The sequence below is a fragment of the Perognathus longimembris genome, chromosome 16 (genome assembly GCF_023159225.1).
Source record: "Perognathus longimembris pacificus isolate PPM17 chromosome 16, ASM2315922v1, whole genome shotgun sequence".
Classification (NCBI taxonomy): Eukaryota; Metazoa; Chordata; class Mammalia; order Rodentia; family Heteromyidae; genus Perognathus; species Perognathus longimembris.
Genome location: NC_063176.1, coordinates 45,982,676 through 46,054,764, shown reverse-complemented (window position 1 = coordinate 46,054,764; position 72,089 = coordinate 45,982,676). Strand labels below are relative to the sequence as shown.

The following is a 72,089-nucleotide window of genomic DNA, read 5'->3' as shown; positions in this document are numbered from 1 at the left end:
GCCTTTTACCCTTTATCTCTCAATTTTGATGTTTCCCTTTAAATAGTAACTTTTGTCATTAGTTAAACTGCTTTCTCTTAGAGATGACCTTGCGTCTAGTTCCTATCTGACGGGGGCGGGGGCGTCAAGATTTAAACCACACGTGATAAAGGAACTAAAATCTGACTCCTGGCTGTCCCCCCACATTCCGATGTGAGGAACCCTTCCCCCATCTGTCTGAGCACCATCACGTACGTCATACTGAGCGATCCCAAGGCTACCATCTGTAAGATGAGGGTGGAGCCCACAAATCCCTGTCCTTAAACCTTACCCCATTTACTTAAACAACTTCCCACTTTCATCTAAGAGAACTGCCCACAGCCTTCTGAGAAAGCCTCCACTCTGGTGGCAGCTGCAGAAGCGCCCACTAGGGGGCGCGTGCGCTCCCTCATCGCTGGCCATGGTGGACCTGTCCCAGCCGGGGAAAGACACCTGCTGCCTAGCTGAGTGTGCAGGAAGAAACCTGCTTACCTGGCGATGTGAAAGCCAGCCAGCATTTCCCGGGGCCAGCTGACCCGCTCACTCCAGACACACAAGATCTATTAATATTCCCTGGGAGAAATCAATGCTGGTTTGGGAAAACAAGGAGCATAGGGAAAGTAATGGGACTTTATATGTGAATAATATAGTGACATCACTGTGTGAAAGAGGAAAGTAGACCCAAGCGAGCCGCCCCCCCCCCCCCCGGGAAGTCAGAGTTGTGAAGTGACAACAGACCTAGCCATAAAGAAACCTACAGTGTTTACAACACAAGCCATGGCAGCCCCCAGAAAATAATGTAGTAGCACAACCATGGGGCCCATATTTGGTTTCCACCAGTCTGGGATCATGAGAGGGTGATCACAGCTAGATCGTGGCATGGTATGTGCACTTGTTTGTGAACTTCCTGTGGCCACCATCACGTGTGTGCATGTGCCTGTGTGTGTGTGCACACGTGGTCAAGATGGGCCTGGCTATGACTGCAGTGAAGGGCTTAGGACGCGCTGTCTACGGTTCTGTGAGAGGATGGATAACTGGGGAGCAGCAGCAGATCCACAGCTGGACAGGCCTCAGGACTCAGCTCGAGTGGACGCCCACCCGCCATCAGCACAGGGGCCCAAGGTTTACGCAGCCCCCATGCCTCCTGAGGGCAGACTGCAGCAACTGCAGCAACCAGGGGGCAAAACCTTCTGCTATAGAGCTAAATAAAAACAATAAAAAATAAAAAAGGAAATCTTTTCACAACATTAAGACCCCTGTCCTGGAAGTTGGCAAGGCTCACATGCCAGTTGAGCCCTTGACACTTGTGCTTCCTCCTAGCACCTACTAAGCGCCAGGCGGCACTTCCGGTGGCCCGCGCGTCAGCTAAGCACAGGCCTGGCCGCTCACAGTCGTAAGGGCTTTTGAGTTCAGAAAGAGCACTCAGCCACGTGCGCTCATTCCATCGTGAGAGCAGATGCTTGTCCTGGGGAGCAAACGAATTCAAATTAATCAAGAAATGATTAATATTTATCAGGCACCACCTATGTGCTTGGGAAGCATGATTGCTCCTTGCTTCCCCTTCCCTCCTTCCCCTTTGCTATGTCGTTCATGAGTCGACAAGCGTCCCTTGCTTCCCAGAGAGCCCCAATGCAGGGCTTGGAGCAGGCCAGGTGAGGTGCTGGGGAGAGGGGGGGGTGGATGCGATGGATGGGGGAGTGCATCATGTATGTCTATGCATGTGCATTGTATGCATAGGTAGATGGCTGGGTGTGCAGGTGAATGGGTGGGCAGGTAGACTGACGGATAGAGGAACAAATGGATGGATGGCCGAGTGAATAGGGTGTGGGTGGGTGAGTGGGTAAATGAATGGATGGGGACATGGGTGGTAAGTAGACCAATGGATGGAAAGATGGAAGGACAGATGGATGAAAGTGGCAAAGAGGAATTAAGTCCCCGGAAATCTCCCAGTCCTTGTTCCATTCCTGACCCCGTTTGTGTTGGAGACTTCTTATTTCTGCGATGTTGCCGGACGTTAAGTGACCTGACCCATGTAAAGGGGGGAGGAAGAGGAGAGGGATGCTGAAGACTAGAAGAGGGTGAGGATGAGGACGAAGAGGGCACATTGGGAAAAGTCCCCACACAAACATTAAGGAACCAAAAGATGTGCTTAATAACGGATGGATGTTCAAGGTGCCTGCAGCCTCCTTAAGGAGAAATCAACTGTGGACAACCAAGTCTACCCTGGGTTCCGGCACTCAGCACGCGGTGGTATGGATGCGGGCAGGCAGGCAGAGAAGGGAGGAGGTTCTAGGAGGAGGTGAGCAGCAGGACTGGGCCTCTTGGGGCGCAGGGTGGAGGCGGCGGGGAAGGCCGGTGGAAGGAGGGCACCATGAGCATGTTGCCAAGCAGATGGCTCAGAGGGCTGGCGGGGACAGGGCTGGGAGACCGGGGCGGCCTCACCGGGACACTGACAGCCGTGGGCAAGCACTCAGTAAAGCCCCCACGCCCATGGGGATTTATAGAGCCGGTGGGTCTGCAGTATGGTACATCCTGAATGGCCAAGGCACTCAGTACTCTTCCCACCTTATAGAGGAAAAAGCATGAGAGGTCCAGCCCTCAATCCACACCTCCTGCCCCATGCGGCTCCATGCCCTGAGCCGGCCCCTGCTCCCCGCCCCACATGAACACGGCTCCGGGCCAGCCATGGGCTCAGAGAGCCTGGATCCCAGCTGCGCCTTCCCCAACCAGTGCTCCCAAACCCAGCCCACGTTTCCCGGACCCTCTTCAGGTTGGGGTGTCCTCTCACCTGCAAGCGAAGCGGTCGAATTGATGACAAAGTCCTCTTGGACATGTCATCACTGAGAAGCCGCTGGTCAGCCGTAGTTCCCCGGGTGATTAGGGAGTGCACACGGGTCAGGCCACCCAGCCTATCAACCTTCAATGCAGGTTGAAAAACCATGGAACTGCAATGAGTAAGGTACTCAGTGCAAAGTGGGGTGTCCATTGCTGAGGAAGCAACGACGTAGGGCGGCCTCCTAGGAGGGTGATGCTGGGTCTTATAGGACACAGGAGAGGCAGCTGAGAGACGTGCGGGACTTACGCAGGCCAGAAGCAAATGGCGTTGTATTCTAGAGGGAAATGGCACAGGCAGATACTAGCGTGGATGGAATCTGTGTAGCAAGTGGCCAGTGGTCAGGGTAAAGCTGAGAGCTGATGTCGACTTTTTTTTTTTTGGCCAGTCCTGGGCCTTGGACTCAGGGCCTGAGCACTGTCCCTGGCTTCTTTTTTGCTCAAGGCTAGCACTCTGCCACTTGAGCCACTGCGCCACTTCTGGCCGTTTTCCATATATGTGGTACTGGGGAACTGAACCCAGGGCTTCATGTATACGAGGCAGGCTCTCTTGCCACTAGGCCATATCCCCAGCCCCTGATGTCCACTTCGGGGGTCCCCAGCAGCAGAGCCTGAGACAGAGACAGGGCAAGTGGGGGCAGGGCAGGGAAGCAAGGCCATCAGAGAGGTTTGGTCCACCTGCTACTGTAGGCAAGGGGAGCACAACCGCTGGAGACGCTGAGATGTTCACCACACGTCCATCCCCACTGCTCAGTGCCCAACAGTAACCACAAAACCCGTGCAAGGTGCCACTAGCAACTGCAAGTACAGGTGAGAAGAATTACAGATGTTCAGAAAACTGTGAACTTTTTTTTCCTAGTCAGTCTTGGGGCTCGATCTCAGGGCCTCATGAGCAAGGCTAGTGCTCTGCCACTTGAGCCAGCTCTCCACTTCTGCCCTTTCGCCAGTTAGGTGGAGCTAAGAGTCTCAGGTTTGTCAATCCAAGCTGACCTTGAATGGAGATCCTCAGACCTCAGCCTCCTGAATAGTTGGGATGGCAGATGTGAGCGGCTGGTGCCGGGCTAGAGTTTGTTTTTTGCTTTTCAGTGGTCACACAGCAAGGGCAGGGAATGTCTCCAGACAATGTCAGCAGCTCACTCCCACCCTAGGGGGGAGAATTAGGACTCCACTTCTGCACAGTCCAATTCTGTACCCCTGGAAGGCCCAGGAGAACCAGCTGCTCAGAGCCTTTGGCTCACCTTCGCCCTGGGCCCAACAGTGGCTCAAATCCCTACTATCAGTTTCTTCAAAGCTACTTGCCTTGAATCGGCACTGTCGAATGAATAGCGATTTCTTGTTGACAACCCGCTGTGCATTTGGAGCATTCCATGATTTAAGCCGAGTGTCCTCATTTTCTCTAAAGATTCGAGAAAGACACGCCAGCTACCCCAAGCACACAGGTGGAGGGGAGCACCACTTAGGAAGCGCTTAAGTCAGAGGATTCTTACCAGCAAGATCCTTCCTTCCTTCCTTCCCCATTCACGAGGGTTTAATGGGTCCCTACTTTGCGACTTTTGAAAGCTCCTGCTCGCCTTTGTAAATAAGAGCAGTTCTGTTGTCATGTGAGGTTGGAGTTAGTGCCACAGGAAAGATAAGGCAGAGAAATGGATCCTCGGGTGAGTTTACCTGAAACAGACATCTCTGAGTAGGAAACACTGAAGTACAGACTGAGAAGGGGGATGAAGGGGCCACGTGGAGACATCATTTCGGGAAGAAGAAAACCAAAAGGCATCCCTGTAGTAATCTGTGCACCAAGCAAGAAACAGGTCAAATCCCACAAACTTAGGAGACTTAACCATCACACACTTATTTTACAGCGAGGCCCAGTACAGACTAAGTCATGATGCCATCAGACCTTCTGCTGTTTTTAGGGGGAAATGCTTCCTTCCTTTTCCAGCTTCTAGAAGCTCCTTGGCCTGTGGCTACTTCCCCATAGCACTGCAACATCTGCTCCACTACTACTTCCCCTCTGGTTCTTCTTTTGAGGGTCCATGGGGACCACCGAACACTCCAGCCTCATTTCACCTGAAGATCCTTAGTCGCCCGCAAAATCCCTTTAGGACCCTTTGGGAATGGAAGACAATCTAATCAAAGATTGCAAGTATTAGGATATAAACCACCTTGGGATTGCTTGCTGTCTCCATGACCTGTAGGCAACCCCTGGCACAGACAGGAGGCCAGGGAGGGAAGAACTCATTGTTTAGGCAGATCAGTGGGAAGGCAGGCTGTGGAGAAGCCAAGTGACAGCTACAGGGGTGCGTCAGGTGTGAATGACAGCTAGCTGACAGGTGGGAGTGAGGCAGGAAGGCCACAAATGTGCCTGTAGGTCAGGGTTAGGCACGAGGGATACAAATACGCTAAGGAAATGTGAAAAAAGATGGGTGACTGTCAATTGTTAGCTTAATGGCATAAGGTGATTTTTTTAAATGCCCCAATCAGGCCAAGCTGCACACTGGCAAGTGGTCAGGGGCTGTGGCTTTAAAACACTTTGTGACAGCTAAGCAAGTCTGGGGATGGAAAGAGCAGTAACGAAGATGGCAGAGCCTTCACTGTTAATATGGGGGTGAGGGGCGCAAACCCGTGTTTGAAAAAATTCCACTGAAAAATTGAAGTCTTTAACAACCAGCTTTACAGAAGGAACCTGGCTTTTGTATCAGAAAACTTCTTATATGCAAATACTTTCAAGCCCACTAGTAACTACAGAAATGGAAATAAGGACAGTAAGCTATTGGCAAAAGAGACTTTGGGCCACCAGCAGTTGCTGGCGGGAACACTGGTGGTGGAGGAGCAGAGGCCAGCTACTCGGTCAGGGCCATCTCGCCCAGGAAACGCGGGAGAATGGAGCCAGCCAAACTTCTTCCCAGGCTAGGGAGAGCTAAAGAGAAGTGTGTCCACCCCAGGAAGAGGGCCGCAAGGATGGGGGGTGAACTGTAACGCAGCCGACACAGGCACTGCAAGCAGCCAGGCGTCAGTGACGCTCCAACCCAGCTACTCAGAAAGCTGACATCAAAAGACGAAGGTTCAGAGCCAGCTCGGGCAAGCAAGTCCCTGACACTCCTGTCTCCAATTAACCAGCAAAAGCTGGAAGTGTGGCGCAAGTGATAGAGCACCAATCCTGAAGGAAAACGCAGTGAGAATATTAGGCCACTGACTTCAAGCTGTAGTACCAGCAAAAAAAAAAAAAGGAAGGAAGAAAGAAAAAAGAAACAACAATAATTTAATCAAAAAATAAACAATAATAGCAGGAATGAACCTTAAGGTATCAAGCTGAAGGAAAAAAACCCTGTAAGTTCAAAATATGTAAAATGTTCATTTAAGAAGGACACATAAACAGACACAGGACAGTTAACTGAGAACAAGCCAAACTGGCTCTTAGGTCAGAACCCGTACCCAGGTTCTGTAAATAGCATTTGCCTGGAACGCAGCCAGGCTCACCCGCGTATGCATTGTCAAAGGAACTGTATTTGAACAAATGACAGCATGCCATTTACTAAAGGCTACGTATGATTACACCTCTATACCTGACGTTAAGAAAAAAGAAAATTTAGGCTGAGTCATCACTAGTCGACAGAAGTCACGTTTCCTGTGTTCATAATTGTCCAAATCAGCTGATAACCTGGCAGTAGTTAGTAATCCTAACTAGTAAGGAGGCTGAGATATGAGGTTTGCAGTTCAAAGCCAGCCTGGGCAGGAAAACCTGCGAGACTGTTACTCCAAATTACTAAAAGATCAGAAATGGAACTGTGGCTCAAAGTGGTAGAGAACTAGCCTTAAGCACAAAAGCTCAAGGATGGTGCCCAGGCCCTGAGTTCAAGCCCCAGGGCCAATACACACACACACACACACACACACACACACACGTACATCAATCTCAGAGCCAACAGAGCTGCTAAGCAAGTGCTGTGGGTGCAGACTGTCATTTCCTAGCTCTGTGACTGTCCTTAGGTACCTCAATATTATCATCTGTGAAATGAGACAGTATGAGTTCTTACCCGAGAAGCTATCTGTAATGATGAAATGTTGAGCAGATGACAGATCCTAGCTCAGTACCCAAATGTGTGTGACTACCCCTAAAGCAAACTACTACTTCCCACTCTTAGATTCACATTAGAATCACTGGAGCCCTAAACCAATGCTCAGGCCCCTAACTTTTAAGACAACTGTTTCAACAAATTATAACACCTAAAGCAACTGTTGATGTCTCATTCCATGTCTGTACACAAAAAAAGTCTAACAGTAGATTAATACAACCACTGAAAAAAATGATGGCTTTTCAAGTAATATTCTTAAAAAAACAAACCTCAATTTGAAAGGTATAGATAGCACTGATAACTCATATTGCTTTAGGTCAATGAGAGCTTTTTCTTTCTTTGTAAAGGGAAGTACTTGTCAGTACTGGGCCTTAACCCAGGACCTAGGGGCAGTCTTCCAGTTGTTTGTCGTTTTTTGCTCTAGGATAGCACGCTACCATCTGGAAATGGGCCAAAGTTCGACTCCTGAGTCTGCCTGAGCTGGCCTCTTACCACGATCATCAGATCTCAACCTCAATAGCTAGGATTACAGGCATGAGCCATTGCACTGAGAGCCTTTCCTGTTTTCAGAGAAGACACTGTAATATAAATCAGGACAATGAGTCAAGCAATAAAGCAAAGAGCTCCCTCTGGTACAATTAAGTCCAGCCAACACTTCCATACAACAGGAGCGAGCTAACATACAAAGTGCTAAAAATAGGGTCACTACCCAGTTAGGGCTTTATGATGAGGTTGGAAAGTCAAAGTCACTAGGAAAGGTCAAGCAGAAACAAACTGCATCTTCCACTTTCCATCCAGAAAGAGTAATTATAGGAGCAACTAAACTGAAGCAAGGAGCTACTCTAATCAAAGTCCTGCATTTAAGTGAAAATGAAGTATGGTTTGTCACAGTACCAATTTGTAGCATGGAGAGCTCTCTGAATTTCTTACCTCTTATCAGCTAGCGGGGTAGGTAACATGGGACATCCACAATCTCCCAGCCCAACTTTTATGGAGGTCAATCGTGGTCGGCTTGAACTCAGGGCCTGGGCACTCAGTCCTTGAGCTCTTTGCTCAAGGCTAGCACTCTACCACAGCACCACTTCAGGTTTTCTGGTAGTTAGTTGGAGTCACAAACTTTCCTGCCTGGGCTGGCTTTGAACCATGATCCTCAGATCTCAGCCTCCTGAGTAGCTAGGATTATAGGCAAGAGCTACCAGTGCCCAACCAGCCCAACTTCCTATGTTGTACAATAGGAACAATCCACAGGATTCTCCCCAGCGTTGAGGCTAGGACTCAATGACTCATTTGTACAGACAGGTCTCACCCCGGGCCAGGAACAGAGAACGTACAAGCTAAATACATCACCACCTTTTACTACTACTGCTGTGCTACTGCAAAGCAGGCTCAACTCTAAGGTAACTTGGAAGGACTTTGGCTCAGTGTTAAGAGATACCTTCACCTTAAGCCTCACTGATGTACCTAAGAGTTCTATCATTTCTTGGGTGTCAGTCAGGATAAGCAGGGGTATGTGGTAATAAAGAGCCCCAAACTTTAGGTTTCTACAAGCTTGGATGGCTTCTTGTTCATCCTCCATCTTGCTTGAGCTAGAAGCCTGGCTCTGTGGAGCCTCACTGTGGAATGTGGCATGTCAAAGGGAAAGGGAGCAGGGTGACTCCAGACAAGACAGTTGTCCTGAGTCCAAACAACGTATCTGGTCACTGAACTTTCTGAGGGTTCAGTGCAAACCTATCTTACATCCAAAGCAGAACTACTTGGAGAACAGTAGTTGTTCTCACCACGGGGATCATGGAGTTTTTACATGGCATTGGTCAGTGATTATCATACTCAACCCTCATCCACCTAGGATGGTAATAAAACATGTGATCACTGTAATATGTCAGCAAAAAAGGAGAAAACCCAATACAAACAGTTTGCATAAGGCTGCCCAGTACAGCAACTCTAAAACACGGAACTGCTGGCTCCTTGCAAGTCTTGACCGTATAGAACCAAGGGAAGTAACAGAGGTTAAACTGGCACCCCCACCCCACCTCCACTCAGAGGTTTATAACCAGTTCCCACTCCTGGGCTGGCTATTTCACGTCAGCGCTTGAGCAGATACTGAAATACTGTGGTACATGGGTAGTAACTGAATGTCAAATGGTATAGGTAAATCAAAATGGAAACCATTTTACTCCCAGCGTCCCTGCCCCAAAGAAACTGCGCTCAATTGAAAAAAACAAAAACAGGACTTTTTCAGTCTTATTAGAAATAAACTAATCAAATGATCTAGAAAAAAGTCTGAAGCTAGCCAAAGCCCTCAAATAAAATAACAGGAAAAGATGTTCTTTTGTAACTATTACGAAGGTTTACCTTGACAATCTAATGCCCCTCGAACAGGGAAAAAAAAAAAAAAAAAAAAAACCGTTGTTGGGCTCCTATCTGTAATCCTAGCTACTCAGGAAGCTCCCTAACAGGAAAGTCTGAGAGACTTTTATATTCAATTAACCACCCTACCTTCCTCAAAAACCAGAGCTCAAAACTATGGCTCCAGAGGTAGAGGCTTAACTTTGAACAATAAGATATCTGAGACAGCAAGCCAGGCCATGAGTTCAAGCCCTAGGACCAGCACAAAATAAAAAAAGCTATTTATTTGGAAACCAACAGGAAACCAACTGGGATTATGATAAAACAAATACCACCAGGAATAAGCTGCACAGGGAGAAGGCCTCACTTAGAATAGGGAGACAAAAAACAAAATGATGACCTTGAACAAAACTTAAGGTTACTGCTGGGCCTCGGCTATCTTTGAAAATGAGTGTTTGAAATCAATGACTCCTGAGACCATTTTTCCAGCACTTTCTCTTGTTATTTTATGACAATTATTCCAATTGCAAAAAACAAAACAAAACAAAAAAACCCCCTGCCGATTTGGACTTTCCATTCCACAAAACCAAAACAGAGTACCACTTTAAGACTCAAGGGGTCAGGTCCTTATTTTGAATTTTAAACTGCCAACTGACTTCAAAGGTTAAAACTCCTCTCAAAAATAAAAAAAAAAGTTGGCCTGGGCTGGGAATATGGCCTAGTGGCAAGAGCGCTTGCCTCATATACATGAAGCCCTGGGTTCAATTCCCCAGCACCACATATACAGAAAACGGCCAGAAGTGGCGCTGTGGCTTAAGTGGCAGAGTGCTAGCCTTGAGCAAAGAGAAGCCAGGGACAGTGCTCAGGCCCTGAGTCCAAGGCCCAGGAATGGCAAAAAACAACAACAACAACAAAAGTTGACTCATCAGAGGATAAGACATCACCACTGCAAAACAAAGTGGATTTTCAAACTAGTAGGAAATCGGAATTGACAACGCATGCAAAAATTTGCTCAAATGGCTATAATCCTCCTCTGGGTACTGTAGCCAATGCTTAGTGGTTTGTGTTTGTTGTTTATGCTGTAAGAAGCAACTAGACTAAAAGCACCAATGTGATACAGGCAGAAACTAGAAGCCTCATTCAACAGGGCAAGTCGTTTTTTTTAAGTAAAACAACACAGCTGAAACATAAATCCTTAACTGGAATCACTTAACTTTTTAACAAGATGGAGGGTAGGGGGAGTCATATGAGAATAAACTAGCCTTCTGTCAATTAAGAATTTGTCAATTCCCATTGTTTTACAGCCACTCTAGGGGAAATTTCTCCCTCTACACCTACAGTGCGGCATTTTCCCAGCAACTTTTGATGTAGAGTGGAACTTCAGGAAAAAAAATATCACTTATGAAATCCATCTTCTATAATGAAAACACTTTAACTGTGGTACTCACACATTTGATTGTGGATCCCTTCCGCATGCTTATCTAAACGGAAGCAATGCAATTAAACTGCTTTCACTCAAAATGGTGTCAAAAGGCAACCACCCTATTTACTAACCACTGATAAGTTATGACAACACTATTTCACAGCCTGTCATTGGATTTCTTTAACCCCCAGCACCAGGTTCAGGATTTCCTCAACACCAAGGGCTTATCTCAAATGCTTTAATACTCCAACAGTGGGAAATCAGGGTTTCAATCCAATAGACGGAAAGCAGATGCCAACCTAGAAAAGTGTGGGAGTGATGAACCACGATTTAGCTGTTTTCCTTAGTTCCTATTTTCTAATAACCAGTAACATTTTAAACACTGACCACAAAAAAATGGAATAGATTTTTTTTTTTTTTTTTTGCCAGTCCTGGGCCTTGGACTCAGGGCCTGAGCACTGTCCCTGGCTTCTTCCCGCTCAAGGCTAGCACTCTGCCGCTTGAGCCACAGCGCCGCTTCTGGCCGTTTTCTGTATATGTGGTGCTGGGGAATCGAACCTAGGGCCTCGTGTATCCGAGGCAGGCACTCTTGCCACTAGGCTATATCCCCAGCCCCAGATTTTTTAAATCCAAAATCCAATCACTATGGAGAACTTTTAGATCACTACTAGGTCTTTATAAGTTACTAACTAGATAAAGACTTGGCAAATGAAGATGATTTCCAAAAACCATTCTCTAGATCTAATAGAAAATCTACACACTATTTGTAATTGGAAGGATAGTAAACTAAGTACCCTACATATGCCCTATTATTTTTCTCTTCCTTACGGAACTTGGAAAAGATACTACAAAAGTAACCATCTTTTAGTCCAAGTACCTTTAGCTGGTCTAGCTGTCCAGAATGGAAGAAGGTAAGAACAAAGTATTTCCCTGGAATCTTAACTGAATCCTTAGAAAGTACACCATGTCTCAAGCTCCCTTGCAGACAAACATTCTGGCTGTTTGTCATCAGATACTGACTTCAGTGTATCAGTACCTATAAACATGATCAGAGGGCACATTCTATTCATAAATGAATGTGGATATGATTCGGTATATCCTTACAACCATGGCCTGCCCTTCGGGCATCACAGGGCATGGTGAGGCATTCACTCAGGGAAGGTGACGTCCTCCAATCTACCCTTTCCAGACTTCAGCTACGCTGCTGAAGAGACAGGGATTATTGTGACCTCCAGGAGGAAGTCACAACAAAGGTTTCCAAGTTCACACAAAGAGCTTTACTCAAGGGCCATGAGCTATCCTGTAGTTCTACCGGTAGCAGTGGAAAAGGAAAAGCTGCCACTTACAAGGTAACCCCCTGGACCTGGACCAGACATTGGTTGTGTACCACTTCATTCATTAAATCCAACCACTTGGCTAACTATTAAAATCAATCTTCTACTCCATTCAGGAGATCAGAACCTACCACCTAGCTGCTACATACAGGCAGAGCTAGATTCTAAAGCTCAGATTTGCTTGTCCAGTTTTATTATATGCACTTACACAATCCAGTCTCTAGCTTAATGTGTGTGCAGGGGGGGGGGGCAATTTATGAAGGTAAGTTGTGTCATCACTAGTGAGAGACCAACTGTGTGAAAGCCAAGTACAAAAATCACAGCAACTAGGTGTACTAGGTCTGCTGCTTTACTGGGGAACTAGCAAATGACATGGCCTCAAACAATAACACAGTCTCATTTAAAAAAAGAAACCAGCTAAATATTTCTGCCCAGACACCAGTAGAAAGAGAGAGATGGGAAGTACCTACCATCATGATGGCTCCAATTCAAGGGAAGAAAAGAGCTTAGAAAAAGTAAGCAGGGAATATAAAGTTCACTTAGGAAGGGCTTCCAGCACACCAAATGAATTACTTTTGGATTATGTTTAAAAAACAGGACATCCCATTACTCAACTAAAAAGCACATCAAAAAAACAACTGTGGGCTCGGGGTATGGCCTAGTGGCAAGAGTGCCTGCCTCATATACATGAGGCCCTGGGTTCGATTCCCCAGCACCACATATACAGAAAATGGCCAGAAGGGGCGCTGTGGCTCAAGTGGCAGAGTGCTAGCCTTGAGCGGGAAGAAGCCAGGGACAGTGCTCAGGCCCTGAGTCCAAGCCCCAGGACTGGCCAAAAAAAACAACTGTATTCAAGCTGGGTGTTGTGGCACACACCTGTAATTCCAGCTTCTCCGGAGGTGAAAGTCTCCTGAGTTTTAAATCCCTGCAAAGTTAACGACAAAACCATAACGCAAAAACAAAATACAAAAAAGGGTGGAGAAATAAAAGAGGTAGAGCACTTGCCTAGTGAACTCATCTAAAACACAACACACAGGTTCACACAAAAACTGTACAGTAAGGAAGCAGGCAAAAAGATTTGGTCAGACCCTCTCTGAGGTGGATCCAAGATACACGAAAATGTCCCCACACTTTCCTGAGACCATACCACCACTGCAGGTAACAGGTGTTGCACATCCTTTCCCACAATGGGGCCTAGTGCAGCACATAGGTACCTGGAGTTAGCAGCTGGCTCCCAAGACCCAGGTATCCAAGCTTGTCTGGTGACAGGCTGAGGGGACATGGCACCAGGCAGTTGAGAGGTCAGAGTTGAGAATGTCCAGCAGCTTTCCCATCCAACGTCTATGGGCTGGGTAGTTGGAATGACAGTCAGTGAGTGAGGGTGCCGGCACACTAAGAATTGTGCTACATGGTGTCATGCTGAAATTCCAGCAGGTCTGTCCATGCCAGAATTATGTATTGCTTTGAAATCTTTATGTATGCTTGCTTCATTTTAAAATAATGGCTCCATTTGGCTTGCAATATCCCACAAGGGTCACATAAAATACACACAGGCAGGTTGCACCTGGTGCTTGTGAATTCCTGCCTGTTGCTTCTACCTTGAACCTACATAAGCTGGCTGACTAGAAAGCAAAAGGCTAAATGCAGGAGCCTTCAGATTCATAACTCTCACTGTGCTTCTCCGAAAGAACCGCCCTCACTTCTGTTACCCTAGGCTCTATACTCGTGAGCACTGCCACTCTCCTCTCTGAGCAGCAGCTAGGATATCAGGAGATTCATCCGTGATCTACACATGGTTATGCATCACATGCACCTGTAAACCAGCTGTCTGAAGACCATTTTGCTTTGCACTGGCGCCCTGCCTGCAATCTATCCTATGTACTGAAAGCAGATCTGCTCTTACCTACCATCAAGGTCCCTCACAGCTCAGCTCATGAAAACCCAGTGCCCTCACCTGTCCTTATTCCTCACAGGGTGGGGATCCAACTCTAACACCACCTGGACCCCATTACCCTCTTAAAACACCATCAAAAGTAATCCTGATCCAAAAATACAGGCCTTCTAAGACAACCAACTCCCTCTCCCCCAAAACAGTGATAAAAAGAATCAAATTGTATTGATAAAGTTGGAGTTGGTAGCAATCTAGAAAAACACCTGCAAAACTCACCTAGAATGCATTAGAAAAAAAGCCTTACACTCAACAATTACAAAAGTTATGAATATGACTAGTCACTTGACCTAAGGCAAACAAGCGTGTTCATGATTAGTCATAAGTGAAATGCAAGCTGAAACCATAATATGGCACACTGACTAAAATATGAAATCAAAATAGCTACAAAATGTGAGCAAGAATGCAGCTGAAAACCTTCAATATTGCTGCCGTAGAACAAGACAGAACAGCACTCTGAATATCTGCTTGGCAATTTTTATAAAGGCACGCGTGCACTTAACATGTAATCCAGAAATTCTCATGCAGTTAGTAATGAGAGAAAACCTATTGTTAAAATGAAGACTTGCACACAAAAGGCTTTTTTCCTAACCACCAAATTTAGAGTTTATTTCTAACTGGTAAATAAATGCATACAGGCAGCATTTGGGCAACAGAACAGTACTTAGAAAACACATGTGAATACTTGCGACAGATATCTTAAGACTATTATACCAAATGAAATAAGCTACTATACCTGGAAAATTTATGGTCACCTGGAAAAGGAAGAATTGAAAGAAAAAAAAATGGCAGTCCCAAAGCACCTTAGAAAAAAGGGTACCTATATACAGAGGTCTGTAGGGAAGGTTCTGAAATGTACTCAAAGTATTCTATTGTTTATGTATGTTTATCAAATTGTATCTAAATGAGTATAGTTCACTCTATGTAAATTAGGTCCAATAAGCCATGCCTTAAATTTCAAATAAGATCTTTTCTAACAGCTCATCTTGTGTGGGCAGCTTCAAGGTTGTGAGTTACCTAATCATCATCTATCTTCCCTTTCTAACTTCTGGTATGTTCTTTCTTCTATATATTTTTCTTACCACTTCATCACACCTTCAAACTATAGTTCTTTCTACACATCTTTTAAATCACAACATGACTGTAATTTGAAAAATCTATTTTTAAGAACTGGCTTTTGTACAATCCCTTTCAGTTGGTGCTTAAAAAATGAATAATGGCTTGTACCACTAAAATGTTAAGTTCCACTAAGAAATTTTATCAAAAAGTAAACTAATCATTCTGTCTCCAAAGAGAAATTTTTTTAAAGTTCTTATGGCATGCCATTTTCCCATGTTATTTCTGATGCAAATTCAACTCTTTGCTGTATATTAAATAAATGACCCGTCTTTAAAGTAAGCAGCTTAAAAGGGAAGAACAAATTACCCTTTAACAATTTTTTAAAAAGACAACTGCCAGACACTAGGTTCAAGCTAGTATTCAAACATAACTAATGGCAGGGGTGGCTACCAAAAGCTGCTTTGCTACTCTGTCCTAGGTGAGCAATTATGCAAAGCTCAAGCAGAGAACTCAACGTTTCCCTAAGCTAGCCAATGTTACCAACAGAAGCCACTGAAATGAGCCATTGACCACTTGCGCAATGGTTACAAATAGGACATTTTATTCATGGGTATAGCAGCTATGGACCAGTAATCATTCCTCAAAAGAATCCTCTAATATTAAGAAAAAACAGAAAAACTGCAACTGTCACATCTACCAAACCCGTCAGCTTTATTTTTAAATTTAGTAGAAAGAAGTTGTATCTGAAAACGTAGTAGTATTTTACTGTAATTCTCCCCACTGTCCAAAAACATTTATAATTAAAATATTTCTTTCTTGCCTTCAATTTCTTAAAAATGTAAGCTAATCACACATGGCCATTTAAACTGGTGGGTGAAATTCCCAAGGATAGCCACTGTACGGTACGGTTCGTCAAGGCTCCCCAGCCTCGTCACAAGGACTAAAACTCCTGTGTAGTAGCAAGTAGATGCCTTAGATTTGTGGTACGATTAATACGAGTGTAATGTGGTTGCTTAAAAGGTTAATGAAATTTTAACATGTATTAACAGATGTGACAGCAGGCCTGGTCTCTGGGAAACACAAGTCCAATTGCATTTGCTAGTTTAGATCACCAATATTAACTACAATCTAGAGAACACTTGGCAGAGACTAATCAGTAACATATCCACAATCCATGTTAAAGGGGAAGGAGGGAAGGAAACAGGCTACTCAACCCAAATAGGAACTGCTTAGAACTAAATGGCAACCAAACAACCTATGTTCTAGAATAAAATATGGAGAACCAAGTTGTCACAAATAGTTTTAGTTATTTCCAGTGGAACTATGAGAGGCATTCTGCAGTAAGGACGTTTTCCTTAAAAATAAAAAACCCAAGTGGACGGTTACCCCAATTACTCTCAAGTGCTTGACCGTATCTTATAAACCTAAAATTCTAGGACTGAGTTAAATACTCTGTTTAAAAAGCCAAGTATGGAATGCTTTTGCTTTGGGTTGAATTTGAATTCTGGCTAAGCGGGTTTACTGTAAGGTGTTTTATCTCACTTCTTATCCATTTTCATTTCCTCAACTTCCACAGGGTCAATGGTTCTACTTGCTGATGTTACCTTGTAGAACATAGGAGGGAAGGGAACATTACCCAAGATCTAAGAAAGGAGACCCTATCAGATTATCTCTGAAAAGATTTTCTGCAATTTTCTTATGCCACAAAAGGATTAACAATGGTCATGACAGTGAAAAACTGTAACTCATCAAACTTGCTGCCAAATTTCTAAGATAAAGAAGACATTTTAGAAATCATACATTTGTCAAAAACATGTAATAAATGCTCATGTTTGGCTGGGCATGGCGCTAAACAAATCTAGAGGCTATGTGGTGGAGAGGTACCGTGGTGGGGAGCAGGAACCAGTTTGTTCAACCACTTCTAACGGGAGGTCATCAGTCACAAAATAGAAACAGTGCAGTCTCAACAACTGACAAACCAATATTTCAATGGAACCTGAAGTTCTACCCTAGCCTGTAAATACTCCCATGGAAAGAAAACCAAATGCACTTAGCCTAAATTGGCATTAACTCTCTTCCTAAGTCACATATGAATGTCTTCCACCAATACATATATAGTAATTTCTTTTAGTACTAATTTTTTTAAGGAGAACAAAAGGGGGAGTTCAAACATTAAAAATTACAGTAGTTAGCCTTTAAACGGAAACAATTTATTATATCATCTTAGATGGGCCACAAACATCTCATCTTTTGGTTTCAAAGGGTTAATGCTTATTAAAGGAAATAAAGGTTAAATTCTCATTCAACACACTATACAAATTACTTTGTATATTGCATAAAACTTCCAACACTGAAAATACAGTAAAAACTGGTTGAGATCTAAAATACAACTGTGCCTTCCTATCTAGTACAAATAAAACATGTTCAGAATGCTTAATGTCCATCTGAGTATAAAACATGACAAAAATGTAACAAAACTATCAGCCACATAAACTAAAGTTTAAGACAATAAGACAACAACTCATTCATTATTCTGTCCTTTAAAATCCAATTTCAAAAAATATTACACATTTCATCCCACTAGATCACATACTGATTAACAATAGTGCTACACTATGCTCTGAAATACGGCTTTAATGACTACTTTATCTACAGAGTACTCCTGGGAAAAGATGCTAAATACATACTAATAGTATAATTATAATAAAAAAGGAAAAAGCCCCACACTTGGGAAGAGAAGCAACCATATTCATGGAGACTGGAATAAAGATACCGAAGGGCTTTGGCCAAATTTAGTATAAATAGACTTTATTGAAGTCAGTGCCTCTGTACTGAGACAGAAGATGTGTCTACATAAGCACAAGTTGTAACATTTCACAACTTCTAAAAGGAATGTCAACAATTACAACGATCATGCATACCATGGTCGATAATCACATTTTAGAAGCATTTTCAACCATTTCTAAAGAAATGCTCATAACATTGTTATATATAGAACTACTTTCAATAAACTGCAAAACATTGATCGACTTTTCCAGTATGAGCTACAGTGTCAACACAAAAGGGAGGCATAAATGTTTAATTTATGAAATCAGAATGGAATATTTACTGTAAAGAAAAATTAAAAAGCTTTCAAATAAAAGGCCATTATTGAACCAACGTGAAGAGCACAACTTGAACTTTTGAGTTCACTCATCTTTTAAAGCTGTCCTCTGAATAACTTCAGTTCTAACCATTGAGTTCAGTACTGTGAATATTCCTTGGATTGAAGTTTGGCAATAATGCGGTCCAACTGTCTCTTTGCTTCACACTGTGGGAAATTGCTCATGTCATAATATTGAGGGGCAATTTTCACCAACCTGTCCAGAAGAAGGGAATAAAACCAAGTTAACATTTAATTCAAATATTAGAGCTGCTAATAGGATAGGCATTAATCAATATTATCCTGGTGAACAAAGGTGAGTCTATAATGATCATTATTAGAAATGCCAATTCTTTACACCTTTAGAAATGTGCTATATGGGAACTTTCTGTTGAATTTACCATAAGCTTTAAATATATTCTTTTAAAAAAATGTGAAGATAGAGCTGGGAATATGGCCTCGTGGTAAAATGCTCGCCTCGTATACATGAAGCCCTGGGTTCAATTCCTCAGCACCATATATATAGAAAAAGCCAGAAGTGGCACTGTGGCTCAAGAGGTAGAGTGCTAGATAGAGTGCTAGCCTTGAGCAAAAAGAAGCCAAGGACAGTGCTCACGCCAAGTCCATGCCCCAGGACTGGCAACAAAAACAAAACAAAAAAAATGTGAAGATAGTTAACACACAAGATGGTTGATTTCTTCACTTTAGCACACTATCTTGACCTGACTGACTCTTCAAGGTTATGTTATAGTAAGTCAAGTTCTATGTGAAATGATTGCAAAAGATTTCATCTCCTCTAATGAGTATGGCTCTAACTCTACATCCTAAAAATATATGCTCAAAATCTTTTAGAAAGTTTAGCTATACAAATTTTTCTCAACTAAACATTTCAGATAAATGGTAATTACACAATTCAACTATCCATCAGTGTAGAAAAGAGGCAGAATATACTAAGCAAGCAACACCACCTGACCTAAGTGCATAATCTAGTGCCATTTCCCATCGTGAGTTGCAAAATGGGTTCTGGCAAAACTAAAGACCCAATGCGGAGCACTACTTTGCCAGAGCAACACTCCCACTGTCTTCTAACTACAGGAGAGACTGTATTATGAGATAATCATACCATAAGGTAGATTCCTGGTGCCTCATATGTATATACTCATCCATAACTGAGGAGAAAACCAAGTTATCCAACTTGCAAAGAGGCCATGACTCATACTACAAAGCGAGATTCTATTCTGAGCAAACAACAAAAATCTAAAATTGCGCTTACCATTCTGGCTTGATATCTGTACATGTCCGGATGTAATTCTTCGTTGTTAGAACAAACTCATTATAAAGCACCCATTCAGGTTTATGGTCAAGAACAGTAGAGGGATGCAACTGAACCACCTGGTTATCTTTCACAGTTAAGTAATGTCCTGTTCGTTCTAAGTGTGCCACCTGAAATCACCAGAAAATTAACACAACGCTTCTATTGTGATGTGCTAGTTATACAGGTAAAACAAAGTGACTTCTATAATAAAAACAGATCAGCTTCATGTTTTACTTTTTATTCTATGGCTATTTCTATTTCTCACTACCTAATAAAATCAGAGATCAGCCCTGTATAATCTGTAGGTCAATTCTACTCACAGCCTGCATTTATAAGACCTGTGAGCAAAGAACAGCTTATACATTTTAAAATGCTTAGAGAAAAAAATAATCAATAGAAATATTCTTGTTAAGCATGGGACAAAAAGATCTATGACATTCAAACTTCAGCACTCCTATGTTCTACTGAAACAGAGAAGCATCCATTTGTTTCTGGATGCTACCAGGCCACACAGTTGAGCAACAGAGACAAAAATCTATGCCTGCAGGGCCTAATATTTATTATATGGTCTTTCCCGTGCCAAGTAGACTAGTTGAACAATGACCAGATTTGTATGTAAAGTAAAAGGAATTAAGAAGAAAACGGTAGCTCACAAATAAAGAGTATGAGAGCTGTGTCACATGTCCTCTTTTCCTACATATCTTTTTGGGTCTGTGTGTCGATAGCAGGGCTAGAACTCAGGGCATAGGCCTTTACACTCACGACTGGCAATCAACCAATTAAGCCAAAGATCCACTTTCAATAGTTGATGGTTAACTGGAGATAAGATTCTCATGCATTCTGCTGTCCTGGCTAGCTTTGAAACATGATCCCAAGACCTTGGCCGGCTGAATAGAAGAATTAGAAGCACGCTTTATGTGCTTGATGATCAAACACTTTAATGGGTAAGACTTAACTAAATATAGCATCACATAAGTCTTCCCTTCTCAATTTTACTACTTTATTAATAAACAAGTTCAGAGCCAGGTGCCAGTGGTGCACACCTGTAATCCTAGATCTAAGAATTATGGTACAAAGACAACCCAGGGAGGAAAGTCTCTGTGAGACTCTTATCTCCAATTAACCATCAATAAGCCAGAAGTAAAACTATGGCTCAAGTAGTAGGGTACTACTAGCCTTGAGAAAAAATAAATAAAGTTCAGGTGCAGTGTCCAGGTATCGAGTTCAAGCCCTAGGACTGGCACTAAAAAGAAAAAAAGAAAAAAGAAAAAAAGAAGAGTATTCTCGAGTGGAAGAAACTCAAATTCATATGGTATTAGGTACCACTAGGTGCTAGCTAGTACAAGAATGTTGTTTAGGACCCTAGAGAGAATGAGTAGAAGCATAATACTTGAATATGACTTTATCCAACAATTTTTTTTTCCAAATTAGAAGTTAGGAGTGCATAAAAAAACCAAGTAATTGGGTCTGGGAATATGGCCTAGTGGTAGCAGTGCTTGCCTCATATACATGAAGCCCTGGGTTTGATTCCTCAGCACCACATAAATAGATAAAAGCCAGAAGTGGAGCTGTGGCTCAAGTGGTAGAGTGGTAGCCTTGAGCAAAAAGAAGCCAGGGACAGTGCTCAGGCCCTGAGATCAAGCACCAGGACTGCCCCCCCCAACCAAACCAACCAGCAAAAAAGTAATGCATATTAATACAGATAACAATACAGTTAAGAGTAACTATCATTCACCTAAAAACTGGTATATAGGCCATAGGACTTAACCATTTGTTTAACATACACAGTCAAAGATGGAGAAAATGAACAAGCAAGCAAGAGACAGAGAAATAATTAAAAATCAACCCACTTAAGTAATGGACCATTTGCTTTCGATGTTACTGCCAGGAGATTGAGATTTTTTTTCCCAAACATTCATTTTATCTGCTTTTATGTACACAGTATTTGCCTTCCACTTTTTTTTTTTTGGCCAGTCCTGGGCCTTGGACTCAGGGCCTGAGCACTGTCCCTGGCTTCTTCCCGTTCAAGGCTAGCACTCTGCCACTTGAGCCACAGCGCCACTTCTGGCCGTTTTCTGTATATGTGGTGCTGGGGAATCGAACCTAGGGCCTCGTGTATCCGAGGCAGGCACTCTTGCCACTAGGCTATATCCCCAGCCCTGCCTTCCACTTTTATTTCAGCTCTGATAATGTCCAATACAACATACTTCAAGAAAATGAAACCTTTTCTCTCACTTTATCTCAAAAACACGTTTTTCCCCTTGTGTAGTGGCCCCAAGGATCTACTACCACCTATTTACTATTTCTACATAGAAATGTAAATAAAATCTAGCTAAGTATTTAAATTGGGAGTTGTTTAGGTAAAAAGTAAAGTGAACTACAAACTTCTAGATATACTTAAATAACTGTTTCCTGTTAATACACTGGGAACACTACAGGGAAATGATGACCCATTTATCTGAAGTAAAGTGTTACCTGGTGACAATGGGCCACACCTGTAATCCTAGGTACTCAGGAGGCTGAGATCTGAGAATTGTGATTCAAAGCCAGACAGAGAGGAAAGCCTGTAAGACGGTTATCTCTAATTAACCAGAAAAATAGTGGAAGAGGAGGTGTGACTCAAGTACTAGGAAACTAGCCCTGAGCAAAAAAGCTTAGATAGCACCAAGGCCCTAAGTTCAAGCTCCACACACACAAACACCACGGTTGAATTTATCCATCTAGCATTTGGCATAACAAATATTGTAATAATTTTTTAAAAGAAATTCTGAAATTATTTCCAACCCAAATGGATTATTAACCTTGCCATCTAGTATATTCTTACTGTTCATTACACATAAATTTCTGAGTTAAGCTAATTCCTAGCACTGACTACACTAGCACTAGCAATGACAACACTTACAATTTTTGTAGGTGCTCTTAAACTCACTTTTATGTGGACAAAGGCCTTTAACAGAAATCAAATTATACGCAAATATTTAATTATGCATTCCTGATATTGTTCACATACCTGCATAAAATAGCCAGTAACCAAAGCTTTTCTTATATTAATATAATAGTCCCTGCTTGTGAAGTCAGTACTTCGACGAGGCAAGTTAAATCTGTCCATAATTCGTGATAGCTGCTGGCGTACATTGTCTGCAGACATCAGGGACCTGTAGTTAATGAAGTTGTCATAACACCACTGAACCGACTCATGATCTAAAAAGTTGGAGGGGAGGAAAAGAGAAGGACAATGAATCATCCACACCGGACTATTTTCTAATTTAAAAGAAAAACTGTTAAGCTAAATAATCTAGAAGGGGAATTTGCCCACATCATTTTCTTTTAAAAAACGAACTGTTACTAAATTTCCTAAAAAGCTGTATTATAGGCTCAAAACCAGAAATAGTACTACTGGATGGCAAAACAATGATTTTTAAACCAACTCTCTTATTTATCCATTAACATCCACATGGGTGTTTACAACAGATGGCTTAAAGACAGAAAGAATCTGATAAAATGCCATGTCTTACATGCTCATTTTCAAAGAAAACATGGCCTTAGACTAAGATAATCAAATGCATTGTAAAGTTATAAACATGAATATCAAATGAGTGTTCTATGCCTGAGTTAGAGCACCTTAAGCCCAAAGAGGCTGAAGACTGATCACGACACATCTCAGCAATTATTTAACAGCAAGGTTTGAAATACAAACAATGGAAAGTTTACAAAGATGCCTGGAACTTCTACCCATGTGTAATAAACAGACCTATGGATAGGACTCCAAAATAACTTCATTACATATACTATCAAAAGGGTATTTTCCTACTGATGAATTAATATGAAACTAGGCCAACTGCTTATAATCAAACCGTAGTGTCAAAGTAATAAGTTAACAGTAAGACCTCTCTGTCTGAAAAACAGTAGTGTTAGAAAACAGCATCTTGTGTTCCCAACATAGTCTTTGATAAATAAAACAGTTTGTGAAAAGGGAAGGGGAAAATAAGTGTAAAATGTAGAACCACATTAATCTTTCTCCAGCTACTGTAACATACTAAATGTGGTATAGTTTTCCTCCTTGGTTCTAGGATTCTAACAATTAATGTTTTGTTATTGAATAAATAACTCATCTTAGAAGATATGTAGAGAAACAATATGTACAGGAATTTTTTTGGTGCCAGTACTAAGTTTTAGGACTTACTAAGGTTGTTAATGCAAAACTTGCTTTTCATAGACAAGTATCTATATAATAGCTCCTGAGTATAAATTATCCACTAAATATACTCCCACCCAGCTAAGGATTATGTTTTCTTTGCCAGTTTTAACAGAATTAACACCTACAAACAGCAGCTGATAATGCATTTTTGAGCTATCAGTAGAGTTAAACTATTCCCTTTTCTGCCCATAGTCCACTTGTGGCATGAACAAGAAATGTCATTTACTGCTCTCTTTTGTTAGCTTTAGTGAAAAATGTTATTTACTAGTAAAAAATTTTTTAAAAAGTTAAGAATAGTCAAGTGTCAGTGGCCTGTGCCTGTAATCCTAGTTATCCAGGCAGAAAGCTAACATATCAAGGATCATGGTATAAAGACAGCCTGGGCAGAAAAACTGGCTAGATTCCATCTCCAAAATAACTAGCAATTGAGTACATTCATTTCTTGCAAGGGAATAAAAACAAAAAAGACTCTCTTTCTTCTAACTATTCTAATATTTTAAAAGAAATCCTTGCTGAAACTTAAGAACAGCAAAAAGCTGAACTAGAGGTGTGGCTCAAATGGTAGTGCCAAACAAGCACACATCAAGCGAACTTCAAACCTCAGTGCCTTCCCCCAAGAGAGTAATTATTCTAACAATACAGAACTATTCACTGGAAATATAAAATGTACCAATAGAAGTATTAAACCATTTTTTGTGTTTTACTAGTAAATGTACACAAGTCTTTCACTTTTTTATCACCTGCATTTTTCAGGGTTTTCCCCCCCTTGATTATAAACCTGAACATTTCTTTTTTAAGACAGACAATTTCTATTTTGAATACTAGTCAGGAGTTTTTATAAAGTACCTCTGGATTTTTATAATGTAGAGTTGTCACAGATAATAAATGAAAGTGGGATGAAGAAACATCTTATGTGCTGGAAGTGACATTTAGACAAAAAAGTACTTGCAATCCAATTTAGACTTACTTTGTTTAAAAGCGTGGTAGACATTCAGCAGTGTCAGATGATCTCCATCTATGTGGGCAAATCTCATCTTGGCCTCATCTGCAGCTTTCTTGGCCTCCGTGGGGCGAACAAAACACTGTGGGACTAAACAAGGTTGGTATGGGCCCAACACAAACGCCCATATCGATGAGTCACGCATTCACAGATAGAGGAACAAGGCCTAGCTAGGTCAGTTCACAGAGCATAGGGCAGGGCAGGATGGCCTCCAACTGCATCTTGGACTGTTTACTACCTTGATTTGGTACATCAACACCTAACCACATCTGTAAGACAAGAGGGTTTCAAAGCTACAGAGTACCTGATTATTTTAACTAGATCTAAAAGTAGGCATATCAAAACAGCTATTCTGAAGGCCATCAAGTTACTAGAATGCTCAACTTATTTAAAAAACCAGTGCTGATAGCTCTACCGATAACCAGAATTATGGTGTCAACAGCCTGTTAATCATAATTTTTTCGAAAGACATTCATTTAACCCACAGAATGGCCGTGAAAGACAGGAAGTCATACTTGCCCATTGCAGATCTACAACAACTATACATTCTACTGCCACAATTCTATCAGATATTTTTCCCTAGTTCTGAGGCTATTACCAACTGGTGGGTATCACTATTAGCACCGGTGAGCAGAAGCATATGAGAACATAAAAAATATCAAATAATCTTGGGTTTGATGATAGCAGTAGTGGTGGAAGGTTAAACCGCCTTTAAGAATCAAGAAAATCCCAAAGGCTGAGATATTCAGCCTAGCACTGCAGCACTTTAATAAAAGGATCAGCAAATATAAAACCCCAAGACCCCCTCCCCAAAAAAAGGAAAGAAAAAAAAAGAGATTTGAATCCTCAAAAGCAAAACCCAGTACTTTTAAGTCGACAATTAGTCCAAAACAATCATTATTTCAAGGGTCATCAAAGTATTTAACTACAGTATTTTAGATCCTCAGTATTAATTTACATAAAGCTTTAGTTTACAAAGTGTGCACTACATTTTTTGAAATACAACTTTCCTTAATTCACTTTAGCAATTCCATAGTCATAAAAAGCAGTAGGAAAAGAAATACTTAACAAGCTCGGGTCTTTTCAACACATTTTTAAAGCTCTTAAAACTTTTATCAATGGAAAAATCAAATTATCATTTCATATAAGAGATAATGGGAGTAATCAACAAGACCAAATACAGTATGAATTACTCTTTCCCATACAGTTTCCCCTTTAAAGATGTCAAGATAGCCAAATAAAGACAATGGAACATAATCACAGTGAATATGAAGTCTTGCTTACTGTAACTGAAGCAAGGATCATAAAAGTACAGAAACTTCTCACAACTGTGGGTATGAATTATGTGAACTCACCCCAAGATTTAAGTGGGAGTGTGTAAGTAGTGCCCTACAGGCTTGATTTTTGTTTCAAAACTTCAGAAACTAACTGGCAAACAAAGCTATGTACAAGCTCAGAAAATTGGTTTTGTTCCATGACTTCTTCCTGACTTAATTTAACATTTTCCAACAAATGGACTATCTTAAAAAACACTGGACCTAAGTTCATATTGATATTTAAAAACCAGTTAAGCTTCTGTGTGCATCACTCCTATTACAAATAAGACTGAAATGTGCAGTTGGAAGATTTAGATCTCATCACAAGACAAATTTTAAAGAACTAAGATTCTAAACTCAAACTATAGTATTATAGTGGATATCTGATAAGAGAAAGTAGAACCCGAGCAGGAACAGATAATTAGACAATCTGTTACTTCTTGCCCCATTTTTCCCCTACAAACTCAAATCTTAGGTGAAGTACAACTGGGAGAATCTGACAAAACATGTAAGAAAGGCAGACAACAACCTACCACCACCTCCGCAGAGAAGACTACAGTTTAAGTAAAATGATTCGATACTGCCCTGCCCATCTGCTCTGAGTCTGATCAGTCATAACTCGGCAAGAAAACATTTCAGCTACTTAAGTAAAAGGCATACCATCTGAATATATCATATATCCAAATTGAACCATAATTTTATATTTAAAAAATGTTATTTTATCCTGTGAGTCCATCATTTCTAAATTACTTGTGGCATTAAGTCATAAAGAATCATCAACCACTCTGCAATTAGAAGTCAGCTCTTTTCCATTATGGAAACTAGAAACACACAATTTTTGCTTATCAGTAGAAACTTGACCGGTTTTAGCTTTTAAAAATCTTCATTTACTTGTTAACAAGACTTCTCGTCCATTTTGGCAAGTCTAATTTCTAAGTTACTATTCCTTTGTGTATTAAGCTTTATTGCTATTGAAAAATAGAACTCAGCTTACATTCTGATTTTCTTTAACAAACTATTTTTCTGTCATTTTTATTTGATTTTAATCCTAAATCTAAACTGCTATTTGAAACTAAATTTAAATTAATGTTCATTTGGTTGTCAATGAATACACACATATATGCATGTATAGAGGCTCATCTAAATGTATCACAGGCTCACTGCCTAGTGCCAAGTACTAGAACAAACTCTTCTTGCACTTTGAATAAACCTCGATAGTCAGAGACCTACCAAAGAATTCAGTTACAACTGCATTAAACTTATGCTTATTGCAATTTTATTTGCTCAAGAGAGCCAATTTTTCACTGTTTTGTGCACAAAGACTACTTTTGTAACTACTATTGTCGTTTATGAAACTATTTACAAGGTATTTAGGAAACAAAGTAAGTTCCTTAAAACCATCTGTAAAATCCACTATTATACTAAATATTATAAAACACAAACAAAAAAGAAGTCCACCCAAACTGTGAAGTGCTGGGTTTTTTTCAGTTCCTCTCCCTCTATTACCTGACAACATAGCAGTAATAGATAGGACCTCATTAGAACAGTTGTAGTCACAACTTGCAATAACCATTTTAGCGAGCTGTGGATCAAGAGGGAACTCTGCCATCATGGATCCCAATTCAGTCAGATCTCCGTCATCATTTAGAGCAGCCAGATAATTCAAAAGTTCTAGGGCTCTCATCAGAGTTTCAGGAGCTAGGGGAAAAAGCCACTCTATTAGACAAGTTACCTTAAGCAAACAAACAAAATGCAAACTCATTTTTCAGTGGACACAAGTCAAAACTCCCAATTGTCATTTAATGCAATTGTACAGCTATAGCAAACAATGAGTCACACAGAATAGCAAAATACTGTTTTCATCTTAAAAATGCTATGGAAATATTGTTTAGCAACATTTTATTAAACTGCAGTCCCATAAGAAAATAGGGAAAGGCTATTTCTCACATTTTTGTTACTAAATGAAAATTCAACCAATCCCAGAATAATTTCTAAAGGGGAGAAAGGGTTATTTGCTCATGTAATAATAATTCTTAATACTACCACCTAAGACCTATCTGAATGCACACTTGAAGAAAAAGATAAGGTGTATTTAATGCATGTACTTATATTTAATGCAAGGAATAATTTTGTTTTAAACATCTGACAAAATGTACTGTCACAAGGCATACCTGGTGGATCCATAAAATCAAAATGCACCAAATCATCAATACCAAGTTTCTTCAATTGTAACACAACAGATCCTAAATTAGAACGCAAAATCTCAGGATAGGTGTTATCCTAGCAGAAACAAAAAACAGGTTTGTCAGAGAATCTCCAAGTCGGTGTTCTCTACCTCCTAAGCTACTTGTTGTGACATTACTTCTACTTCGTCGCCTGAGAAGTCATTGTGTACTACACTAGACAAGGCAGACAGATACATTCTCCCACTGTCTTTGTAATATCTCAATGCCTCGTCACCTCAACTCAAAACTGTACAAGTATTTCATAAATTACACCATACATCCCCACATCCATGAACTAATTAGTTTATGGTTCTAGAAGACAGGATGAAGTAAATGAATTCGACTTTTTCTGCTTAATCTCAATTTACCAAACACATTAGGTATAGCAATATTTCCTACCTGCATTTCTGTTTTATAAGCTTTCTCTGTGTACAGCCGGAAGCATTTTCCAGGTCTGGTACGTCCAGCTCGACCAGCTCTTTGTTGAGCTGAGGCTTTACTAATAGCGGTCACCAGCAGAGATTCAACTCTGATTCGAGGATTGTATACCTATTGGAATGCAGGAGGGAAAAAAAAAAGATTATTTCTTCATCTAAATACAAACGTAGATCAACAGAAATACCCAAACCACAGTTAATGCTAAATAAACAAAGCATATTGATCACCATAAGTCAGCTATCACAATAGAATCCACTACCACATATAAGAAGAAATTTCTCCCAGGCATTCTCATATCACCATTCCCAAGACTTAACATGGAAAGCCTAGCACACACACAAGTTTACATAATCTTTTTACCCCTTCTAATTTAAAATTAGCTTCCTTTCTACTACTCCAGGTACTAAGTGATATCACCTAATATAAACCAATTTCAACACCTATGAGTGGACATCAAGAAAAATATTTTGAAATGAAGACTGCATGTTTTCAATCTAATGAGAGAGTTTGCTATCGATGACATAATACACCTACAAATGTAGTCAATTCACTCAAAGAATGTTTTGAGAAATAAAACATGCAAAAATTTTTTTGTTTGGTTTTGTTTTTTGGCCAGTCCTGGGGCTTAAACTCAGGACCTGAGCACTGTCCCTGGCTTCTTTTTGCTCAAGGCAAGCACTCTGCCACTTGAACCACAACACCACTTCGGGCTTTTTCTATATATGTGATGCTGAAGAATCGAACCCAGGGCTTCATGTATATGAGACAAGCACTTTACCGGTAGGCCATATTCCCAGCAAAACATGCAAAACATTGAGCAGCTACTTGAGTACTCGATGTCCATCACTATTGTAGAAAGCAACATAGCTTCTTCATTGTATGTGTGAAAGCACACAGTTGGATATATTGTTATTATTTTTACTCTCCCAATATCACTAAGTGAGCATAAAGGTCAAGATATCAAAGGATTTCTAAAGGGGGAAGGGAAAGGGAACATAGCCAAAACTTAGGAGTAAATATTAAACACTGTCTTCATTTCTGAAGGACAGTGAGAACAAAGGGCTAAAATGGTCAAATTCTAAAAATGAAATAGAAAAATTATAATAAACTAATATTAGCTGACACACTAACTTACAACCTATCTAACTAAAACACCAATATACATACCTTTTGTTTGGCAAATCCAGGATCAATCACAAACACCACACCATCTATTGTCAAAGATGTCTCTGCAATGTTAGTTGACACAACTACCTGTTCAGAAACAGTATAGAAAATCTTATTACACCTCAAGGAAAAAGAACATGACATTTAGACTGCCACTAATTTATACTACATAAGAACCTCCGAATCGGGCTGGGGATATAGCCTAGTGGCAAGAGTGCCTGCCTCGGATACACGAGGCCCTAGGTTCGATTCCCCAGCACCACATATACAGAAAATGGCCAGAAGCGGCGCTGTGGCTCAAGTGGCAGAGTGCTAGCCTTGAGCGGGAAGAAGCCAGGGACAGTGCTCAGGCCCTGAGTCCAAGGCCCAGGACTGGCCCAAAAAAAAAAAAGAACCTCCGAATCAATAAGGATTTATCTTCAGTGGCTGTTTTAGCAAACAAACTGAATTTTTAAAGCTATAAATTTCAATTTAGTTCACAACAGCAATTCCTTTCCCAGCAAATTACATTATAGATTATCACTAAACTACACATTATATCCTGACTATCCAAACATAAGATAGTCAAAAGAAACGTACTAATAAAGCAATACAAACACTTTATAGAATGTCCTAGGTTGAATACTTACTTTAAATATACAGACTTCACACGTGTATACCAGGTAATATTTACAAAGGAAAATTTCACCTTTTATGAACTCAACATTTAAAAAAAACAACAAATGACAAAATAGAGAAAAAAATACACAGTAACAAGATTCAGCAGAACATCAGAATCAACTGTGCATGTTTTGCAAAGTACAGTCTCAGGGACATGCCATGGGAATTGGGAATCACTTTATATATAATTTCTTTTAAAACAATAAGAAAAAGGTATTTCTTGATAGTGTTTTGCCCAGAACACCTGATTTTCAGGAACAGATTACTGACATTCCATTAGATATGTATGTATATGCAAGCAGTTGACCTGATAAATCGGGTAAGAGACTATTTTCATAGCTTTCACGGTATATAAGGGAAGATTCGGCATGGATACACAGTATGAACATCAAAATTGTGCTGTGAGACTGTAAAAGGATAAAGGCTTTGGTAAGGAAATTTGTTTGGGAAAGCACTTGAAGGTAAACAAAGATCTATTCACAAGGAAAGAACATACCATAGAAGAACCAGCCTGGATAGGACAAATGTACATGAATGGCTAGGTTTAAGAGCTAAAAGAACTTCATCTCCACTCTTACTTTTGAAAACAAGGCAAATTTTGTAATTCAAGCACCTTTAACTCACATCTTTTTGTTAAAATATCTACTTAGGACAATAGGAACAATATTTCATTTTCTGACTTTAAACCTGATGTACAGAAGATTTCTAAAAATATTAGCAGTAGCTTGAACTCTTACTAATTGGCATTTCAGAATCATATGGATATAAAAAGAAAACAGTGATTTAAGGGCATTTCTGAATTTTAAAGACATATAGATAGCACACTGAATATCAATAGTAAAATGAAGCCATATAAAGGTGACAGGAGAACTTAATAACAATCTGAATGTAATATTATTCTAGAAAGTCAGATTTATGATATACAAAGAACAATGATGTTATAACTGGCAGAGATAGAATTCAAAATTGAGTAGCTAATAGTAGCACAGGTTTGGTTTTGTTTGCCAGTCCTGGGGCTTGAACTCAGGGCCTGAGCACTGTCCCTGGCTTTTTTTTTTTTTTTTTTTTTTGCTCAAGGCTAGCACTCCACCTCTTGAGCCACAGAACCACTTATGGCCTTTTCTGTTTATATGGTGCTAAGGAACCAAACCTAGGGCTTCATGCATGCAAGCAAGCATTCTACTGCTAAGGGACATTCCCAGCCCCCAACAGTGAATTTTAAAATGGTAAACACTAGAATTATACGCTAATGGTATGACCTAAAATGACATGTTTTCTCCAAAGTCCAGCATACATCAAGGTAATACACACAAAAGTTTAACATATTGACACTGTTCAACATTCTGTAGAAGAGTTAAACACAAAGAAGCTATGATTTATAATTTTCATTTGCCACTGAAAATATTAGCAAAAAGGCTGGAAGCAAACATAACAAAGAAAAAAAAGTCCTGTTAGTCCTTTGATATAGAAAGCAATACATCCAAATGTAAGGATTATGGGGAAATTTCCAGGTATGCCTTTTTTCCAACATAATGAAACAGAAGAAATTTTTAGCAGTAACCAGGGTCTACTTCATTAATGCATTCCTCCTGTGCAAGCATACCCGCTGACAATCTCAACCAACGTGACTAAGACCAGAGATTAAGAATCTTAACAAAACTCACATGTAGATTTATTATGTAAGAAAATACACAGATCTACAAGCAAATGCTCCTACTGAGTTCTGGTTTTCAAACTATTAAAACCAGTGTAATTTTTCCTGCTCTATTTCAACCTAGTACTTGTCTCTCATTTCAACAAAGTGCCTCATAGGGCCAGAGTAATCCCTACTAAGAGAAACTACAAATAATTCCTGCTTTCAAGGAGCCCATATTATTTATGGAGTCTAATGCTACTGATATTAGAGTTCTCTAAAAAGGCCAACATTTCACACATATCGACAAAAACGTTATTTTGTCCATTTAAATACTATCAATTTATTTGCACAAGGTGTTTTCGCACATAAAATGAAACTTTATCAGATCCATTCCTTCCCATTATTCTCCCTCATCTTCCCTTCCTATTGCTGCTTTTCCCATACCAATCTCAACAAGCTTCACTTGCATTTGCCCACATTCAGAGTATTTTGACCACATTCCCTGCTTCACCCTTTCAATTCATCCTCCTGAATCTCAATAGTACTCAGAGCCCCTAATAGAACATTTTACATTCTTGTCATTTTTGCATTGCGTGCTCATTTAAAGAGGCTTCACTGTAATGTTTTACACACAGTAAGTACTTTAATCAGACTGCTTCCCTCACTCTTACTCCATCTCCAATGCCCCTACTTACTCTAGAAATCCTTTCTTAAAGAAAATCCTAGGAAGAAATCCAACACCAAGGGGAAAAATACTTCATTTTTGGCAATGGCTATAACAGGAAAAAGGTATTACTTGGCCAGCATCCCCTTTTCTTGACTCACTTTAACCCATCTTCCACTTGCTAAGAACTGTATTTGTAGGAAGCAGTAGTACATTCTTCAGATATGGTCAGGAGGTATACATGACCTCAATACATTCTTACTCCTACAATGAAGATTATTTTGTGGTAGATAATCCAGATCACAAATCACCCATAAATTTCCTCTAATTGAATATACTTTGGCATTTTACAATTCTTCTAGTATTAATAAGTTTTGCTTTTTAGTAAGCTTCTAGTATTACCTTTCTTCCAATTGCTCCATTCTGTTTTTTTGGAGGCGGAGGCTCAAAAATACGTTGCTGCTGCTGGGGTGGAAGCGTAGAGTACAGTGGAATGATTTTAATGTCACCAACTTCAGGGCCCAAATCATCAACTTCACGTTTTATTCTCTTACAGGCCTCATCAATTTCCTACAAAATTAAAAAGTTTTAAGTCTAAAAAGAAAAATATTGAAAAATGAAGTACTTAACACAATCTTTCTTCTACGCAGTTTACTTTATGTGTGCTATTTGTTTTCTTTCATTCCATGGGTACCCTATTAATCACCAAACTTAAATTTCCTAAATTTCAGGGATTTCCCAAATCCTTAAAACACTGATTTCTGTATTCAACTGAATATGTAACTGTTTTATTTACATTCCACACCCCATTCACTTAACATTCAGTTCCCGATTTCTCAAATTCAGTGCTCTCTCACCTATCACGTGAGTTACATTCCAGAACCTCACAGAAAATAGGTGAAAATCCACAAAGCAGCAACGTAATAGTCATCCCTTGCTATATATCATGGTTCGCTTACTGCTACTTCATGGATTTTCAACTACTGCGGAGTCTCAGTGAGGGATTACTAGATAGTATTTAAAAAGAAAACTTCATACAGTGACTCTACAATAAGCGAGCTGAGATAGCATGGGACAACTGCTGTACTACTAAAAATGAAATTTCGCACTCAGTAATAATTTACTTACTTCGTGACCTTTCCAATTCTCACAATATTAGAGAAACTGATGTCCTAGACATTGTAAATGTCAATTAGGCTTTATTGTCACATAACACTACTGCATAAACACAAGATAGAGAAAATTTGCTTCATCATGTCTAATGAGAACATCTTATAGTCAACAACATAAATACTTAAGAACTAGCCCAAATATCTAATAGTAATGTGGTAGGAAATACCACAAAAATCTACTCCGATGATCTGCATTCAAATCAATGTTTAAAGAGGATATATAAAGATAGAGGGAGGGGTGACATCTGGAGGAGAGGGTTGAGGCTGAAAAACTGGCAAGTAAAGGGGCATGATGAGAAAATATCTTCGAAATGTTACTAGATAATTCAATTAAATTTGGAAGTATCTTAGTATATCAAACAACCTGTCCAACCAGTGACCCAACCAGCAGCTAGCCTAATCAACAACTAATATTGTATTCAAAAGGCAGAATGTTACAATAGAGGGAAAGGAACTTCATGTAAATGAATTTTATATCACACTAACATTTTTTAACTCAAAGTGCAACTTTATGTGAAGGAATACAAAGTTCTTGGGAAAAGAAATCTCACTCCACTTCAAAAGTTTTAAATTTTCTTGAATAGCATAAATATTCTTGGTCTTGAATGCTCTAAAACCAGAAAATTACTATTAACAAGTGAATGTTGGGTCAGGGGTGATAGTTCTCAAATGTAACCCCAGCTACTTGGGAAATGAAGATCAAGAGAACCACAGTTTGAGGTCAAATTTAAAGCCAGCCAGAGCAAAAACTTTATTAAGACAACTACCTCAAACAACTTAAGATAGTAGATAACAGGTAATCCCAGCTAGAAGGGATACATAGACAGGAGAACTGAGATCCACAGCTAGCCACAGGCAAGAAAATTAAGACCTTAAGAACTAAAGCAAAAAGGAGTTGGGCATACGGCTCAGGAGGGTATGAGACCAGGTTCAAATTCCATGTACTGAGGGAGAGGTAAGTTCCTGAAAGAACACTAAAGTAGACTGTAATCTACCAAACCTTCCCACCCCCCCACCGCAAAAAAAAAAAAAATTAACAAAGGAAACAAGTATAAAAATGCTTTCAAACACTGCATCTAAGATTAGAATGCCCCCTGCTGGCTCTCAAATTCAAAATTAAGATTTCTACGTAAGTTAAAAAAAGCTTTAAAACATAAACAAAATCAAATTTGATATAAATTTGACCATATATTTAAAAAATGGTCAAATGCCACCTAACTTTCAGATTTGATGTATTATTTCATAAGTGCGCCAAAGTATACATTTAAGATTATAGTATTTTAAGAAAAATTATTACTTAGGTAACCAAATGTGTTGGGAACGTTTGAAACTAATGAACAAAAGATTGTGGCTTAGTCAATAAAGTCTTAGCATCTTTAAGTACCCACTTACACACAATTTGCACTTTTATTTCTTTCTCTAATTCCTATAGCTATTTTGAGATCTTCTACCTTTAATTTCAATCACAGGTCTGTCTTATGCCCTAAAACCTACCCCAACCTTTTCAAATTGTCTTCCCTTTTTCAAATTAATTGATGAATGGAGGCACCATTGTTTCAAATGATCAAATTATTAATGTGTTAAAAGAAAATCAACTTTCAAATTTGATGACATTATTAAATTTCAGGGGCTGTTCAAATGTACAAAAGTACTGGTTCCTAGAATCTACACTTACCAAGTAATCCTAAATTTCACCAAGGGGAGAGAAAAGTAATATTTTATTTACCTCTTGGTCAGAAAGCACAATTTAAATTCAAGATTAGGCAGATGCCTAAAGAAAACCTAAAAATGTTATGGTACATATGTAAACATAGTTTCATGAAAAACATACTCCAGCACCCATCTGAAAACCACTTCCTTCCCAGAGCTATGCAATTTACAGATATCAAAAAACAAACTGCACTAAGTTGGCTCAGAGTAAAGCTTCTCAGACCTCCCAAGACCACCTAATGAGTATGTTCAAATACAGTTGGTTTTCTAAGCAAAATTACTACTTCAACTAGTTGCTTAAGGAAAGAAAATACACTAAACCTGCAGGAAGAAACTATACAACAGATATGAGGACAAAATTGAGTACCTCACAGCTTGAAGACTTGAGTTACAACATAAATGTTTTCTTATATTCCATCAAAAAAGCACTTGCTACTCAGGAGGCTGAGATCTAAGGGTCATGATTCAAAGCCAGCCCAAGCAGGAAAGTCCTTAAGATTCTCATCTCCAATTAACAGGAAAACACAACAAAACAAACAAACAATAAAAAAAAAAAGCTGAAAGTGGAGCTGTGCCTCAAGTACTAAAGTAGTAGCCTTGAGTAAAAAAAAGCTCAGGGATAGCACGTGGGCCCTGAGTTCAAACCCCAGGATTGCCAAACACACATGCACATGCACACACACAAATCACTTGATACTCTTGCTTAAAAAAATATATGGACATTATCTACTCAAAATACACAAAAAGGAGGAATAGTATCAAAAAAGGATAATTTTATCTGCAAAACTGAATAACACACCTTTTATTTTCCACCCACCAAAACAAGTCCTTATCCTCTACAGGGAAAGAAAAGATTTCATTCACAATTTCCCAACAAGGGGATTTGGCAATGCCATCTGCAAACATCTCTGGTTATTGTAGCTGAAGAAGTGTGTAATGGGAAGAGGCTAGAAATTATATGTCCTACAGTAATAGGCATTCTCCACCAAACAACCACAACATCAACATTGTTGAGGCTGAAAAACCCTGCACTACGAAAGGAAATCATGGATGGCCAGTGGGTTATAACTATAAATCCTAAAGTTAAACACACACACACACACTCCCTTTCAAAAATGTAAAACCAGTCAGGCACTGATGGCTCAGATCTGTATACTTAACTACTCAGGAGCCTGAGATCTGAGAATCATGGAACAAAGCCAGCTCAGTCAGGAAAGTCTGCAAGATTCTTATCTCCAGTTAACTACCAGAAAACCAGAAGTGGTGCTATGGTTCAAAGTGGTAGAGCAATAGCCTTGAGCTATTCAGCTACTCAGCAGCCAGGTGAGTTCAAGCCCACAAACCACAAAGGGGGGGGAGTAAAAACAATTTATTAACCAATAGGCAACAAAACAGCTAGGCTGTAAGATTAGTTCCTCCTCACACCAGTCAACTTTCAATGCTCAAGTCCTAAGGCGTCAGTGAAGAACACAGAAGCAGAATGATTCCTGCATTGCTCTAGAACCCTGTTACTCAGCCCTGAAGAAACATGAGCATTGCTAGAATGTTCATTAAGAAAGTTAAGATTCTCATGAATGATGATGCACCTTCACCAACTGCATCAGATTTTGGACAATCTGGAGTTTTCTAAAGGATCTGCACATACAGCAGTTTCAGAAGCACATTCTAAAAATCCTGAAGTCCATCAGAGCAAAAAAAAAAAAAAAACACACACACAAAAATTACACTAATTCAGTGCAATGTTTTTCCAAAACCCTGTTTTATCCAAGTATTTTCACAATATACCTATAAACACCATTGGAAAAGTTTACAAAATGTAAGAGTAATATTCGTATCTAAAAACAAATTCTAATTCAGACTTCTACAATGAGTACGTAGAAGACAATGTTTGATAAGACAGATGGGCACCCAAGTTCACTCACAAGCTATTAACTAATGATGACTGCCTGATTTTAAGGCAGCTGTGATGCAAATTTATGCCTACAACCTGGCCATCTGCAAAGTTGAGACTATACACGACAAACTTGAAATTCTAAAACTATGTAACAGGCTAATTAACTATAATATACTCTATGGCTTACAAGACAGTTGGCTATGTATTTTACATACCAGAACACAGTGAAGAAAAACAAACCACTGAGAAAAGAAGGTTAGTATGTGTAAAGTTTGTAAGTTTAAAGTTACTGTTTAGAAGAAATAAAGTAACAAGAAATAACCATACCTCTTGACCAGTTAAAAAAAGGAGGAGATCTCCTTCTTCTTCTTCGCACATATGTATCTGGATCACTGTACGAATTGCTGCCTCAAGATAATCTCTTTCAGGTTCTGGAGTATAAAAGATCTCAACAGGATGTGTACGTCCAGGAATAGTTAAAAGAGGACAATTGTCGAAGTAAATCTGAAATTTTCCTGCATCTAGAGTAGCACTCATAACTATGACCTGAAAGAAAAATAGTGAAAAAAATTCAATTGCCACAAGAGTTCATGGTCTTAAAGAAGAAAAAAATCTATCTGTAAATAAACTATCTGTAAATAAACATGTTTAATGTAAATTCAAAAACATGGAGCTATGGTAAAATTATTCACATTTTTAAAGAACTAACCTACTGGTTATTTCTAAGAGAACTACCACATATTTTTAATGGAATACCTTAAAAACAAGTTTTCTTAAAAGTAAGTGGCAGGACTGATAAATGACAACATTAACACAGATTGATTCCTTCTGCATTTATTACAACTTTCCAAAGGGCAAAATTTTCCAGGGCAAAATGCAAAAAGTAGCCTGAAAACCACATGTCCATCATTACTGAGTATAACTTAAAAAAAAAAAAAAAAAAAAAGGTCCTCAGCAAGCAACGATCTTCCACACTGCTACAAAAACTAGAAAAGGGAAAAGTACAAAATTGTGATGCTGCCATCTCGTTAGGTAAACCATATATTAAAAGAGTCTTAATTTCTACCTTAAATGGAATTATTCACTGCAACCTTTTAATAATCATAGTATTCATTTTGGTACTTCTCTAACACACATACATACCAACAAGTGATTAGTCTTAAATTTCCAAATCTCTCTCTCTCTCTCTCTCTCTCTCACACGGCATAAAAGGGAACTGGGAGGGACAAAAATAGTCTTACACAATAACACTGGCAAAAGCACAAGAGGGAAAGAGAAAAGGCAAGAAGATGGTAATAAGCAAATGTATTTCTGTCATGAGCTTATCTGGTCCTGGGTATAGTTTTCCTAGTCTGAGCTGTACTGGGTGTTTCTGTTTTGGGACAAAGAATCTGAGAAAGGAAGATGGGTATTATACTTAATCAATGAGCAGCCCAGTCACAAAAGATTAGATTATGAAATAATTACTGTCTGGTCTAGAAAGAAGTCTTAAGTCACAGAAAGTAGACTAAAACAAATAATGTTAAGACTTGGAGATTCAAATTCAGTGGTTAGCACTTGTTTAACAAAACTTGGGTTTGATCCCCAGGCACTCAATCTCCTCCCCCGTACCAAGAAACAAGTAACTTAGGTACTTGAGTGCTTCTGCTGCAGTGATGTGTTCCCTCGCTCTTATTCATGCATACCCCACTAAATGAATCAAATGTATAAACGACTTCACCTTTAAGTCTGATCTCTGTCTTACAACCTCCTTCAGGACACCCATCAGAATATCTGTAGCAAGTGTTCTTTCATGAGCTTCATCAAGAATTATTACACCATAGCGCTCCAAGAGGGGATCGTTCATAGCTTCGCGAAGTAGCATTCCATCAGTCATATACCTATATTTACAATTAACATATTAGTCAAGGTTCATGAAGTCACTATAAAACTAAACTTCATTACATAAAAATGAAAGGTAAAGAACTTAGGTAAGCAAAAAGTAAATTTTTGCCCTAGGTAAATGTGCTAATAATATTTCATAATCAATTGCAAAATTAAACTTCAAGACACTTTGTACCAACCATACACCAAAATAAGTTACACCGCATAAAATCTTGTCAAACACCCTAAGACTTTTGGGGGGGATGGGGGAAGGTGTCAGTCCTGAGGTCTACTTCTGGCTTTTGCAATCTCGGGAGGCTGGGATCTGAGGATCACAGTTCAAAGAAAGCCAGGCCCGGAGAAGCTGTGACTCTTATCTCCAATTAACCCCACCCAGAAAGCTAGAAGTAGAGCTTTGTGGCTCAAGTGGTAGAATGCTAGCCTTAGCACAAAACTCAGGGACAGCACCAAGACCCAGAGTTCAAACCCAAGGCCAAACAAATAAAGCACAAAGAACTGAATCATAAAATCTCTTGATACTGAAGTATCTACACTATGGAAAAAAATACATAAATAAAAAAGATAAAGGATCAGATTGGTCAGTAACTTTAAAAAAAAAAAAAAGAGGAAATTAGGTTTAAAAACAGCGTAAGAGGCCAGGAGTGAGCTCATGTGGTAGTGTGCCTGCCTAGCAAAGTCAAGGTCTTAGTTTAAACCACAGACAGCATCACTACCCACTTAAGAGAAGACAGTTAACAGGGAATCCAGCCTTCACATGAGGAATTATGCTAGTCAGTATCAGATTAAGGGCAGTTTATGGGCCAGTCATCTCTTGTCCATTTTACGCTGACTAATGCTATTACTACTAATACAGGGCAGAAACACAGTACGCCTTCCCTTCAAATGCTTAGGTTACAATTCAGTTAAATATTAAGTCCATTATTTTATACTGGTTTTAAAGTAGTATAGGAAATCCTTAAGTCAATTCTTGGGGCTGGGGATATGGCCTAGTGGCAAGAGTGCTTGTCTCATATACATGAAGCCCTGGGTTCAATTCCCCAGCACCATGTATACAGAAAACAGCCAAAAGTGGCGCTGTGGCTCAAGTGGCAGAGTGCTGGCCTTGAGCAAAAAAAAAAAGCCAGGGACAGTGCTCAGGCCGAGTCCAAGGCCCAGGACTGGCCAAAAAAAGTCATTTCTTATGACTTCATCATTTTAGCTCTTCACTATCATTAGTCTAACCTAATCTTTTTGAGACTAACTTGGCATTTTTATAGTTAATGCCACCTGTTCAGCAAACAGAGTACAAAGAAGCACCCAAACTTAGTTACAATTTAATGAAATTGTTGGTAGACAAGTCCATCTTAACTCCATTCATGTTTTTCTCTTTAGCTTTATTTTAAAAATTAAACAACCATCACTTCTGAGATGGGCAACAGTATTAGCTGCAAGATTATTTATGAAAGAAAAACACTGCCAATTATTATACTATGTCAATGCCCTAAGCATAGTGCATCAATCACTGACCAGTGACACTACCACCTCCAATGCTTTGGAGTTTCTTTCTTCTACCTTAGGACATTTGACACTATGCCTTCAGGGATGCTTTACTGGCATACCTCAGCAGCAAAACATAATTCACTTGTGGCTAATTTCCTTGACTCAACCGAACTTTGTGATTTTTGAATGACACAATCATAAATACCAAGGAGCTTTTAAAAAGAATGAACAAACTTGATATCAATCTAGAACAATCTCCATGGTACAAAGTGAGTGAAGATAGCCCAAAGGTGTACAAAGCACAGAATAAACAATGGAGAACAACTGTTTTAAGAAAAATCCTAGTTAGGTTGTACTGTTCCAATACTGTCAAAGTTTGGTTACCTTCTACTGTACACAGGCTTTCCCTTTATCTAACCAAATATGCAGCTATATCATATCTATATTTGGGAGTCTACTTGAAAGACTAATATTTCCTGGCACTCAAGTTTATTGCTCCTGCAAAGCTCAACAAATACTTAAAGGAATTACATGGACTCACAAGTAAGGATAAAGAATAATAACATACACAGGAATTAAAACATGAAATTTGTTATAAGACAAACCCAGTTCGGGCCCCCACTTTTCTATCATAATAGAAATACCTGCTGGATTAATGTATGTATTGGGGCTTTAGAAAACCCTTTGGGAAGGCAGGCATGATGGTACATACTTTCTAGTGTTAGGGAAGGGAGAAACAGGATTACAAGTGAGGCTCACCTTGTGTCACAGAAGGATAGAAGGGGGAAAGGATCGAAAGTTCAGGATCTGGAACTGAAGGATTTCAGGACTAAATTACCTCAAATTCCAGAACAGCAACAAATGTATTTTTCAAAGTATTGAAAGCTTAAAATTCACCTTAAGAATTATATTTTAGCAAGGTGCATTCGGCTCACACCTATAATCCTAGCTCCTCAGGAGGTTGGGATCTAAGAATCACTATTTAAAATCAGCCCAGGCAGGAAAAGTCCTGGACTCTTATCTCCAATTAACCAAAAAAAGCTGAAAGTGAAGTTGTGGCTCAAGTGGTAGAGTGCCAGCTTTGAGTAAAAAAAGCTAAGGAGCAGTGCCCAGGCCCCGAGTTCAAGATATGGAACCACTAGTCCTCTCTTCCTGTTTTCTAATAACAAAAATGGAACCCTCTGAAGAGTTCACAATGAATAGAATGGTGTTATCCTAATATTAACTGATCAGTGTAGAAGTTTTACATTAAACTATTTAAGATATGTAAAGGAAGTAAAGCTGTGGCTCAAGGTAGTAGAGCACTTGGGGAAGGGGGGAATATCAAAATCAAGAGACAAAGAACAAAAAGACAAAACATTCAAAAAGCAACACTTACAAAACAATTTCATGTAAGCCAAACTGGCACAACTCTTGGGGGGAGAGGGCAAAGGAGAGGGGGGAGAAAAACAAGGGAGGAGGTAACAAGTAGAACAAGAAATGTACTCACTGCCTTTCATATGCATCTGTAACTCCTCTGTACCACACTTTTGACAATAAAGAAAAAAAGTAGTAGAGCACTAGCCTTGAGCAAAAGAACATAAGGACAGTGTGCAGGGCCCCAGTTCAAGCCCCATACTGACTGACAAAAAGGACCAAAAAAAAAGAGCAAACATAGAGGTGTAACTGCTCTACTACAGAAAAGCTTACACACATTAACATGACCACATTAAGGAGTTTGTGTTTATTAATTTCCTTAAGGTTGGGCTCGAAATATGGCCTAGGGGAAAGAGTGCTTGCCTCATGTACATGAAGCCCTAGGTTCGATTCCTCAGCACCACATATTTAGAAAAGGCCAAAAGTGGCGCTGTGGCTCAAGTTGACAGAGTGCTAGCCTTGAGCAAGAAGCCAGAGACAGTGCGCTCAGGTCCTGAGTCCAAGCCCCAGGACTGGCCAAAAAAAATAATAAAATCTCTAATTTCCTTAAGGTTATACTGAATGGACACTTCTGAAAGATACTGTGATAAAAAAATAAGTAGTTGTTCCTGGGTAACCTTCAAAGATTGGCTCTAGGTCCTCGGGCAGATTCCAAAATCTGTGGACACTCAAGTCTCAACAATAGTCTACACAATTCTCAACAAGAGTCTATGTGTATCTTTCCATATACCTTAAATAATTTGTTATACCTAATACAGACACAATATGATATCTAACACAACACAAATGCTATAGAAAGAGTTACAATGAATTCTTTAATGAGAAAATATAGTGTTTGGTGCAAGTAACAATGCCCGAACATAGCTAAACAAAAAAAGCAAACAAAAACCACCAGGCCAAATTTGTAATATACAAATTCAATGCAGCTAAAATGCTTAGGATACCAAAACATATACACAGGTTTGTTATGGCAAAGGGGCTGGAATATATTTGGTGTGTTTTCTGATTAAGAAAAAAAAAAAGCACCTAACAATAACAAAAGGTGACAAAATCATTTTTGTTTCAAAATACATTACTCTGGTCCTACAATTTTAGTACATTTTGAAGGAAATTCTCTTTCACCCTCACAACAGTATTTAAAGAAAGCTAGATAGGATGAATGTATAGGTATTTAACATTTTCTAAGATGCTGGCAGAGTTTTCTATATTTCATTCCCTGAGACAATTTAAAAATCAATTAACAAAAACTCAAGTTAGCTTCCCATGAATGAACAAAAGGCAGAAATTCTATTTACAGGCAATAACTTTTTCTTAAGACTTAAGTAGTTAGAATTTTATCTTCTACCTCTACCCCTTTCTAAATACCCAGAGTAAAATTAAATTATCTACCTCAAGTGCTACACTTAAATTAGAACAAAGCTTATCACGTAACAGACGTTCAATGCATTCATTTATAATTATTTGAACAAGTAATGGTCTTTCAAGCACACACGTTTTCACCTCCTACTTCAAATAAGCGTATTTATATTCAATCATTCCAGTGTGACAAATAACACCTAGGTTTAATTCATTTAATGTTCCTCACTTGTAATTCAATTAATGTGTTAAGAAGCAACTTTTAAGTCCCCTTTCCATTGGTTTACCTGGTTATAAGATCCAACATAATTTCTCACAGCAGCAAGAATCATAAACACTGACAGAAACACTGTTAATCCAGCAAAGTTAGGACACAAGCACTGTGACTCCAGAGGCTTCACTTCAACAACTAGCCCTTTTTCCATCTTTTCTTGAGTCACCTACTTTGGCACCCTCCAGCAACAACCTTAAAGGTTCACTACTCATCCATCCATCTCCTTAATGCCACAATTATTTGTAGGATGCTGATATTTGTTAAATACTTTTGCATTCTTTTTCATCATCTTGCCTATGAAAATTCCCTACCTTTTTGAGATTAAAGAAAAAAATCTAGAGCTGTATGATCCAGACTGTATGAAAGTACACCTCAGCTCGTTTGTTCAAAATTTATCACACTCAAGCTTTACAAAGGGAGATTTATCACACTATGAAATTGAAGAGTGTTCATTTCTCCCTGCTACAGACAGATTTCAACCAGATCCTCATCTTTGCCTTTTCTTGGCTTTCTATCAGCGTGCCTTCAAATTAAATACCAAACAAACATCTTAGGTCAGCACAGTCTTACAGAACTGTTAGTTCATAAACTAACCCCAGATTAGGTCTTGGTCTCGCTCAATACTCAAATGGAAACAAAGACTCCAAAGATTCAAAATAAAAAGTTAACTAAGTATATTACATCACCCTAGTACTCTACCCTGTTCAATCAGAAGTCTGATAAAATGTCTTTTCAGGTTATCCATCCACTTTTTTATATAATTATGCTAAAGATACACCCAAATGCTATATGGTCGAGACAAAACTTTACTCACATTGTTGCTGTAACTTCTTCAGGTTAAAAATTCCACCACAAAGGTTCTGTATACAAAGCAAATATATAGACACAGACACAAATCCTATTCCCAAAAGACTGTATGGCCTAATTAGGGAATGGAGATTAAAAAGGACATCTCTGATCCATAAACTAGTCCATTAACATCTTAAAATAGATTGCTGGCTTAAATCAGTCAGATGTTTTGAAACTGCATAAAAAACTATAGTACCCTGTCAAGCTGTGTATTTTCTCTTCCGATTAAAAAAAAACTATCTGCCTGGTAACATTCTCATCCAGCAACTGAGCACCTACAATGCCTCTTCTACCTACAGCCTTCAATTCAGGCATGCACTTAAATTCTAACTTTCTAGTCCAAATTAAATCCTTGAGTTTTCTTTCATAAAAACCAAACATTCTGTTTCACATGCCTAATCTCAATTTGCATTACATTTATATTTTCACAGTTCGTTTGGGGGGACAAGACGTGCGCTACTTATCATTACCATATCTAGCATTGCCTAGCAAACATATTCAGCTAACTGAATTCCTAAGCATTACTTCAAACTCATTATCAAGCTCAGAAAACCAAAGGCTCAAATTCTTAAAATTTGTTAACCTTCAACTACAAACTGCTTTTTAAAATCTGCAACTGTGTTGGATGCCATCAACTACCCTCTTCCTTACATCACTGTCTTTCACTGACTGGTCTGTTCTTCAATTGCTTTATTTGGTGTTAATTATTTTTTCATAATTTCCACTCTAAATAGCACAATACCAAGCTTAGAATTTATTCACAGATATCCCAAACCTGAGATCTTTTCACCCTTACTTTGTAACATATTTTTTAAGAATGCATTAATTTGCTAAAGTACATTCAAACTATGCTAAATTCTGAGTCATTTGATTACATCAGTCAGTTTATCCTCTTTGCTATTCTTCCACAGTATAAATTTAAAGTCCCCCTGACAATACAATGGGTACATAAGCATTTTACTTTCATACATAAAAGTGGTCAATGGAGGGCAGTTATATACCTTCTTTTTCCCCTACTATATACCACGATCTTAAGTTTAAAAAAAGTGTTCCTGGGCCTGGGAATATGGCCTAGTGGCAAAGAGCGCTTGCCTCGTATACATGAAGCCCTGGGTTTGATTCCCCAGCACCACATATATAGAATATGGCCAGAAGTGGCGCTGTGGCTCAAGTGGCAGAGTGCTAGCCTTGAGCAAAAGGAAGCCAGGGACAGTGCTCAGGCCCTGAATCCAAGACCCAGGACTGGCCAAAAAAAAAAAAAGTTTTCCTGGGCTGGGAATGTGACTTGGTAGTAGAGCGCTTGCCTAGCATGCATGAAGCCCTGGGTTCAATTCCTCAGTACCACATAAAGAGGAAAAGCCAGAAGTGGCATTGTGGCTCAAGTGGTAGAGGGCTAGCCTTGAGCAAAAGAAGCTTAGGGCCCTGACTTCAAGCTCTAGGACTGGCAAACAAACAAACAAAAAGCTTTCCTTTTAGTATTCGGGTTTCTCAATGTGACTTAATACATGGCCATACAAAATAAGAGAAGAAGCTCAAACACTGCACTTAATGAAGCCTTCTTATCAGTTAAAACTCCCACTCCTTTACTTCCTACTAAATAGGAAAGCTTTCTTTCAACCTGAAATTCATTTTTCCTTTTAAGATAATCTCCAGCACTAGTATCACTTAAAAACAGCACTAGGTTTTATTTTTAACTCAAGCAGATTCTGGAAACAACACTAATAACCTTATCTTAACCCTGATTGTTTAACAACCACAAAAAATAGTGATGGCTCCAGATCATCACAATGCCCAAAACACATCAGCTCTGAGCTAACATGTCCATTTTACGTTGTACGTTGTCATTCCCCATTAAGTAAACAAAAATCACTCAAGAGCATACACATCTTAAAGTCTCACCTCTACTGCCTACTTTCTACTAATAGACACCCTCCAATAATGCACATACCTTTCTCACATCTGTTTCCAAATTCTCTCTACTCAACGATAACTTACCAAGAAAAATGTGATCATAAATCAAATGTCAGATAATGCTAAGTAAAATTTGCCCTTTATTTTTCTTAAGTCCTTGACATCATCTAAATTTTAAAGTAGCATAAAATAAAAATAAAATCGTTTCATGTAATTATTTTGTCAATTACACTGCAATTACAAGTGATCAATAATGCGGTATCATCTCAAGATGTATTCAATAAAGACTAAGGTTTAAACCAAAAATATGCCTCATAAAGGTAAGCTGATGGATGTTATTTTAAAACACCTGACACACTAAATGTTTTGACTAAATCTTGGTTCATACAACTCTTCTACACTTAAAATTGTTTAACTGTAATTTAACACAAATTACACTACACATATCTGTATTCAAAGAAGTGGGTCACTGCCTAGATATCCAAAAGGTTTTTTAAAATAGCCATAGGGACCAGGGGAATGTCTCAAGTGGCAGAACACCTGACAAACAAGAGGAAGCCCTGTGTTCTTCCAGTACCTTCCCCCAACACCCAAAACCCTAAAAAGCAAAACATAAAAAAGACAAACTAAAAAAAAAAACAAAAAACCTTAGGAGTAATATATCATGATAGATTATTAAAATGAAAGAAAATTCAATATACTATACAGGCTACAGAGCAACAAGAACAAGATTGTTTGATAGAATGGCCATCAGGCAAAGTGTGCATTGCTATGTAGAACGCAACTATAAGACGAAAATAAACAATACTAGGAATGTTGAAAAGTTAGAAAGCATCTCATTCTGGTCATATGTATCACAAAGAGGAACTAGACAGTGAGGTCCTGATAATTCACACTATCAGTAACATTCTACTTCAGAACCAGCACCAATTAGCCCGATCCTTAAACTGTACCAAGAATCTATATACAATTATTATAAGAAAAAACCTACGTCAGACTATTCTAGTCTAAATTTGGATAACTCAAGCCTCCACTAGCTAAGTTCTTACTAACCTAGTAGCTGAAAGCTTCAATTAGGAAGTATTTATTTTTAAAGACATAGTATACTTACTTAAGGATAGTTTTTGCACTACTGCAGTCTTCAAATCGAATGGAGTAACCAACTTCCTGGCCCAGCATTACATCCATTTCATCAGCAACTCTCTGAGCCACACTCATGGCAGCCACTCTCCTGGGTTGGGTACAGGCCACTCCTCTCTTGGGTCCTGGTAATGATCGCATATACTCCACACACCACTGTGGAATCTATCAAATAAGGTCATATTTAAATTATTCTACTCTAAGCATCAAGTATATTTAACAAAATATTTTTCATCTCATTCAATAATTTAAAACAAAATTCAGGGGCTGGGGATATAGCCTAGTGGCAAGAGTGCCTGCCTCGGATACACAAGGCCCTAGGTTCGATTCCCCAGCACCACATATACAGAAAACGGCCAGAAGCGGCGCTGTGGCTCAAGTGGCAGAGTGCTAGCCTTGAGCGGGAAGAAGCCAGGGACAGTGCTCAGGCCCTGAGTTCAAGGCCCAGGACTGGCCAAAAAAAAAAAAAAAAATTCAATTAGACAAAAAAGGAAAAATACTTAGGACTCAAACTTAAACTAAACTCTCTATAACAAGGAGTTATATCTAACACCGATTCAGGACATGATTGGGGGCGGGGGGGGGGGCCTGGGTCTATTGAGGCTATGCTCAATGATATCCAAGTTATCAACAAATTATACTTAACAAAGGACTGCTATACAATCTCATATGAAATGTAGCTTTAAAGGGTTTAAAGTGTTTTGGGGGTTTTTTTGGCCAGTCCTGGGGCTTGGGACTCAGGGCTTGAGCACTGCCTGGACTTCTTTTTGCTCAAGGCTAGCACTCTACCTCTTGAGCCACAGCACCACTTCTAGCCTTTTCTGTTTATGTGGTGCTGAGGAATCAAACCCTTCCTGCATGCTAGGCAAGCACTCTCTCTACCCATAAGCCACATTCCCATCCCTGGGTGTCATTATTTTTTTGTAACTAGTATAAACTATATCTTTGAATCCAATTCAAATTCAGTTTGAAGGTCAACAGAAGCAATCCCACTATCCTTTCCTCTTACAAATATTATATCCAATGGCACTTTAGCTATCATCCATAAAGTCAACTTCAGTAACTGTTCAACAGAACCTTGTTTCAGATTCAACAGTACCTAAAAGTAATAGCGCTTCACATAAAGGTAGCCAGAAAGAAAAACCCAAGCTTTAGTAATGAAGATAATAATCACCAGGTTCCATTATGGAGACACTAATGGGTCCTGCTCCAGACACTCAATCAGAAAAGAACTATGGGGAAAATATAAATGCCTACCATACATTACACAGGAATCCAATGCTACAAAGGCATGTATTTGTCTTCCAAAAGCCTTTCAAACACCAATGCCCCAAGATACATGGTTTATTTGGTACAGCACTTGCACAATGACATCCAGTGAAAAACAGTGGTTGCTGTACATTTTAGTGAGGTAACCTCTTCAATTTGGGGATAACTCATTACTGACAATGGAAGGCAGAGCTAATCCACTGCTTTTCTGAGAACATCTTTACAAGGTTAAAATGAACAACCAGTAAACTAAAATATTGTCTCCCTGGTTCTGTAAGCCAACAAAATCACCATTAAACAGCCTTCTAGTAAGGCTTCATCATTTCATCACTCATCCTCCAAAGGCACAATCCATTTTAATGGGCACTGACTGGCAAATTAAAATTCAGTATTTAATACAATGTTCATAGATTAATTTCCTAAAGCTCACCCTAGTGAAATGGATTAACTCATTCTTATTTTGCAAACAAGATAGCTGTGGTTAATTTAGCAGTTCTCAGACTTTTAGTACTTTCTTATACTCTGAAATTAATTGAGAATGTCAACCTAGTAAATTCATAAAGTGTACAAGTTAGAAAAGTAAAAATCTGCTAAAATGTTAACAATTCCTAATTTTAAAATCAAGCCACATACCATTTCTACTATTCCTTTCTATCAGCTTTTTTCCCTTCCTCTACTTGAAGCTCTCTTCTCAAAACTAATCCTGGTGGCTCAAATCTGTAATCCTAGCTACTCAAGATCCTAAAATCTGAAAAATGGAAGTTCCAGAACAGAGCAGGCAAAAAAGTTTGACTTGGTGGGATGTGCCTGTCATCCAGATACTTCAGAAAGCATTACTAGGAGGGTTGCTGGGCAGAAAAGACCTTATCTCAAAAATAACCAGTGCTAGGGGCATAGTTCAGCACTTAGGCCAAGTTCTTACTAGAATTTGTCTCCCATTTTGGGGGTGGAGGGAGAAGCACAAAACTGATCCTCAATCTTATAGTCTTCCTGTTTTATATCTTACCCTCAATGGTCTTTTCTATTAACTTTTAATATTACTTACAAGGCAAAAAAAGTCAGTCTTCATTAGCTCTCACCTAAAATCTAGTAAATTACTGTCATCAGAACGTTTTTACTGGTATCTCAAACTCAAGTTCAAAAACAAAACCAAGTTTTGCTTTCCTTCAAATACTTTTCATTCTATACCCCATGCTCAGAACAATTTCCCTACTGTAAACTTGTGCCCTCACTCCTGCCCTCCATTTGGCTGAACTAGTTTCAGTTTATCCTATTATATGCAAACAAAGTAGCAATGCCAATATTGTGGATCTGTCAAAGTAACTCATTACTTTAGACTTCACTTAGATGGTCTCATTTTCTCACTGGCACAGAGATAACCTAAACTATAGTTGACATTTGAGTAAGTTTTTAATAAGCATATGCCAAAAAGAAAAAAAATCAAACCGTATGGTCTTCCCCTCAAAACCATACAATCTTAAGTAGTTGCATCTCAAGTAGCCCCCAAATACAATGTCTTCTTTTCTTGTGCTTTTTAAGCTGGCACAACACTGCCAAGCCACACATTCAGCCCTATTTTTCACTGATTATTTTCAGGACAGAGTCCCATTTCCTACCCAGAGTGATTTACCTACAATCCAACTACATTAGGCTTCCTATTTTCACTATTACAGGTAGACCTCATTATCACACCCAGCCTCTCTCAGTAGAGACAGTGCCTTGTAGACTTTTCTGCTCAGGCTGACTTGGAATCATAATTATCCCAGCCTCTGGCATAGCTTGAAATGACAGGTAAACTTGTTCTGCCTGGGGTATCCTAGTATCTCAATCTTCCCATTTTCAGCCTCCAAAGTACCTAGACGTATAAACATGAGCCACTGGGGCTGAGCCCAAAAGCCAATATCCCAAATAATAACAAACTTCTTCTTTTCAGTCTATTAGGCTTTCTTCTATACGAACTGCTAAGAAACTTATGTGAAATAGGGCTGACCGAATCATACAGCAAAACAGCTGTATGAAATATAACCTTATACTGAGGCAACCTAAATCCATAACCAGGGACAACTCATAAACCTCTGTTAAATTTATCATAAATCTAAACCTCATTTTGCTCATCTGTAAAATGTGCCGAGTACTTTCACTGCGCAGTTAAACCCAACATTTTGTATTTCACATCAGCACTAAGTGTTCCTGTACTTAAAAAAAAAAAACCCTTCTACTTTGGTTGATAAAATAGTTTTCCAAAATGCCTCCATGAAATACTCAAATTGATTCAAGGTACATCAATTAACCACCCTGCCCCCCACCACCAAGAAAACAACAACAACAATAAATCTAAGCTTGGTGCCTGTAATCCCAGCACTAGGGAGGCTGAGGAAAGAATAAGTTCAAGGCTAGCAAGCCTGGACTACAGAGAACCCATCTCAAAAATAGTAATAAATAAAATCCTTAACTTTGTGTAGTAAGCTCTAACCTTTGACACAAGTATTAACATCTCAGCACACTAAGATAGGCAATTATTGAATTCCTATCAACATTTTCCTCAATTCCCCAAACTTTCTCCAATGGCAACTTCTGAAATCATAATCAAAAGATTGTGTCTGTGTGTATATAATATGCTTAAACATATGGAAAGATGTCAACATTACTCAGCAAAAAAAAACTCACAGAAATAGCACTTTTTACCTACCAGATCAGTAAAAATTCAAGCTTGGTAGGATAATCTAATAGCCTCCTGCACATGCTTAAGTTGAAATGTTCCCAGAGGGGGAAAAAGGCTGTTTGGCTGTATTTATTACAAATGATACCCTGGCTCAATGTAACATACTAGCCCATGAAACCATTAAGAAAACATCCCCAATGTCTATCCACAGGGGCCTAGTAAATATGCCTCATCTGCATTTGAAAATTTCCAAGTTCCTTATTAACGAGAACTTAAACACTGTTTAATGGGGTTGGGAAGAACCAAATGGAGGTCATGAGTAGGCTTTGCTGTAAGCCTTTCAGCACTTGCACTTTTTGAAAGAATACCCAAGTTTCACCCAGTTCAACATATTTAAAAAACAACAAACCCATCACTTTGTGATCCAGATCTCACAACCCAGTATGAGAACATGAACTTTATGCCTCCAGTCATACATCAAACCTGAGTCAAAGTGGGTTGGAGATTATCACCTCCACACCTAAGGTAACAGAACTAGAGAAAACAACATTGTGATTTCCCTGGATTTGGAGAATGAAGAACTCCCTACAGTATTCTCCCTCAGAAAGTCAACAGCAAATACTAATCATCACAGCAGCTATTCTTTGAGGTGTTCTATAAGACAGACAAACAATGGAAATGATCACTCAGATCAACTAAACATCACCTGGTAAGTTTAACATTAGTAAAAATATGCACCATGCTCCACAATAACTCACCTGTGTTGTTTTACCAGACCCAGTCTCACCAACGAGTACAAATGACTGATGTCTAACAAGAATATCTGTAAATCTATCCTTGTATTCCCATACTGGGAGCTGAAGACGTTTCTTTAGAATATCATAGTAGCGAGGGGTATGGGGTAAGTTGGTGAATGGATTAATGCACTGTGGAAGTGATGTGTGTCCTGCATGTCCAGTGTGTGCTGAGTGGGCAGAATGTGTAGAATGTGTTGAATGAGCTGAATGGGTTGAGTGAGCTGAATGAGATGCTTTTAAAGGTGGCAATCCAGCACTGATAAGCATAGCATTAGTTGAAGCTCGCAACTCCTTCTCCTTTTCTTTCTCCCTCTCCCGTTCTCTATCCCCTCTATCACGTTCTCGATCTCGATCTTTGGAACGATCTTCACGATCCCGGTCACGATCTCGATCTTTCCTAGAAATAAAAATTTTAAATTCAGATTCTGAGTTGTACAAAAACTGTATTCATTGTAGCATGGTCCCTAAGAGCATGTCTCAACAGCTATCTGAATGACCAACTCCCCACAATCCATCATAAGCATCTTTCCCTTACATGATAATACAGTACATCAAAATTCTCTTTCAACTTTTTTTTTTTTTTTTTTTTGGCCAGTCCTGGGGCTTGGACTCAGGGCCTGAGCACTGTCCCTGGCTTCTTTTTGCTCAAGGCTAGCACTCTGCCACTTGAGCCACAGCGCCACTTCTGGCCGTTTTCTGTATATGTGGTGCTGGGGAATCGAACCCAGGGCCTTATGTATATGAGGCAAGCACTCTTGCCACTAGGCCATATCCCCAGCTCCCTCTTTCAACTTTTAATAAGACAACACAAGTACTGAGTCCCATGCAAATAAAAAGCCTCACTTATTTTAACAAAAGAAGTTACAGACTGAGGACAAAGGTAAGAAAAAGGTCAAACTGTAAAAAGAGATGACATCACAATCTTTCCAAGAAAATTTAGTGAAAAACTATTTTTTGCAGTTTCATGTTGCAATGCTAAGTGAAAAAAAGCAAAGTTTAATGTTATACACAGTATCACAAGTATATGCTGCTTCTTAAGAAAAACAAAATAAAAAATCCCTTTATTCCCTGGCTTTAATTGGTTACCTGTGCATTTTCACCTTAAAAGTAGTAGTCACATACTTTCAGTCAATAAAATATAGTCAAGCTAGAAACAAGTTTCACTGAACATTGTTCACTGAAGTTTTTTCTATTTTTTTTTTCAGGCAATTCCTTTGGCTAAAATTAAGCCAATTTTAAGGAATACCAATTCTGGTATCCACTTCTAGTTACTAGAGATGAGCTCTAATACAATGGTCATCTATGCTAGGAAATCCAGCAAATAGCATGGCTCTGGGATATACCTGAAAGTGACCTGATAGTTTATACGTTCTAACTCAGTTTATGTCAGAAGCAACTCTTACACTGAAAAAACTTGTAAGAAGATGTTGGAACCTAGACTAAAATAATGAGCCCGCATGCCATAAGACAGCTGTGTCATTGTTCCTTATTCTTAAAATGTTTCCTGTGATTGAAGGATCAGTAGCAGAGTAAGAAAGAGCATTTTTACTCCATGTGTATGTGTGTGTCTACATACACACATACAGACATTTCTCTAACCTGGACAAAAATAACTCTTCACAGGAATACAGCTCAAATGCAAAACCTAGCATCCAGTTAGAACAGTTCAATCACAGAAATGGTAAACTAGCCAACTATATCTATATCTGAGCTTGTCTTTCTTAAAAGACCTAATTCCATTCCAAAGGAGAAAAGATTTTGTAAGGTTCACTGAATTACATGACATAAGAGCTAAAATTGAATAAAGCCACTTACCCTACCCAACTCATACAGACACCTCAAAGGTAGAGAAAAGCTAAAAGATAACTTAATAAACATAAAATGAAGTCTCACAATTCAAAACTTCAAAGTCCTAGACTATCTCTGAATAAGTTATCAACCACCTGCTTTCTTTCTCTCATTGTGACTCTGGTCTAAGGTAGTCATAAATAAGCATTAGCATACTGCCCCCAAACGTGAATGCAGAGTAATGTATTAACAACACTGAGGATGCCCAGCAAAGTAAGAAGCACTATGGTTACAAATGGCTTAGAGATAGCCCTTAAGACATCTGGTCTAGGTTCACACCTGTAATCCTAGCTATGATCTTCCTGGAAGTGGAGATAATGGGGGTTGGGTTCAAGGCTAGCCTGAGAGGTGGAGCAAATTAGCAAAACCCTATCTTAATCAATAAATTGGTTGCAAGTAATATGCACTTGTCATCTTAGTGATACAGAAAGGCATACACAAATATTTTTGTCCTAGCTGGCCTGGGCAAAAACTAAAAGCAACCAAAGCAAAAAGAGTCAAGAGACATAGCTTACTTAAGTGGTAAAGCCACCACTAAACAGCTGGTATTAGAAGGATTTATATTTTTAATCACTTCATCACAGAATGAACCAAAAAGCTTAAATAGACTCCTCCAAAATTTCCAGCACAGTACCAGGCATTTAAAAAGACATGGACCTGCCCTTTCCAGTTATAAAATGTAGACAAAGTAGGTATGATGAGAAAACTAGGACAATGCTCTGCTTTGTTAAAATACCTATGCTTAACAAGTGGTTTTCAAGGATCCATTTGAGTCACAGCTTCACCACTACTCAAAAAAAAACCACAAACAAGGCATAAGCCTTGCAAAGTGAACAACTTTTAATAGTTATCAGGTTAAGTAAAGCAACTGACAGGATACAAAAATTCAATCACCTGAAACAGTTTCCTCATAGTCCATACTGTCTTTAATAAGAAAAATCCATTAAGTAGGAACCCAAGCCCTTTGCTTCACAAATTTATAAGCTTGTGATAAGTTTTCTTTTTTGAACAGGCACCTCTATTATAAGTTTTGTTCTTACAGTTTTACTGAGGTGGAACGCTTTTTAAAAAGTATCAAAACTGTGCTTTCACTTAAGTCCTAATATAATGCTGGCAGTTACTGAGTGCATAGCTATTTCTCAGTTCAATTCCAACTTAGCATTTAAGCTGATCATAGTATTTCCTTCCTTACCTGTCAACTGTGGCAATTAATGCTTCATGCATAAAATATCTCCTGGCATATTGGAAATGCCTAATATATATTGGTGATAATCTTTTTAAATATTAGAATCATTCCTTAAAATCTACATGGAATAAACAGGCACCAAAATAGTACTAGTGAGGATGCAAACTCATCATCTCAATCAATACTATAATGAAAAATCCCCCCCCCCCCCACACACACTGGCAATCTTTCAGGAACATCTTTCTAGTAAGCACATTTGCTATTTGTGCAATACGTATACTTAAAAAATGTTCACCATAATTTCACCTACAAACCACTTGGAAAGTACTGAAGTATCAACAGGACACTAGTTACCATGCACCTTTACAATTGGAACACTATGCAACAATGAAAAGGATAACACATCTACAGCTAATTACATGAGAGAAAAGTCAAAGCATACAATAACAGACCGTGAAAGATCCCACTGCTTGATATTATTAATATCAGGGACCAAAAACTGCTCACAGAATGTCCTACAAAGATGCAGATAAATGTTTCAGAGAATCTACTGCATTCTTCTAAATATCACCAAGTATGGACATTTCTCGTTCTATACCACCAAGTATGGACATTTCTCGTTCTACCGGAGCAAGTCACTTAACTTCACTTATCAAAGGGATTGATGTAACAAAGAGTCTAAAAAAGTGTCAGGTATACAACACATCCTCTATTGGTGTTATACTAATGAGTCTACTTTTCAATTAACAGGAAAAGCTCTTATAAGTAATGTAGCCAAACCAGCATCAGAATAAAAATGGTTCTAAGTTTAAAAAGTTCCTTCCATATTTCACATTTCCTGTCATTTGGTAATTTTGTAATGAAAATTGTGGGTTTATGGAAAAAAAAAGAAATCTGAATACATAGCAAACACCCACAACTTTTCCCCCTCACTCCAACATTACATTTAAGTATGCCAGGAACAAACCCCTCTCAATAGGGAGAGTGAAATTACCTAGTGAATTAAGTCCTTCTAATTACTACTCACTCCCCTAGTTAGTACTGGAGAAATAAGACTGATTTTTGACATTCAAATTCATAAAAACAGACAAGCCCACAGATGCTTTCACACTAATAATACATCCATCAGTAGGGAGGGATGGAGGGCCCATCTCCAAAATAACCAGCAAAGCAGTGCCAGCAAAATAACCAAAAAGAGTGGCTGAAATGGATGAGTCCCACCCACCACTCAAACTGGAGGCCAGGCCCTAAAATCAACCCCAGCACTTAGGATGAAGAGGAAAAAAAAATACATAGGGTCATTTGGCAGTCAACAAGTGACTTCAAAAAGCAAGTCTTATATGCACTAAGAAATATTGCAATCCCATTGTTAAAATCAGTTCTTGGGAGAAAATGAGGTACACTGTTCAAAAAGAAATGTACTCATTACCTATGTAGCTGTAAACCCTCTGGTACATCACCTTTACAAAAAAATTTAAGAAAATATCAATTCTGAGAAAAGTCACTCAAAGGACATAAACTAATGTAAAAATCACTCTCCATGCCAAGGATAGGTGGCTCTTGCCTGTAATCCAGGCTATTCAGGAGGCTGAAGTCTGAGGATCATGGTTTGTTTCAACCCAACCAGAGCAGGTATATAAATGATCTCCGATTAGCCACCAAAAAAGCCAGAAGTGGAGCTGTGGCTCAAGTGATAGAGCACTAGCCTTGATCACAAGCTCGGGAACAGCACCCAGGTCCTGAGTTCAAGCCCCAGAAACCCCACCCACCCACCCATAAATTGCTCTTCAGATTTTCTCTTAAACTTATGCACATTCTACAGATGAACTCTCCATTGCTGACAGGCAAATACCAAGATAACATCCCCAGATATCATGGTATCCTCAGACCCAAAAAAGTGTTGATATTTTTATCAAGTGTTTGTGCTTTTCCAAGAGACTGTCAAGAACCACAAATACAAAGCATGGATCCACTAATGCCAAGGAATGCATTTTAAAAGCCCACGAATGGAGGAATAACATCAATTCTATCCCAATATACTCATGCTAGCCAAAAAACAAGCAATTTTTGTTTTACAAAAAATGAAAACCCAAGTCTATTCTCTTTACAAACACATCATTAACATAAGGCTATTAAAACTACAACATCACACAGTACTATGAGCACTGTGAAATGAAAATGAAAAAAGCAATCTTCTAGACCCTACTAAGAATAAGAACTATGTGCTCTTGCCCAAACCATCTTAACTCTGCTCTCCATGTCTCCTCCTGTAAGTGGAGCAGACTCTCTTGAAGGTTGCTTACAGCTCTAAGGATCTGTAAAGAGCTCAAAGGCACCAACATCGTATGCCTTTTGTTTTCAACAGCCATAGAGGCTTGTTTTATGTTGCTTTATTACACAATGACTAGTATTGTGTTAAAAGCACACAAAATTAAAATGTGAACAGCCTCAAAAAGTATATCCCAATCCTGATATGTATTTCATATCCTAGATTCCTAAGAATCAATCCTACAAAACTGAAGGTGAACAAAACTTCACACAAGTTACAAAGATGATACTAATTAATCTGTGTCCCAAACACACACACACTTCTTACTTTTGTGGAGTTTCTGGCTTTAAATATCTAAGAGAACACTGCATGTAAAAACGTGCACTGGACAAAAGACTAATTTGACACCACTGCTTAAGTTAAATGCTGAATGCCTTTGCACCCTTAGGGAACGGCTCGAGAAAAATAAACGAACTGCACGAACCTGCAAAGGAACTTCTTTACAGCAGGGCCTATACTTTGCCACAAACAAGAACCACACTCTTTTCTTCTTTAGCATTTTATAAACACTAAAAAGCCAACGATATTTCAAATGATCTAGACTGTGGTGTTTTTTTCCAGGAGAAACAAATATATTTATTTCATGGACCCACTAATGCCGAGGAACACATTTTAAATGGTGCACTAAGTACCGTCAGTATCTTTTGTATTTCAAAAGTGACTTAGGAAAGAAGGGAAGTCGTGGGAAAGAAAAAAAAATTAAATTACTTAAAAGGGGGGACGTGCTGTTTCCCCACACCCACCCCAGGGATGCCCAAGTAACCAGTTTTTACCAGAGCAGGAAATAAAGGGAGATGGCGGGAGAGTAGGCAGAGAGCGGAAGTTTTGTCTTCCCATCTACTTATCAAGTCCTTGAATGGACCCAGGGACGCTCTCTCCCGCCAAACGTGAAACGAGGCGGCTCCAAAAACCAGTACCCCACCTCCCCACCCACCCATCCACGAGGTACACTCCACGTTTTCCTTCCGCCCGGCGGGCCCGCCACAGTCCCTCCACCCACTACGAACTCCCCGGTCGCCGGCCTCGCGGATCCCCCGACACCCCATCCGGGCCCTGCACCGGGACCCGCGCGCAACCCCCCGCCCTTCCCGAGCGCCCCGCCGCCCCACCCCGGCGGGCCCCGCCCGGGCCCTCGGCCCAGCAAGACCTTGTGCCCTTGGCCGAGGGCTGTCCGCCGCTCTCCCCCCGCCCCCTGCCCGGCGCCAGGCCTCACTCGGGAGCCGGGGCCACGAGGCTCGCGCTGCCCCGCCGCCCGACTGCATCCACAGGGCCTCCGCCAGGAGCGGAGGAGCGCGGGGAGGACGGCGAGTCGCCGCCGCCGCCGCCCTCGTGGCCGCCACAGGCCTCCCTCTCCGCCCTCCAGACAAGGCCGGGCGGCGGCCCCGCCACACGCACCCCGGCGCCCTAGCGGGGCCGATCGGGCGCGGTTCCTCCTCGAGCCCCCACAGAAACAAAGGCCGGTGCGGCGGGACCTCGCCGGGACCGCCGACACAGCCCGAGCCGCCGCCTCGCGCCCCGGGCCTGGCTTACCCATCGGTCCCCGCACGCTTCTTGCCGGAGGGGTAATCCTCCCCGAGGTCCAGCCGGTGCCGCTTGGACATCTTCGCCCTCGCCGAGCGGAAGGAATTAACAAGCGATAAAGCGGACGGCTTTATCCGCCCTGACGAGGGCTACGACTTAACTCTTGGGGGGAAACCTCCACCCCTCCCGCTACAACAGTCCACACCGTGCGGCCCGAACCAGGAGCTAAAATGGCGGCGGCGACGAGGGCTGGGCCTGCGCGCGCGCGCTTCCGCAGCGTGCGTGCTGTGCGTGAGAACGTGGGGCGCGCGCACGCCGCCCAGAGGCGGGACCTCCAGTCCTGCCTCGTTACGCGATTGGCTGGATCTTTCGGCGCCGGATGTGTCTCACTCTAGCAATCAGCGCTGTGAGCGGGTCGGAGCTGCGGCTTGAGTCTCTCTGGCCTTCCCACGCTTGTTGTTTCACCTTACACCTCTGATTTTGATGAAATGGAAAGGAAAAAAAAAAATCTAGTCATGGTTAGGACTACCTTGTATTCGTCTCGCTTTAAAAGAGTCTAAGACTTGGAGAAGTTTAGAAACTGATGAAGATGATACAGCTAATTCAGGGCAGTGTCAGAATTGGAACCCAGCACAACCTGGAACCTGCAGCCGATGCACCAGTCACTATGGCAGTGAGAAAATGTTAACCTGCCATGGTCCCAGTTTGCAGTTTTTAAAAAATTTAGCACATGTCCTCACGTTACAGATATTTCTGAGGATGGAGTACAGAAAATGGGAAGCAAGCGCACCGTTCTCTTTCTTGGGCTTGTTTGGTGTCCTCTATGATGCACACGTTAATTCAGTGTTAGCCGGGCCTCTGCCCTCATTCTTACAGTAAACCCTGCAAGGTGTTTTATAAATATACACACACTAAGACCCAGAGAGGTTAAGTCACTACGCACTCAGACTGCATCTAACACCAGAGCAAATTGGTGGAGCAGAGTGACCCTTATAGATCTTCCAATCTGATTGCTTTTTTGCATTTATTCTAAAAAAGAAATCCAAGAGGAAAAAAAAATAGAAGCCAACTCAAACAAGGCCACCTCTGTGGGAATGTGGCTTTGTGATAGAGTGCTTCCTTAGCATGCATGAAGCCCTGGGTTCCTCAGTATGACATAAACAGAAAAAGCCAGAAGTGGCCCTTGAGCAAAAGAAGCTCAGGGATAGTGCCCAGCCCCAGGGCAAAAAAAAAAAAAAAAAAAAACCCACTCAAACAAGGCCATCTCTGTCTTTCATGTAATGGCCAACCAGAGACTGCCCTGAAGACCACACCTCAGTTCTTAATAGACTCTCAGAACAGCCCTATGTATTAAATTCAATGGAAACATTGCAACTGATGACAGTTTTAATCTTTGCAACGAATCCACATTCCAAAGTCAACACAAAGAAATGTGGGTGCCTTTTTGCTTCACTTACGAAATATTCAATACAATTGTCTAAATGTACACTCTGACTACATTGGTTTTTGTTAGAGGGCATGATGGATAATCACTGAAACTTGGAAACATTTCCAAACAACTTTGTCTTTCTGCCTGAGGAAATCTGCGTCCCCAAGTCATGCCTATAGTTTACTCCATCAGTTAGCTTCACAGGTAGAATAAAAATCCTGATTTCACTCTTAACTAGTCAGTCTCAGGCTCCAAATTACCAGTTTGAGGGCTACCATAATCTAAAAATATGGAGAAATAATAAGGAAAAAAGTTACAATTCTACCTGCAGAAATGTCCAATCTGAGAGAATCAGCCTGTCATAAATATACAAGAAGACTCAGTAAAGGTGGATCTGAAAAATAGGGCAGATCTGAAGAAAGTCACCAGTCAGTTGTGTCAAAACCTAAATAGCTGAGGAAAGTCCTTATTTACCAAAAGGGTAATGACCTTTCTGGAATCAAATAAAAGAAGGAAGCCAGTTGCTGGTGGCTCACACCTTTAATCATAGCTACCTAGGAGGCTGAGATCTGAGAATCCCTGTTAGAAGTCAGTCTGGGCAGTATAGTACATGAGCTCTTACTTCCAATTAACTAACAAAAAGGCCGAAAGTGAAGCTGTGGCTCAAGTAGTAGAGACTAGTCTTGAGCACAGCCAATCAAGGATAGGGCCCAAGCCTTGAGTTCAGGCACTGCCCCCCCGCCCCCACAAAAAAAGGTCCAAGCCCTTGGTTCTGGCTTTGAGATGCTTCCAAGCCTGATTAAGAATGTGTGGGTCCTCATAAACCCTACTACACCCAGGTTTACCAGGAGATCTGGGTGGGGATGGGGTTGATGAGCTAAGTCATGTACAAGATCAGGAGTGCTGATAAAAGAAGTAAGGCTTTGAATGGTTCCACTCCTGCGCCTTCTCAGGGCCCTCACTAACCAGCTCCTCTGAGCACCTGAGGTGACAGGCCGGTCTGCCTGGACATTTGAGCAAGCTTTGTTAGTTAGATGGGAACGCGGACCATCGCTGTACGCATACTTGTAGGAGCACCACCTCTTATGTGGCAGGAATAAAATGTGTCTATGAGATGCAACCCCCCCAAACAAAAAAGGAAAAGAAAGGAGGAAGACAAAGGTCCATTATCTGTTGGAATAGTTACACTCCCTGAAAGGAGGAGTTTTAGATAAACCACCCTGATATTTTTTTAGACATAATTATTAGAATCTGACTGGTTTGCAGGTGAGAAAAAAGCTAAAAAAGAGACTAAGACATGCACAAAGAGGCTAGGAATAGAGGTCAGAAAATGATTGTGGGATTCAGGCCAGACTATATGCATGCCTAACTGTGCTGAGCTGCTGCTGAGGAACAGATTCTCACGCCACATGATTCTCCTAGGCTGGAGATTAACTGATTACCTCAATATGAATGGACAGGTTTTTCTGTTGTCCAAGTGGGAAACTTAATTTACAGGGCTCCCCGTGGATAAGTCAGGGTTCAAACACAGTCCAAGACTTGAACCCCAGTCCGCACCATTAACATCTATACTGTATAGCTGTTATCATCCATTAATTACTTTATTTGTTCACTCAGCATTTTTTGTTGTTGATACTGAGGTTTGAATTCATCACTTTGCTTAGCAAGCACTGTAACCACTTAAGTGAGCCATGCCATGAGCCATGCCTGCAGCTCTTTTTTTTTTTAATTGTTATTGTGGAGTTGATGTACAGAGGGGTTACAGTTATATGAATCAGGTCCAGCTCTTTTGTTTTATGAAAATTCCCTGCTTGTTGTATGTCTGCGCCAGTACTAAGGCTTGAACTCAGGGCCTGGGTGCTGTTCCTTAGCTTTCTTATTCAAGGCTGGATCTCTACCACTTGAGCCACAGATCCACTTTCAGCTTTTTGCTGGTCAATGGGAGATTAAAAGTCTCCAGGACTTTACTGTCTGAGATGGCTTAAAATTATAATCTTCAGATCTCAGCCTCCTGAGTAGTTAGGATTACAGGCTTGATCCAGCAGCACCTAGCCTGATTGATGAGATGGTAATCTCGTCAGCCTTCTTTGCCTCTCTAGTAGCTGGGCTTACAGGCATGAGCCACCATGCCTGGCCCTCACCAAATATATATATATATTTTTTTTCTTAAGCCCAAGTTAATTACTAAATAAAAAGGAAAGGACAACACAACTATAAGCCCTGCCTTCATAAAATGTACTGGAAAGAGAACGACAGATATTAAACAGCTAAATGCACGAATAACTATGCTGGTAGAACTTTATTAGGAAGGTCATCTAGAGAGGACAGGCACTATAACAGCCTATAACAAGTAGTCTTGTTCTGAAGTGAAGGGGAAAAGAAATGTCTCTGAAAATAAAAGGTATTTAGAGAAAGACCTAAAACAAGAATCGAGATTGGTCTAGCAGAAAGGGAGGAAAGAATTTCAGAGAGATCCTAAAGGTAAATTGTCAATTGGTGCTATGAGGTGAGGAAGGGGAGGAAGGATTGCTCCAAATACAAAGAGAGGCCACACCCCTGGCTCTGGCCTGGAGAGCCCCAGGAGTTCAGCTATGGATGTAGGACTTGGTCCTTTTCAAAAGCTTAGGAAAGGGGCTAGGGATATGGCCTAGTGGCAAGAGTGCTTGCCTTGTATACATGAGGCCCTGGGTTCAATTCCCCAGCACCACATAAACAGAAAAAGGCCAGAAGTGGTGCTGTGGCCCAAGTGGCAGAGTGCTAGCCTTGAGCAAAAAAAAAGAAGCCAGGGACAGTGCTCAGGCCCTGAGTCCAAGCCCCAGGACTGGCCAAAAAGAAAAGGATTTTCCCAGGGACCTAGGTCCAACCATGTCTGTCTTGGGATTGTCTTTAGCTACAAAGTGCTTACAAATGTGTCTTCAATCACTTCATTCCCTCTATTATGTAAGGGATAGAAATAGTTACAATGTCTAGTGCTTGCTAAGACTTGCTACCAGAATCCCACTTCTAGAATGATCCATCCCTCAGCTCCCCAGGAGTACTACCCACAGACACCCCTAGCAGTCAGCTCTCTACAGGAACTTCCTTGACCTAATGAAAGCTGCAATGTCTGAGAGCCTCTCTGTGGGGACAGATCTAAGAACCTACCATAAATAACAAGTTATCCCTATTACTTGTGAAATTCCATGAGTTTGTAAATTTCTTCCTCGGAACTACAAATGAAGGTCAAACTCTTCAGTGCACAACAGCATTCCTGCCACCCCTTTGATTCAGAGTTTACCCTTATTGGAGCCCAACCTCTACCATGATTCAATTTTGGAGTAGGTCAGTTTCTACTGGCCAGCAGTGACTCAGTGATGTCAGATAGAACATCACATTCCACAAGGAAGCCGGGAAATTGCTATATCTCTTACCTGCAGTGGTAGGGAAAAAGCAGATTACATGCAGCCAAATAGCATGTATTGTTCTCAAATACAGGGAGACAGTGACTACAAGAACAAAAGGCTAAGAGTGATGAACCTGCCCATTCAGAGCTAAGTGGAAGAACAAAATGCCCTTCCGAGGAGAATATAAAAGAGTCTTTTCTTTTGCAATGGGCAGGCAGGAAACACTGAGGAGCAGGCCACGGGTATACACACACTAGTAGCAGAAGGCCGAGTGGGACCTTCCAAAGAAGGCTAAGCCATCCACCTAGGCAGGCATGATCTTAAAATCAAGGGAAAATCTGGCTAACCACCATAGCTTTGAGTGTGGCTACTTGACCTTAAAACTCACTAATTTGGAAGACATGCAATTGAGCAATAAAGAATGAGTCACCCACTAGCTCTTCTAGAGATAACACTTCTGTCAAGTGGGTAATGCTGATAACAGTTACCTAGTTTACTTCTCAGAGATGTAGAACTGCTGGCCGTTCATTTGCTTCTGCGCTGGTGTCTGATGGACGCACTCTGACATTAGGAGCCCCTCCCCCCCCCGAAAAGCAATAACCTCAGACCTTGCTAACACCATCACTTTCTGAATACATATCTGATAAAGAGCCATGGAGGTTATTTTCACACACATTGACTTATTTATTTTTCTAGTCACTTACCCCCACCCCCTGTAGCATCCTGCTTCTTACAAGATAAGTATCCCCAAACCCTAATCTCAGAGAGGCAGATTTCAGACTTGGATCTCCCATCTCTGCATGCTTGGCTACTTTATGGCTGACAAAGCTCTCGCCTTGGCTACAGAGACTGTTGCAAAATATATACAAATGTTTAAGATGAGAGCCAGTGGCTCCTGCCTGCAGTGCTATTCAGGAAGCTGAGATCTCAAGGAGTGTGGTTCAAAACTGGCCTGGACAGAAAAGACTGAGTCTCTGTATCCAAGAAAATCAACCAAAAAAAGCAGGGCCGGAGGGGTGGCTCAAGTGGGAGAGCACCAGCCAGGCAGGCAACTAGAACAAGAGTGAGGCACTGAGTTCAGACCCCAAAAGAAGCTGCTATGGTAACTGTTTTGCCTGTCCACATGCTTCATGAGACTAGAAATAAGAGTCCTAAAATTTAACATATAGAGAAGTGACCTTATCTTTTCCTACGCTGTCACATATCTGCCTTTGGGCAATACTGAGATTTGAACTCAAGGCCTTGCACTTGACAGGCAGGTGCTCTACCATTGAGTCATACCTCTACCTCTTTTTTTGCTCTGGTTATCTTGAGATAGGTCTCCATTTTTGCCTGAGTGTGGACCTGGATCGAGACAGTCTTCTTGTAAGCATTCCATCATGGCTAGAATGACAGGGATGGGCTACCATACCTGGCTTCTTCCATTAAGATGGCATCTCATGGACTTTCCTTACCTAGTCTGGCCTGGAACCACGATCCTCCCAACCTCAGCCTCCCACAGGTTGAGAGATCATGCCCAGGGCCCAGATATTGTTTGTAAAGGGGGTTCTGTACCCAGGATGACCTCAAGCCAAAATCCTCCTGATCTCAGCCTCCCAAATAACTAGGGTCACTGTCATGAGCCACTGGTGCTGGAAATATATATGTAGATATACATATATATGCATACATATATATGTCATATGCTATGCCTCTTAGAGAACTCTATTATAATTGACATACAGGTAAATCAAAATTGTTAAATCCACTATGATGCTTTTTAGTTCACACTGGTTTAGTAACAACATGCCAAGATCAGGACCTTAATCAGGAAAGAGTGGAACTCTGACCTGAAATAGGGACATATGGGTTGATGTCTCTGAAAAAGGATTTACTTTCTAGATTTTCCTCAATCTGCTGAGCATGCCCAAATGCCTCATGTCGCCTCCTTCTTTACAAGATGATGTAATGGTCTCTGATCTGAAGAATAACTAGGAAGTAGGCAACAATTAAGGTCGAACCATTATATATTATAGTCTGGGCACATCATATAGCGTAGAAATGTTACCCTACCCTAAAGATACTGTAGGAGTCAGGCAGCATACAGCTGCAGGAGCTATACAGCATAAAACATGTTATAGTAGAGCCAGGAGAGTATGCCTGGGACTGAATCTTGTGGTTAGAAATGTAGAAAAAGCAAGTGAAACATAAAGTTAGACAATGGAGAACTGATCAACTTGGGAATAGTCTCCCAGCAGGCTGCAGGATTGAAGTGGGAGCCTCAGATGATAATATAAACAATCCTAGGATGCCATCTAGATGCATGGGAAACTCAGTATCCCACAGGACATCAAACTAAGCAGAACTACTATGATTGACAGCATACAAGGTGGTAAAACAGCTAATGAAAGGGAGCATGCTAGAGTGAAGATATATGAAACTACCAAACCCAATGGATGAATGTGGTTGACAGTGAAGTTCAGAGGATATACCTCTCACCAAGTTAATAAAGAGCCTCCTTATGGGCTGGATGCTGGTGGTTTATGCTTATAATCCTAGCTACTCAGGAAGCTGAGATGTGAGGATCATAGTTTGAAGCCAGCCTGGGGAAAGCAAGTCCATGAGACTTTTAGCTCCAATAAACTTCCAAAAAGCCAGAAGTGGAGCTGTCACTCAAGTGGTAGGTAACTAGCCCTGAGCAAAAAAGCTGAAGGACAGTGCCCAGGTTTTGAGTTAAAGCCCCAGGACTGGCACCAAGTAAAAAAGAGTCCTCTTGTGACATAGATACACATCAACATTGTCCACAAAATCAGTGGTGTGTCTCTCTGTAATCCAAGGGTAAAAGTAGAAGGTGCCATTTCAGAAATGAGTTCATCAAGAGCAGTACAGATGATAGGACCACATTAAATACAGGTCTTGGCACTCAGCAGCACGTCACCCTCAGAAGCCATGTGGATGACGAGGTTAAGAGTGATAATCATACAAATTTGAACCACAGAGGCTAGGAAGAACCTACACGCTCTGGAGTAAGACATGTAGGACAAAATGGATTAGCAGCCATCAAAGGACCACCTCAATCTAAACAACTAAAATAGACAAAGGATGGATGATCAAGGTGCTGAGAGACATTGCCTTGTTGCCCTGATTTTAAAAATTTGTAATCACCAGCTTAGTTTCTGGACTTTAGTCAGTTTTTGGATCTAGTATACATAGACAGGAGAGGCCATGTTTTCATCAGAAAGAACTCAGCAATACCATCACACGTGCACACAGTAATAATTGCCCAGTTATTTCCTCAAGTGATCTATTGCCATTTATTTATGTTGGGAAGAGCTAAACATTTCAAGGACAATTGGATACAGAAGGTGACTTGACATTGATACTAGGAGATTCTGAGTGTCATTATGGGCTCTGACTGAAGATCCAAGGCTAGATCATAATAAGTCCACTCTGTCCTTAAGCTTGCACACCCCAGAATACAAATATAGACATAAAATAGGAGCTCTCATAGTCTGCAAAATGCTCATATTGAATTATTGACTTATAAGGAATACTAGCTGTCATGATGGAGAATATCAAGTGACACTTATGAAATTATACATACTTCCTATTCCCTTTATTTATTTTATTTATTATTATTATTTTTGGCCAGTCCTGGGCCTTGGACTCAGGGCCTGAGCACTGTCCCTGGCTTCTTTTTGCTCAAGGCTAGCACTCTACCACTTGAGCCACAATGCCACTTCTGGCTGTTTTCTATATATGTGGTTCTGGGGAATCGAACCCTGGGCTTCATGTATATGAGATAAGCACTCTTGCCACTAGGCCATATTCCCAGCCCTTCCCATTCCCTTTAAACTCAGCTAATGTACTAAATTTAAAAAAAAAAAGAATGATTTTATAGTTTCAGTTTTGACATGCATAGAGCTGGAAGTTATCACTCCAATTTGAAAAACAAACAAACGAAACCTGAACACACTGAAAACCAAAGACTTTAACCATTAGAGAACTGAGTTTGCAGAATAAATAGATAATGGTCTCATTTTATTCAAAGTTCTTCACCTATAGACTCATTGTGGACAGGAACAATAGCCTTGGCCCACATCTAGCAGTAGGCCTTGCCTTTATACTCCCAACCAGACAAATGTGGCATTAGGCCAACCATGCTTACATAAGGCTGCACAAGTGTATAGGACTCAAGGTGCCATGAATATGCTGAATTAGAGGCCTCTGAAAATGACCCCTCAAAGCCCCCGAGAAGCCACGGGGCCGGAGCCTGACTTATACCTCTTTCCCCATCAGATAGGATCATGGTTCCAGTAGAGACAAAGGAAGAATAACCATTGGAAAATATGTCCAGCCCATTCTTTCTACTGAAGGCTTACTTTTAGGGAAAGCACCGCTCCACAGCCTTGTCCCGTTTAGCTTTTCTTCTCCTGCACCAATCTTCTCTGGCCTTCTTCTTTTTCTTAAAATACGCATGCTAATTGGACCAATATAATATTAAAGTATGTATTATATAAATATATCTATTCCTCCAAATATAATATTAAAGTATGTGTTATATAAATATATCTATATCTCCAAAAAGAGAGAGGAAAATAAAAAATCGAAAAAAAGCTATAATCCTTGTGAAAGTCATAGCACAGGGACATAAGCATATAAACTGGAATTTAATCATGAGATTATCAAACGGTTCCTCTGTCCTATGGCTTACCACCACACCAATATAGTTCTAGAATTATAACAATGGATTTCAGCTGGACAAGACTCATAATGCAGACTCTAAGGAAGAATATTACCAAACATGACTCTTCTTTTGACTAAATTAGAAGAAAAAGGCTTGTTTACTACAGTTCCTATTACTCAATATGTCATGCCAGATTTCAACAAAATATTACAAAACATGCTAAAAGGTAAGAGAAAATAGTCTAAAGAGACAAGGCAAGAATTAGAACTAGGCTTGAAATCTGTGACACAGATTCTGGAATTATTGAACATAAAACATGAAATTTTTTTTAAAGAAATTAAGCACCCTACTGGAAAAAAAGACAATGTGGAGAAGAATAGAAGCAGTGTAAGTACAAAGATGTAAATACTAAGAAAAGGTCAAATAAATGGTAGCACTCACTTGTGATGTGATTTCTCATTGTGGTTCTGATTTACATTTTCCTAAAATTCTACTAGCTTACTTATTTAATTTTCTTTTTGTGTCTGTGCTTTTGGTGCCCTAATCAAAAAAATGAAGAGGAATATCATGAAGTCATTCTCTTATTTTTTCCTAGGGTTTTTATAGTTTCAAGTCTTAAAGTCTTTATTTTACTTTATTTTTGTAAATTTTGTAGAAGGAAGATCTAGTGTGCTTTTTTGTTTGTTTGGGGTTTTTTTTTTGTTTGTTTGTTTTTGCCATCCCTGGAGCTTGCCTCAGGGCCTGAGCACTGTCCCTGGCTTCTTTTTGCTCAAGGCTAGCACTCTGCCACTTGAGCCATAGCGCCACTTCTGGCCGTTTTCTATATATGTGGTGCTGGGGAATCGAACCCTGGGCTATGTGTATACAAGGCAAGCACTCTTGCCACTAGGCCATATTCCCAGCCCAAGTGTGATTTTTGTTTTGTTTTGTTTTTGTTTTAATCTGGGCATCTAGTTTTTCTCACACTATAGTAATCAGAAAGCATAGCACAAAAGAAAATGATCAAATCACAAATACTGTACCAAGTAAATTATTGGTCCTAAACACCGGCTTTTGTCTCATCAAATAATGGAGGTTTTTTTCTTTTTTAATGGAACAGTTTGGGATGCTGGTCTTAGCCACACTTAAGCTCTTTGGCCTGATTTTTTATTCTTATAGAGCTTGCCTTTATGGTGCACGGTTGGGTCAAAAGCAGCCTTTAGCCTAGGGCTCACAATGGGGTCATGAGGCTTAGACCTCATGTATTTTTCTCATCCATATTGCTAGGGATTGAATGTGTGTGTCTTCCCCCAAATTTATAGCTTGAAACTCCAACATCTATATGATAGGAGGAATTTTCACAGGTTTAGATTAAGTCATCAGGGTAAGGTTCTTATAGCATCAGTACTCTTGGGGGGGGGGGGGATCTCCCAGTCAGGCACCAGAGCTTCACGTCTGTAATCCTAGTTTCTCAGGAGGCTGAGATCTGAGGATCACGATCTGAAGCCAGTCTGGGCAGGAAAGTCTTTGAGACTCTCATCTCTAATTAACCACTAAAAAGCTGAAAGTTCATGAGACTCTTAGATCCAATTAAATCACAGAAAAAGCCAGAAGTGGCATGGTGGCTCAAGCAGTAGAAAGCTAGCCTTGAACAAAAGGAGCTCAGAGACAGTGCCCAGGGCCCAGAGTTCAAGACTCAGGACCTGTGGAAAAAAAATATCCTAAACTGATCACGTACTACTGACTGGTGCTGAGATGAAAGTGTCAGGGTAGGGGCCCTCTGTAGATCCTCAGGACCCTCTCTGAGTGGCTCTTTACTTTCTAGCCCCTACCTGCTCTCCTTCCCCTCTGCCCTGAGTCACACTGTGGGGTACTTCTATTCACTGCAATACCACAGCAAAGAAATTTCCCACATGCTACAGCCAAGAATTTTTCTCCTAGTGGTAAGCTGTGGTGAGGTTAGGATTCACTTTGGTTTCTTTCTAGGCACTGCCTATTAGCCAATGTCTAGGAACAATTTATTTTGTGTTATTCTATTGGTATTGAGGAGGGGACTAAATCAGCTCTGTTGCTACATCTACATCTGGGTTAGCGTTGTAAAGTCAAACCATACAATGTACTATCAACGGGTGACCAATGTCTAGAAGAGAAAGTCATGTCTTTCTTGTTGTTGTTTTTGTTGTTGTTTTGGGTCATGAGGCTTGAACTCAGGACCTGAGCATTGTCCCTGAGCTCATCTTACTCAAGACTAGCACTCTACCACTTTATTGTACATAAGGGTCTTATGGACTTTCCTGCCTGGGCTAGCATAGAACTGTGGTCTGCAAATCTCAGCCACCTGAGAACTGGGATTACAAGCATGAGCCCCCAGCACCTGGCAAAAGTCATCTCTTGTTGGGCTTATTAAACGTTCTTTTGGCCATTTGAGTCCATTTTTCTCTTCTACAAATGACTGTATCAGCTTACTAAATTCCCTTTACAAAGTCCTTTTAGAATTTGGATGGGGACCGAATTAAATTATAACCTAATATAAGATACAGCTGATTCCCTTTCATTTTGATATACTTTTGGGGAGTGAAAAAAGTTATTATATAAAAAAAAATCCACTGGCCACAGGATACTGGTGGCTTACAGCCATAATTCTAGCTACTCAAGAGGCTGAAATCCAGAGGACTGAAATTCAGAGCTAGTCTGGGAAGAAAAGCCTACAATACTCCATTTCCAAGTAAAGGAGTGAATGAATGAATGACCAGCAAAAATCCAGGCTGGAGACCTGGCTCCAATGGCAGAGCTCCAGCCAAACAAGCACAATGAGAAAGCATAAAGTCCTGAGTTTAAACTCTGGTACCAGCAAAAGGAGCAATGAATCAATCAATAAAACAAAGTATCTCACCTGGAGAATGCTTTCCATAGCCTGAAAGATAAGGGGGCCTCGTACAGTTGGCTTGTGCCTATGAGTCCCAACATGGGGACAATTCAAGGTCAATCTACAGACTGGCTGGGATGGGAACTCACTGGATGAAAGCATTTCAATTCAAAATTTAAAGGAGCAAGGCATCTCTGGGATGCTTTGTTAAATAACTAAACAAGGTGGAGAGGCAGCTATATAATTTCCGGATGACTAAGCAACAGGAGACACACACA

At 40.1% G+C, this 72,089-nt stretch overlaps 1 protein-coding gene and 1 pseudogene across 1 annotated transcript; one reads left to right on the top strand and one right to left on the bottom strand.

Annotated features, from left to right (window-relative positions):
* Positions 1 to 17,221: 17,221 nt before the first annotated feature.
* Dhx15 (DEAH-box helicase 15) lies at positions 17,222 to 59,755 on the bottom strand. Its single transcript, XM_048364890.1, has 14 exons — positions 59,498 to 59,755; positions 52,566 to 53,001; positions 47,848 to 48,041; positions 39,288 to 39,447; positions 37,895 to 38,113; positions 33,194 to 33,361; positions 29,832 to 29,918; positions 28,626 to 28,775; positions 28,173 to 28,281; positions 27,508 to 27,699; positions 24,653 to 24,775; positions 22,498 to 22,688; positions 19,446 to 19,615; positions 17,222 to 18,389 (listed from the first exon to the last, which is right to left on the bottom strand). Exons 1-14 carry the CDS (start codon positions 59,566 to 59,568, stop codon positions 18,272 to 18,274), a joined length of 2,388 nt encoding a protein of 795 aa, XP_048220847.1. The 5' UTR covers positions 59,569 to 59,755; the 3' UTR covers positions 17,222 to 18,271.
* Positions 59,756 to 61,700: 1,945 nt separating this feature from the next.
* On the top strand, positions 61,701 to 62,036 carry LOC125365039 (annotated as a pseudogene).
* The last annotated feature ends 10,053 nt before the right edge of the window (positions 62,037 to 72,089 follow it).

Bases quoted from the DNA above. Each gene is read 5' to 3' on its own strand.
- Dhx15 (XM_048364890.1), bottom strand. From the start codon at position 59,568: ATGTCCAAGCGGCACCGGCTGGACCTCGGGGAGGATTACCCCTCCGGC. The intron at 29,919-33,193 runs GTAATACTAGAA...GTTTCTGAACAG, and splicing joins ATGGAGCAATTGGAAGAAAG to GTAGTTGTGTCAACTAACAT. The intron at 19,616-22,497 runs GTATGTGAACAA...TGGTGATTTCAG, and splicing joins TTACTGGCTATTTTATGCAG to GTGGCACACTTAGAACGAAC.